The following is a 72,089-nucleotide window of genomic DNA, read 5'->3' as shown; positions in this document are numbered from 1 at the left end:
AGGACCCTGGGATCATGACCTGAGCCAAAGGCAGTTGCTTAACCAACTGAGCCACCCGAATGCCTCTCATTTAGTTCCTTTATATTTGTTATTGTTTTATGTACTTGGGTGGTCCCATATTGGGTAAATAAATACTTATAATTGTTATGTCTTCTTGCTGGATTGTCCCCTTTATTATTACATAGTGTCCTTCTTTGTCTCTTGTTACAGTCTGTTTTAAAGTTTATTTTGTTGGATATAAGTATTGTTACCCTTGCTATCTTTTGACAGCCATTTGCATGATAAATATTTTTTCATCCCCTCACTTTCAGTCTGCAGCTGTCTTTAGGTCTGAAATTAGTCTCTTTTGGGCAGCATATTGATTGGTTTTATTTTTTTATCCACTCTGCCACCCTATGTCTTTTGATTGGAGTGTTTTGTCCATTTACATTCAAAGTAATTATTGATAGATATGTATTTATTGTCATTTTGTTACTTGTTTTGTGTGGTTTTTGGCGGGTTTTTAAAATTTTTCTTCTCTTGCTATCTTTCATAGTTTGCTGCCTTTCTTTAGTGATTTACTTTGATTCCTATCTCTGTATTCTTTGCTTATCTATTACTGGTTTTTGACATCTGGTTAATAGTCTGTATTAAGTTAATGGTTGCTTAAGTTTGAACCTATTTACTCCTCTCCCACCCATGTTTTAGGTATATGGTGTTATATTTTACATTTTTTATTTTGTGAATCCCTTGATTGATTTTTACTGATATACTAATTTTTTAAAAGATTTATTTATTTATTTATTTGAGAGAGAGGTTGGGGGGGGCAGAGGGAGAGGGAGAGAGAGAATCTCAAGCAACCTCCACACTGAGCATGGAGTCCAACATGGGGCTTGATCCCACAACCATGAGATCATGACCTGAGCCAAAATCAAGAGTCGGGTGCTCAACTGACTGAGCCACCCACGTGCCCCGATATACTTATTTTTTCCATACTCTCATTTATGGTATTTCCTTTCCACTCAGGGTCCCCTTTAGTATTTCTTATAGGGCTGGTTTAGTTTTCATGAACTCTTAGTTTTTGTTTTCGAAGTTCTTTGTGTCTTCTATTCTGAATGGTAGCCTTGTTGAATAGAGTATTCTTAGATGCAGATTTTTCCCTTTTGGCACTTTGAATATATCATGCTTCTTTCTCCTGGCCTGCAATGTTTCTGCTGAAAGATCAGTTGATAGCCTTGTGGGGTTTTGTTTGTATGTAACTATCTTCTTTTCTCTTGCTGTTGTTAATTTTCTTAGTATATCACTACTTTTTGCCATCTTAATTACTATGTGTTTTAGTGTGAACCTCCTTGGTTTGATTTTCTTGGGGGACTCTCTGTGCTTCTGGGATCTGGATATCTATTTCTTTCCCCAGATTCAGGAAATATTATTTCTTCAAATAAATCCTCTGCTCCCTTTTCTCTCTCTTTTTCTGTGATCCCTATAATCTGAATGTTGTTATATTTCATGGAGTCACTGAGCTCCGTAAGACTATTCTCAATTTGCCTAATTGTTTTTCCTCTCATTTGCTCTGCTTACTTTCCATTACTCTGTCTTCCAGGTCATTAATTTTTTTCGTCTGCTATATTTAGCCTGTTATTTATTCCTTCAAGTGTATTTTCAATTTCATTTATTTTGTTTTTTATCTCTTATTGGTTCTTTTTTATCCTTTGTTAAGATTCTCGCTGATGTCCTCCACTGTTTTCTCAAGTCCAGTGAGTATCTTTATGACCATTACTTTAAATTCTCTATAATGCATCTTACTTATATCTGTCTTATTTAGGTGTCTTGCTGCATCTTTCTCTTCACTATGCTCTTTGGTCCCTCCTATCCACAAATGACCACAGTCCCTTTAGGTCACAAATTATATCTCTGCCTTTCCTACCTTCTTTGATGTGGCCTCTTCTCTACTTTTGGTTGTGGAGTTCATTCTGCCAGTCTTCAGGTCATTTCCTGGGTTATTTACACTGATGTGATTAGTATCAAGTTATATCCAGGAAAAGGCACACTTAAAGTGCTCCTATTCCACCACCTTCCCCTCTCTCTGACATTTTATATTTCTAAAAGATTAAAAAGAACAGAAAGAAAAGAGAATCACAAAACCAGATATGCTGGTGTAATTTTTTTCATGATTTCTTTCTTTTTTATGCAGAAATTGCTTTTATTATGTTAAAATATTTCTTAATGAGCTTGGAATTATTAATGTGAAAGAGAGTTCAGAAAACAGACTTATGACTGTATTAACTTTGTCCTTGATTAGAGATTTTTGAATCATACAAAAAATATTATTGTGTAGAGTAGATTACTCCAGAAGTAGTAGTAGAGAAAGTCTAAGAGGCTATGAACTTGGAAGTTCTTCTCCCTACTTGTCTGGCTGTTCCAGTTTTTCATGATTTCATTAGAATAAGAGCTCTGGCTCTGAATATCTCAGTAGTTTAATTTTAGCATGCGATTAAGTTTGAGCATGTAGTACTTTACTGTAATTGAATTGACAATTTCTACCTTAGTTTCAGCTCCATATAATTTGGAAATAGAATGAGAATTTTTAAGGATGTAATTTGTAAATATTCAGTTCAGAGTTAATCCTAAAATTAAGAGATTGGGTAAGAGTTGGAGTGTGATTATTTGTTTAAAATGACATAGTACATCTAAGAAATTAAGATACCTGGCACAAGTATGTCACTTATTACCAAGGACAGAAGAAGCACATAAATGCCTTGGTTGATAGAGTACATGGGCTCCAAATGATTGTTCTTTGGCTTAATTTTATTATTTTTTTCTTTTTACATTGTGTCATCAAAGAACTATTTATGATATATAACATTTTCCACATTCAAGAAACTTTTAATCTAAGGATCATTATTTCTACAAGAGCAACTGGAAAATCTAGATATGGAGAAATTAGTTAATTGGCTAGTAATAGAAAACTCAAGCTATTCCAAATGTATGAAGGGTGAGTATGGGCCAAACATAAAATGCCCTATTATTCGTTTTTTTTCCTAGTTCCTACAGTATAAGCATGAATGAAAACTTTGAGTACATGTTGTACTTACATAATGTAAAATTTAATGTAAAAAATGGAGAAAATGCTGGAAAGCAATTTTACCATAGAGCATTAATTTTTTTTATTTCATTGAGGTGAAAGGAAAGATGGGAGGATAAAATTTAGTCTACTTTATTTATGTTAATAATTATATAGTTCATCACTTCTGGCTGATCTTTAAGAAAGACTTGGCAAATATGTCTCTCTTTATCTTCATCCTGTTTGCATCATGACCCAGAAGTATGACAGTTCTCCAATAAAGGAAGTACACATGAAACTACAATTCCCTACTGAAATCTCCTTCCTTCTTTAGAATTTGTTGAGAAACTATATGAAATGATTGTTGTTCTGTGGCATTTAACTTACTCAAATTTAATATTTGAAATTTTTTAAGGGTAGAGTACATATATATTTCAACAACACTGAATGTACTGGAAATATGCAAGTCCAGGGATTAGAAAACTGGACTACTAATCTTATCAATCAAATGTAATGTCTTTTGAAAAGTAAATAAACTTTGATGTCATAATTTTACAACTTTTTTTTGGATGTCTGTTTTCTGTTGATCAGAGATGTAGCACTTGCTTTCTGTTCTCTACCATTATATCTGCACAGTTCTGAAACCAGATGACAGATTTAAAGAGACACTTTACTACACATCGAATTAGCATCAAGTTTTCTGAAGTTTTCAGGTGTTGTAGCCATGTAAGTCACTTTGCCTCATCACCTGCATTGAATGCTTACACCTACTGGCAGAATATCTGTTTTGAAATTTAGGTAACCTAAATTATAAAATTCCTGCCCTTAATTCAACAAGTTATTTTGAAAAATAAAATGAGTTTATAGGCATTCCCAAATTCTTTGGTTTTATTCATTCCAAAGTTTAGGTCAAACATGTGGTCAAAATTTATGTGTATGTACATACATACTTGCATACCATCTCAAAAACCATCATAAAACCCTTAAAAATACATGGATAGTAAAATCCTTGAAATCTACATATTTTACCAATCATCCAGCAAATACTAAGTCATCACACTGTCCCAAAATTGGACTATGTGACCTTAAGGTGACTTTCAACTCAGCCAGCCTATCATTCTATGTTCTACTCCCTATATAAGTGGCCACTTTATAAAGGTGTTCTCTGATTAACCTATCTAAAATAGCTCCATCACTCTACCCAACTCTATCTCCTTATTATGATTTAGTTATTTTTTTTATCATGTAGCTTACCACAACTGATACCATATTATGAAACTACATATTGTCTACAAATTTCATGACATGGTTCTGGACTATATTGTCCACTTTCATCACTGAATATCCAGCACCATGAATATGCCTGGCATAGTAAATGTATGTATGGTGGCCTCAGCTAAATCATAAATAATGCTTAATTCAGAAAAAAAAATATGCATTGATAATTTAAATTCTCAAACTAAAAGATGTATGGTTAAAATAGTGGTAACCATAAAAACAAAAATTGGATGGGAGAAAGGGAGAGACCTATTTTAGAATAAAAGGAATTAAAGATAATTAAGAAACATGATTTTGAAATACAATGAGTAGAATTATTTTGGATCCTGATTTAAATATACAAATGGTAAAAATATATCTTTTGACTTTTTAGGTATGATTATGGTATTTTTTATTTTTAGGTATGATTATGGTATTCTAAATGCAAATGCACTTTTTGTTTTTTCTGAAAAAACATATGGAAGTATTTAGAATATAAATAACATTATGTTTGACCTCATTTAAAAGTACTCTAGATTTTGGGTCACCTGGGTGGCTCTGTTGGTTAAGTGTCTGACTCTTGATTTTGGCTCAGATCATGATCTCAGGGTCCTAGGATCAAGCTCCTTGTCGGGCTCTGTGCTGGGCAGGGAGTCTGCTTGAGAATTCCCTCTTTCCCTCTCCCTCTGCTCCTCCCCTCACTCACCCTCTCTCTAAAATAAATAAAATTTTAAAAAATAAAAATATTCTAGATTTTAAAAAGGGTTAGGAAACAGGTTAAACAAATGACAAAATATTGATGGTTTTTGAAGTTAAATAATGTGCTCATGGAGTCTTGGACCCTTGAACTGGAAATTTTCCTTCTTAAAATGTAAATTCCTTCTTAAAATGGAAAAAAAGAAAAAAGTGTGATTGGGGGCACAGGAAAAAAATGTATTATCTGAATAAATTGAGTGTAATCTAGAGAAAGAGGGTCCGTTATTTCTTGGTTTCTTGTTCTTTCTATTATGTGTTTCAACTGCTACTTTGAGATACAAATCAATGAACAATATTTGAGTTTCAATGCTCCTGTAGCTAACCTATCCAGAAGAACATAGAGAATTTAGGAGTCTGCAGATAATTAGAACCAGTCTTGGTAATGTAAACCCACAAAACCTTTTTCTTCATTAGATGACTAATTTTTGTTTGCCCTTATCATCTGAAATTATGTATAATTGACTTGAGTACACAGTGTCCCCGGTAAGTGCTTCCATGAACAATGAATGCTTCTGGTAGAATTACAACTAAGTCATCTCTATACCAAGGTATTATTGAACACTTTTTTCTTTCTTTGTAAAGATTACTTATTTATTTTACAGAGAGAGCACAAGCAGGAGGTGCAGAGGGAGAGGAAGAGAGGATCTCAAGCAGATCCCGTGCTGAGTGTGGACTCCAATGTGGGGCTTGATCTCACAACCCTGAGATCATGACCTGAGCTGAAATCAAGAGTCAGACACTTAACTGACTGCACCACCCAGGAGTCCCTGGACATTTCTCTTTTTTTGCAATTGTTAGTTTATTAACTTTTAAAGAATTGGGAAGTACATTTTACCAATATTTTCCATTAGAGAAAAAAATGAGATGGAATGTGACTTGACTTTCATAAATATTAAATCTCTATAGTCATGAAACAGTCTCTGCAGCCTATACATCTACATAAATTTTATGTCTTCTAAGTAAATACTCTGGGATAAAACAATATTTTTTAAAGTTCATATTTCTTTGGAATTACTCTCAGAATTTAGGTAAAATATTTCTAATATGATTAATGGACCAAATACTCATCATGCTTTGATTTCTGAAAGTTTTTCAGGGTTATGGTCAGTGAACAAGATGGATGGGCAAGTTTGCTCATCTAGATATTAGCGAAAGCCAAATGTTACTATAAATAAATGAGGCTTATTATCTTGTGTGGCATGTAAATTGAGTCAGGGATTATACTCAGGACTAGGCTGTTAGAAAATGTGTAGCATCACTTAATTAAAAATGATGTGAAGGGAGCAAGGGAACAAGAGGGAAAACACACATTTCCACATTCCTATTGACCCCAATTCTAAAATCTCACCTCCTCTTATCTGAATATCTATCTACTAGTGTGGACAAAAGTATGGCTGAGGAAAACAACACAGAACTATCATGATTCCCACTCCCAGCACAGGAAAGAGTGGTCCTTTGATTTACTTCCTCAGCAGTTCTGCCTTGTAAGTTTCATGGTTTGCTCTTGCACACTGGCTCAGTTCAAAAGAAACCACTGCATTATTCTTTAAAATATATATTTATATACAAAATTCACCTTTTTAAAGGTATAATTCAGTGGGTTTTAGTATATTTACAAGGTTATGCAGCTACCATCACTATTCTAATTCCAGAACATTTTCATCACCCAAAAGGAAACTCCATACCAATCAACAATCAGCCTCCTTTACTTCTTCCCCCTTACTCCTGGAAGCCACTAATCTACTTCCTATGTCTATGGATTTGCCTTTATGGACATTTAATATAAGTGGTATCAAATAATATACAATATTTTGTAAATGACTACTTTCACTTAACAGAGTTTTCATTCAGGCTGTGGCATGCATCAGTACTTCATCTTTTTTGTGGTTGAATAATATCCCTTTGTAAGGATATACCACTTTTGTTTATGTACTCATCAGTTGATAGATATTTTGGTTGGTTCCACTCCTGGGCTATTATGAATAATACTGCTATGAACATTTATGTATAAGCTTTAGTTTGGACATATGATTTCAATTCCTTCAGGTATATACATAGGAGGGGAATTCCTTGGTCATATAGTAATTCTGTTTAACTTTTTGAAGAACTGCAAGATTCTTTACCAAACTGCCTGTACCATTTTACATTCCCAAGAGTAGTGTAATAAGGTTCTGATGTCTCTCCATCTTCATCAGCACTTGACACTGTTTGTCTTTTTGATTAGAAACATTGAAATGTATGGGTTGTATTTCAGTGCAGTTTAGATTTGCATTTCCCTTATGACTAATGATGTTGAGTCTCTTTTCATGTGTCTACTGGTCATTTGTATATCTTTCTTAGAGAAATCCTATGCAAATTTTCCCCATGTTTATAAAGTTAAGTTTTTTAATTTATTTTTATTTTTATTTTTTTTAAGATTTTATTTATTTATTTGGCAGAGGGAGACAGCCAGTGAGAGAGGGAACATAAGCAGGGGTAGTGGGAGAGGAAGAAGCAGGCTCTTAGTGGAGGAGCCCAATGTGGGGCTCGATCCCAGAGCACCGGGATCATGCGCTGAGCCGAAGGCAGATGCTTAATGACTGCGCCACCCAGGCGCCCCAAAGTTAAGTTTTTTTTTTTTTTAAATTGTTGTGTTGTAAGAGCTCGTTATACATTCTGGATACAAGTTCTATGTCAGGCAATATGTTTTGCAAGTATTTTCTCCCACTCTATAGATTGTCTTTTGACTTTCATGATGATGTCGTTCAAACCACAAAAGTTTCCAGTTTTGAGGAAGTCCAATTTATCTATTTTTTCTTTAGCCACTTGTATTTTTTATCTCATCTGAGAAATCATTACATATCTCAGGGTCAAGATTTACTGTTATGCTTTCCTCTAATAATTTTATCATTTTAACACTTATATTTAGGCCTTTTATCCATTTTGAGTTAATTGTTCTGCATGAAGTAAGGTTCTAACTTCATTATTTTGCATACGGTTATAGTTATTCCAGCACCATTTGTTGAAAAGACTATTCTTTTCTTCCTTTGAGTGGCTTTGCACTTTTGTCTTAATCAAGTGACCATAAATGTAAGGGTCTGTATACCCATGATCTATATGTCCATCCTTATGCCACTACAACACAGTCTTTATTATTGTGCCTTTTCAGTAAATTTCAAAATTGAGAAATTTGAAATCTCCAACTTTGTTCTTTTGTCAGATTGTTTTGGGAATTCTGGGTCTCTTGCATTTCCATATTAATTTTAAAATCATCTCATCAATTATTGCACAAAAGTCAGCTGGTATTTTGATAAGAATTATGTTGAATCAGTAGATTAATATGAAGTGTGTTGTTATCTTAAAAATATTAGGTTTTCCAGGGGCACCTGGCTCGCTCAGTCAGTTAAACATCTGACTCTTGATTTCAGCTCAAGTCTTGACCTCAGTGTCATAACTTCAAGCCCCATTTTGGGCTCCACACTGGGCATGGAGACTACTATATATATATATTTTTTTCCAAACCATAAACATGGAATATCTTTTCATTTTTTTAAGTCTTTAACTTCTTTCAGTAATATTTTGATAATGTATTAATAATATAATCATTAAAATGGATAGTGTATTGCAGTTTACAAAGATTTTTTACATATATTATCTCACTTAATGCTGACAGCAGCTAGCTGGTATACAAGACAAAGGAAGGGGAGTGACTTGTCAAAAGTCATGTGGGGGTTTCATAACAGAGTCCTTAGATAGTTTTCCTAACTTTTCTGTTCTTTCCCTACACCATGCCACAAATCCCAAGAACTGGATCAGTCTCTAAACACCCTTGCCCATTTGAACTTTTCCTCACTTCTTCCTCCACCCCACAAATGGACAGTAAAGTTGTGATTCTTTGAGAATTCTGCTGATTTAAACCTTGAGATCCTGAAATATTTAAAAGCAAATTTCGGGTTCTTTTGTATATTTTTAAACCAATTTCAGAGAGGAGGGGGTGGGGGAATGGGATAGGCTGGTGATGGGTAGTAAGGAGGGCATGTATTGCATGGTGTACTGGGTGTTATACGCAACTAATGAATCATGGAACTTTACATCAAAAATGAGGGATGTACTGTATGGTGACTAACAGAATAAAAATATTATAAAAAAAACCAATTACATGGAGTGATATGATGATTGAGTCAGGGACTAAGTCCAAAGAGAAATACACTTGATTTATGATGGTATGCAAATGTTCAGCAATTTTTGCATTTATTCCAGTGATTCCATGTATCAGTGGTCCTAGAATTCAGTCACATTGAAAACATCCATATTCACAGTTGAAATCTCCAGGGTCTAAGGAAGCTCTGTTAATATGGGATGGCAATAACAAAGTATTTTTATCACACTATTACTTATATATTATTTATTTTATTTTATTTATTTATTATTTATTTATTTATTATTACAAACATGGCTTTGATCATGATTTTGAAATCTTTTGACATATCATTATTCCTACTTCTCTAACTTTCAGGTACCTTGCTAAAGCATTAGGTCCTGAAGAGTTGCGTTCAGTTTGATTATTGCAAGTGATCCTTAAAAACTTCATATAGATGTGTCATTGTTGGCATCTCTCTCTTTTTTTTTAATGATAAATCTCTTTCTCCTATTGTGACTATTTCCTGGAAAATCACCAGCCCTTTGTGGAATTTCTGAAAAATAAGTCACAACAAGCTAACATATTTCACTTAGCACTATACCCCTTAGATCCATCCATGTTATTGCAAATGGCAATATTTCATTCTTTTTTATGACTGAGTACTATTCCATTGAATAAATATATCACCTCTTTATCCATTTGTCTATCGATGGACAACTAGGTTGCTTCCATACTTTTGCCATTGTAAATAATGCTGCAAAAAAAAAAAAAAACATAGGGTTGCAAATATCTTTTCAAATTAGTGTTTTCATTTTCTTTCAGTAAATACCCAGTAATGGAATTACTGGATCCTATGGTAACTTTATTTTTGATTTTTTAAGGAACCTCCATACTGTTTTCCACACTGGCTGCACCAGTTTGCATTCCTGCCAACAGTGAAGGAAGGTTCCTTTTTCTCCACATCCTTGCAAACACTTGTTATTTCTTGTGTTTTTGGTTTTAGCTATTCTGACGGGTGTGAGGTGATAACTCATTGTGGTTTTTATTTGCATTACCCTGATGATTAGTTATTGTGACCGTCTTTTCTTTTTTTACAGTCATTTTGTTTTATTAGTTTTTATTTGGAATTCCAGTTAGTTAACATACAGTGCAATATTAGTTTCAGATGTACAGTAGAGTGATTAAACACTTCCATACAACACCTGGTGCTCATCACAGCAAGTGCACTCCTAAATTTCCATCATCTATTTTATCCATCCCCTCAACAACCCCCCCATTCTGGTAACCATCAGTTTCTTCTCTATAGTTAAGGATCTGTTTCTTGGTTTGCCTCTTTATCTTTTTTCCCCTTTGTTCATTTGTTTTGTTTCTTAAATTCCACATATGAGTGAACTCATGTGGTACTTGTCTTTTGCTGACTGACTTATTTCCATTAGCATAATACTCTCGAGCTTTATCCATGTCATTGCAAATGGCAAGATTTCTTTCTTTTGTATGGCTGAGTGTGTCTGTTTGCCATATGTATTCTTTAGAATATACATATTCTTTAGGAAAAAAAATGTGTGTTAAAGTCTTTTGCCTGTTTTTTAATTTAATTTGTTTTGTTTTGGTTTGGTTTTTGGTTTTGAGTGGCATATGTTCTTTGAGTATTTTGGATTAACCTTTTATCTGATATATCATTTACAGCTATCTTTTCCTATTTGGTGGGTTGCTTTTTTGTTTTACTGATGATCTCCTTCACGGTGCAAAAGCTTTTTATCTTGGTGTAGTCCCAGTAGTTTAAATTTGCTTTTGTTCCCTTTGAAAAAAGGAGACATATCTAGAAAAATGTTACTAAGGCTGATGTCAAAGAGATTATTACCTATGTTTTCTTCTAGGAGTTTTATGATTTCAGGTCTCACATTTAGGTCTTTAATCTACTTTGCATTTATTTTTGTGTGTGGTGTAAGAAAGTGGTCCAATTTAATTCTTTTGCTTGTAGCTGTTCAGTTTTCCCAGCACCATTTGTTGAAGTGACTGTCTTTCTCATTGAATATTCTTGCCTCCTTTCCAATGGTGGGTTTATTTTGGGGGCCTTCTATTCCATTGATCTATGTGTCTATTTTTGTGCCAGTACCATACTGTTTTGATTACTACAGCTTTGTAGTATATCTTAAAATCTGGGATTGTGATACCTCCAGTTTTGTTCTTCTTTTTCAAGATTTCAGTTTATTTGGGTAATATGGACATTTTAACAATATTTGTTCTTCCAATCCATAAACATGAAATACCTTTCCATTGTTTGTCATGTTCAATTTGTTTCATCAATGTTTATAGTTTCCATTTATCATTTAGGATAAACAGGATGGCAGAAGGGGAAATGTCACTGAGCCTAGTAAAGAAGAAACTTTATATGAGTGCAGCTTAATCAGATGAGACAAAAATGTGCAGTTTGTCTGATTTGCCATGGCTCATCAGCATAGTCTCACCACACAGGAAATTCAGACCCTACCACACATGTTGTACAGAAAATGTCAAGTAGTTCAGCTAGGCCAGCTCTGTATACAACAGCTAGTAGATAATTTCCATTGAGGGACTATGGAAATGGTCCTCTCCTATTCTTGAGGTCACCTTAATGGGGTACCCAGTAGTAGGAATCAACATGACAAAAGTGGGCTTCATGTGATGGTGAAGTGGTAAATGATAAAAGGAGAAATCATTAAGGAAGTGTTAAAATCAAAGTTGTATTTACCTTACTATTTTGCCAGAAGCAATTCATTTCATTTATTCTTTCATTAATTCATTTTGTAACATTATTCAATAAATATTTCTTGAGTACTCCCTGTTTGCAGGTGAATGAGAAAGTTATGAGAAAATACAAATCACAGGTCTTACACTAAAGGACTGTAAATTTAATGGAGACAGTGGATGTGTTCAAAATTAGCTAGAACAACAAAGGGTAGTGATAATGAACTACCCCACATGGGGGCTACACTGGATCATATGATTTCTAAGTTCCTTTATAACTCTAAAATTCTGGCTTTATGATTTTAAATATTAAAAGAGGAGAACAGCATGTTATGAAGGCAGAGGTCAATATTAATCATGATAAGAAAGATTTGGACATCTCATAGCAAAAGTGCCATTTGATCTAGACTTTTTGAGTAAGTATTTGCTATGTAGAAAATCTAGAAAAGGGCTTTTCCAAGTTAAAAAAAAAAAAAACAGTACAAGCAAATGCTTTGAGACAGGAAAATATTTCACTTTCTTTGGGGAAAAAAACCCCAAAATTTATCTAATCATTAGTCACAAATTAATAATAAAATCTGAGGTTTAAGATGCATTTTACTTTGGTTTAACAGACAGTACTCCTTAGATGTGCTGAAATTAATTTCCATCTTCTCAATTCTGTTGTCTTTATTTCATTTTTAATATTATCATTCTGTTTATTGTTTCCACAACACTGTTTCGCGGTTGGTATATTAACATATTTTACTCTATTTGAATTCTATGTTACTCACATAATCATAAGTCCAAATGCTGAATTAAAAATGTATTATTTAAATGACTTTGCCAATTGACAAAGAATAGGAAAATTCTAAAGCATGCAAAAAATACGTCTTGGAGATGTAGAGGCACTAACAAAGTACTTTAGTATTTGAAGAAAATTGAGAACTCAATCTGATTGATATCTTTATCTATAACTTTGAGTGACTATTCTACATGTACACATTCTTGTACTTGGCCCTGAAAAGGAGGACTCTGGTTCTAGAGTCCAGTAAAGGAACTAAGATCCTAAAGCACAAATAAACTTATGGCAAGACAATGCCCAGTGTATTGAATATCAAAAAGAACTATAAAAGAATGCAGAAAACAAATTTTTGTGAGATCTCACAACATAAAAATTAAGACCTGTTATGATTATCACAGCCTATTAGAACAAGTGCCACAAAGGTTGACCATTTTACAGGACAAAAAGTCATTTCTTTTGGGTTTTGGTGTTTAGAGTTTTTCTTTCTCTTTCATTCTCTTTTTCTTATTTCTTTCCTCCCTCCCTCCCTCCTTTTCCTCTTTCATCCTTTCCTTTTTCTCTTCTCTTCTTTCTTTTCTTTCTTTTCCTCCTCTATGTTTTCTTTACAGAAGCTTCACTCATTCATCCATATATAATACTTAGAGTTCTTCACATTTCTATTAATACTTCTACAAATTTCCTCCCTTCCATCCTTACCATCATTTTGAGACCAACACAAGTCTTTGCTTATTAAATAACATTTTCCCATTATCTTCCCCTTTTAACTTCCTTTAAAAGTTCCACTAATTTCAAAAAATTTAACTTAACTTTGTCTAACATAGTGTCTGGTGCATATTTGGTTTGGCTTTTTTTCCCATTTAATTTCTCATTTATAGACATGATGAGAAAAGGCAATTTCTGTAAGAATAGTTTATCTTTGTAAGTATCACATTTTATTTTAATAATTCTTTCCCCAATCTCACCATAGGATCTAAAATTGAATATATTAAAAAGATTATAAAAGACCTGAGCCAGGGCATCAGGCACATTAGAAATATAAGCATATTTATTTTGCACCCCCACCTTCAAATTTGGACATGTAATACACATGTGCTTTGAAAATTTTTTTTAAAAAGTAACAGAATTATAGGGATGTGTGTGTGTGTGTGTGTGTGTGTGCTCTTTTTCCTTTCAGAACATCATAAAGAGCTGATACATTTTCATCTTGATTTGTGAATAAGTTATGTCTGTTATAGCTTCCTGCTTCATGACATTGAGTTTCTTCATACATGAAGGTAGGCACCTTATCTAAGGTTATACATTCTCCACTTCTAAGAGATGCATGTCAGTGCACAGTTTTTCTTTCTTCCTCTGTTGCCACAAATCTCATATAACTGAAAGCATTTCCAAAGTGTTGCCACTGCCAGTTAATTGAAGTAGTATTTCTATGTTCCACAGGGTAGGTTTAAAGCAAAGGAACTAAGATAGCCTCTTGTGTTCTTAAATCCTGTATCAAACCTTGATTTTCCAGATTAATTTTCATTTAGAAGGTCACATGCTCTTAATAGGCATAATCTTCACTTTGCAGCAGAGATAGTTAAAGTGAATTTCTGCATTTGTTTTATGGCTAAAGATTAAACAACAGCTAACTTTACTTTTTTAATTCCAGCCAAAATCCACTAATGAGAAGTCATAGTAAAGGATACCACATTTCCCAAATCAAACAAAGACACATCTTACGATAAAGTAGAACGTTTGCAATTCATTTTATACTGGAAAATTTAGAGTGAATAGACAGTAATCCTGGCTAATGTGAGCATCTAATACAGTGACTTCTTTCTCTTTTCTTTTACTTAATATATGATTTCCCCATAAAATTTCAATTAAACAATTTTACTAAGAATCTTTTATCAAGGCAGCAATGTGCTAGGCACTGTTGGTCACACAAATAATTGCAACTGATTCTTTTAATGATGCTTTACCATTAATAAAACTTTCATATGTATATAACTACATTTGCCACTCCTAAAAACTTGTAGGGGAAAAAAACAGAAGTTAAGTCAGTTTGTAGAACTCAAAAGAAATATACTGATATATTTAAAGTTACATAAGAATTATGCGGATTCAAGTACAGGTTTTTTTGAACTCACAAGTCAGTCCTCTTTCTACACTGCCTGTAACATAAAATAGAATCCTTGAATTTAGGGAGTTTATAATCTAGATTGAGAATAGTCAAACAACAATAGACTAAAACAATATTATAAATAGCAATATAAGAGCTATCAAAGGAAGTAGATTGGAGAATAACTTTGAAGGCTGAGAATGAATAAAGGCTGACATACTGACATACTGAACTCCACACAAATGTGAAATTTCTATACATTTAAAAATAACTTATAAAAGTAAATAATGGACCAATAAAATATGCAGCAAATATAACATACAAAAATCTACTCTTTATAGTCTATATAAAGAATCTATAGAAATTAAAACAAAGACATTTAAGTCCAAATAGATAACTGGGCAAAGAATACGAGCAGACAATTTGTAGGAGAGGATATAGTAGCAAATCTACATGTGAAAAGTGTTCAACCTTGTTATGGCAATGTTTAGAGAAATAGAAAAAAAACACAAATATTATTTTGAATATTACATAACTTCAGAATTAGAGGATAATACACAAAATTGATGTGTGAATAAAACTAGAGCTGTCTTAAATTGCTCGTGGCATAAGAGCCATAACAATGTGCATACTCTTTTCCTCAAAAACCTCATTTCCAAAAATTTATTCTAAGGAAATCATCCAAATGGAGGGAATTTTTGTGCCTAAAAATATTAATCAAAACATTATTTGTAATAACAAAAGAATAGGGAAGGCAACTCAAGTACCTAACAATAAGGAAAATCATGAGTAAAATATGATGTATGCCTATTACAGATTGTTATAAGACTATTAAAAATAACCTATCTAAAGATGGTACCAAAGTGGGAAAAAAAAACTTATGAGACATTAATTGAAAAAATGCTGTCCGCTATGAAAATATACATATAACATAACTGAAGTGTTCAGGGTCACAAAACTCATAAATGATGATACTGGGAGGGGGGGAAGAAAACCTACATTCTCAAAAACAGTAAGTTTTCCATTTAGGGACCCAGGATTCTGGGTCAGTTTCTCTACCCTATCTCTCTATTCATTTCTCAAGTATTTCTTTCATGTCGTACTGTTTCTAAAATGAAAAATTTCAAATAAATAATTTATTAAGAAATAAGGCAGTTGAAGATTCAAGACCAAGCGAATAATTACTAAAGAAATTCAGAGACAGACCACTTTAGGCTTAGTGGCTTGTAAAGGTTTAAGAAAAAGATAAGATTTGACTGGGAATTGGAGGCATGGCTACAGGTTGCTGAGGTGAAGGGAATAAAGTCAAGTATTCCCGAGGTGATACAAAGATGAAAAAACTTGGTGGTAGCAGTGTAGACCAAGCTGTGTTTAGGGAATAGTCAATAAAGCTGTTTGAGGGGGAGGATATGTGTGAGGGAGCTAAAGTTACTGAAGGGAGGTTGGGGCCAAAGTGTGAGGTGATTTTAACTTTAAGACAAAGAGTTTTTGCCTTTTTTCCTGGACGCAATGGAGCACCACTGAAGATGTTTTCATTTTTTTCTCTTTTTCTTTAAATAAGCTGCATTTTTGAAAGATTGGTATTATGGCAGAGCCATAAATGGACAGAAAGAGGCAGAGAGAACACTCAAGAGGCTTTCAAAGTAAGTAAGAGTGAACTAGTGAGAGGCTGCAGTGAGGATGGCAGTGTTGTAAATATAAAGGAACAGATGTGAGAGATACTCTCCAAGAAGGTTTGGCAGGATATGGTGGATGACTGGATATGGAGGTAAGGAAGAGGGAAAATACTGTCTAATTTCCTAACACTTCTTCTCACAACCCTACAAAAGGGCTCAATGCTGTTGGCTCCTACTTACAGTTCAAATAATTTTGAATTGATTTTGTACTTTTTTTTCCTCCTAAACATTTCACACTGCCTTCTGAGATAACCAGAGACCTACTAGGCAAAACCAATCACCATTCTAATCAAAAGATTATTGCTCGTAGCTCCCTAGTTAATATTTACCATCTTTAAGCTGAAGTCCAGCAAATAGAGCAGCTACAGAGAATTGTGCATTGAGAAAGAAAGTGAATTATACCAAAGAAGTATAGATTTATAGGCCCACTTCCTCAATTTGTAAAGGATAAAACTGAGGCACCAAGAGGGGTCCTGACTAGAAGGTTTGCTGTCTGAGTTTGTCCCCAGTATTCCTTTTTTGGCAAAACTCATTTTTTCACAGCAGTATTTTCTTCTAAAATCTCTAGGTTGCCCACCTCTGATTAGGACTGACAATCTACAGTGTGACTAGAAGGTGATGGTTTCCTTAACATATAGCATGGAACTTAGAGAGTGTCTTTTATGATGAATGAGGTCCTGGTTTCTACCAGAAACATTTTCACATAATACATCAGTTTTATGTCAAGTATTCTAAAATCTTTATATTCTTTCCATTCAAAAAAACCCTTGTCACAGGGTCTTTCTAACAATACAACCATAGGGCATGTAAAAGGTGACATATGATTTATAAAATCTCCTTCATGGGTCAGGCATGAAAAACCAAAACCACATAAACCAAAAGCATTTTCTTCTGTGAAAATTGCTGTTACAACTCAGTAATAAATAGGTGCACAATGAGGGAAGATTCAAACAACAGCTTTGAATTAATATGCTGCATTCATGAGATCAATAAATTAATGTCATAATAATGAGGCTTTGGAACATAACCTCAGGCCAAGGCTAACATGATCAGGGCTGCTTCCATGTAGTCACTATGCAGTCATAATGTTCTAAGTTAGAAAGGGAGGCAGCAGGCTCTGTGGGGGTAAGAGGAGCATAGGGGTGTGAAAGGCTGAGTGGAGGGTGAGGGACAAAATCACAGGTGTTTTCCAGTTGAGTTCTACAGACAGATGAATATTAAATGGACACTAATTTTGGGTTTTTTTTGTTTTTATAATATTTTTTATTATTTTATGTTAGTGACCATACAGTACACCCCTGGTTTTTGATGAAAAGTTCCATGATTCATTAGTTGCGTATAACACCCAGTGCATCATGCAATACGTGCCCTCCTTACTACCCATCACCAGCTTATCCCATTGCCCTACCCCCCTCCCCTCTGAAGCCCTCAGTTTGTTTTTCAGAGTCCATAGTCTCTCATTTTCATTCCCCCTTCTGATTACCCCCCCTTTCTTTATCCCTTTCTTCTCCTACCGATCTTCCTAGTTCTTATGTTCCATAGACGAGAGAAATCATATGAGAATTGTCTTCCTCTGCTGGACTTATTTCACTTAGCATTATCTCCTCCAGTGCAGTCCATGTTGCAGCAAATGTTCAGAAATCGTTCTTCTTGATAGCTGAGTAATATTCCATAGTATATATGGACCACATCTTCTTAATCCAGTCATCTGTTGAAGGGCACCTCGGCTCCTTCCACAATTTAGCTATGGTGGACAATGCTGCTATGAACATTGGGGTGCATATGGCCCTTCTCTTCACTACGTCTGTATCGTTGGGGTAAATATCCAGTAGTGCAATGGCTGGATCATAGGGTAGCTCAATTTTTAACTTTTTAAGGGACCTCCACAACTGTTTTCCAGAGTGGTGTGCCAACTTGCATTCCCACCAACAATGTAGGAGGGATCCCCTTTCTCCACATTCTCTCCAACATTTGTTGTTTCTTGCCTTGTCAATTTTTGCCATTCTAACTGGCGTAAGGTGGTATCTCAGTGTGGTTTTGATTGGAATTTCCCTGATGGCTGATGATTTTGAACATTTTTTCATGTGTCTGTTAGCCATTTGTATGTCTTCATTAGAAAAGTGTCTATTCATATCTGCTGCCCATTTTTTTATTTGTTTATTTGTTTCTTGTGTATTGAGTTTGGGAGGTTCTTTGTAGATCTTGGATGCCAGTCTTTTACCTGTAGCATCATTTGCAAATATATTCTCCCATTCTGTGGGCTGCCTCTTAGTTTTTTTGACTGTTTCCTTGGCTGTGCAGAAGCTTTCTATCTTGATGAAGTCCCACAAGTTCATTTTTGCTTTTGTTTCTCTTGCCTACATGAAAAAGGTTGCTGTGGCCGATATCGTAGAGTTTGCTGCCTATGCTCTCTTCTAGGATTTTGATGGATTCCTGTCTCACATCGAGGTCTTTCATCCATTTGGAGTTTATCTTTGTGTATGGTGTGAGAGAGTGGTCAAGTCTCATTCTTTTGCATATAGCTGTCCAATTTTCCCAGCACCATTTATTGAAGAGACTGTCTTTTTTCCACCGGATGTTTTTCCTGCTTTATCAAAGATTAGTTGCCCAAAGAGCTGAAGGCCCATTTCTGGGTTCTCTATTCTGTTCCATTGGTCTATGTGTCTGTTTTTGTGCCAATACCATGCTGACTTTGTGATCACAGCTTTGTAGTACAACTTGAAATCTGGCATTGTGATGCCCCAGTTTTGTTTTTCCTTTTCAACAATTCCTTGGAGATTCGGGGCCTTTTCTAGTTCCACACAAATTTAAGGGCTGTTTGTTCCAGTTCTTTGAAAAGTGTCATTGGTATTTTGATCGGGATAGCACTGAAAGTGTAAATTGCTCTGGGTAGCATGGACATTTTAACTATGTTAATTCTTCCGATCCATGAGCATGGAATCTTTTTCCATCTTTTTGTGTCTTCTTCAATGTCTTGCAAGAGTGATTTGTAGTTTCTAGAATATAGATACTTTACCTCTCTGGTTAAGTTAATTCCAAGACAACGTATGATTTTTGGTGCTATTGTAAATGGAATGGATTCCCTAATTTCTCTTTCTTCAGTCTCATTGTTCCTGTATAGAAATGCAACTGATTTCTGAGCATTGATTTTGTATCCCGCCACATTACTGAATTGCTCTATAACTTCTAGTAGTTTGAGGGTGGAGTCTTTTGGGTTTTCCATATAGAGTATCATGTCATCTGTGAAGAGAGACAGTTTGACTTCTTCCTTGATGAGTTGGATACCTTTTATCCCTTTTTGTTGCCTGATTGCTGTTGCAAGGACTTCTAATACTATGTTGAATAATAATGGCGAGAGTGGGCATCCTTGTCGTGTTCCTGATCTTAAGGGAAAGGCTTTCAGCTTTTCCCCATTGAGAATGATATTTGCTGTAGGCTTTTCATAGACGGTTTTTATGAGATTGAGGAATGTACCCTCTATCCCTACACTCTGAAGGGTTTTAATCATGAAAGGGTATTGTATTTTGTCAAATGCTTTTTCTGCATCTATTGAGAGGATCATATGATTCTTGGCTTTTTTCTTGTTGATATAATCTATCACACTGATAGATTTGCGAATGTTGAACCACCCTTGCATCCCAGGGATGAATCCCACTTGGTCATGATGGTTAATCCTTTTAATGTACTGTTGGATCCTTAGCTAGGATCTTGTTGAGAATTTTGGAATCCATATTCATCAGGGATATCAGTCTGCAATTTTCCATTTTGATGGGATCTTTGCCTGGTTTGGGGATCGAGGTAATACTGGCCTCATAGAATGAGTTTGGCAGTTTTCCCTCTGTTTCTATTTTTTTAAATAGCTTTAGGAGAATAGGTATTATTTCTTCTTTGAACATTTGGTAGAATTCCCCGGAGAGTCCATCAGGCCCTGGAGTTTTGTTTTTTGGAAGGTTTTTAATCACTGTTTCAATCTCTTCATAATTATTTGGTCTGTTTAAAAAATCAATTTCTTCCTGTTTCAGTCTTGGTAGTTTATAGGTTCCCAGGAAAGCCTCCATCTCTCTCAGGTTGCTTAATTTATTGGCATAAAGCTGTTGATAAAAGTTTCTAATAATCCTTTCTATTTCATTTGTGTTTTTTGTGACCTCTCCCTTTTCATTCATTATTTTATTAATTTGGGTCCTTTCTCTATTCTTTTGGATAAGTCTTGCCAGTGGCTAATCTATTTTATTTATTCTTTCATAGAACCAGCTTCTATTTCTGTTGATCTGCTCTACTGTGCTCCTGGTTTCTAATTCATTGATCTCTGCTCTAATCTTGATCAACTGCTTTCTCGTGCATGGATTAGGCCTGTTCTGTTGCTGTTCCAGTTTCTTGAGGTGAGAATATAAAAACTGCATTTCTGATTTTTCTATTCTTTTGAGTGATGCTTGGATGGCTATGTATTTTCCCCTTAGGACTGCCTTTGCAGTGTAAATGGACACTACCTTTTGATTGCAGCACCTGTGCTCACTGTGATCCAGAGTAAATTATCACAATCCAGAGCTGCTGGATCCACCCAAAGAGTAGACTGCCAATTCTAATGACTGTCCTTCACACTTGTTCATTTCTTGTCATTAGCCAACCTATGGGTAAAAGGTGTGTGGTGTGTGTGTGTGTGTGTGTGTGTGTGTGTGTGTGTTTGCCAAGGTATGAATATCAGTCATGTTGAACCAAATACTATTAAAAATAAAAAATACCCCTTTTGTACAGATTACAGACTTCCCAAATTCCAATGGAATAAACAAGACAAAAACAAAAACAAAACAGCAGCAACAAAAAAAGTCTATACCAAGAGAACGTTCCTGAGGAGAAAAACTGAATATGAAAAAAGGAAACAATTTAGCATTGGCAAAGGCTTTTTGAAGTTATTTTTGTTTGATTTTCTGTGAAAAGTGTTTTTGTGAAAGAGGGGATATAAGTTTAATTATCAATAACAGCTGGGTCAGAGAAGACGCTGTACCCAAGAGGTGGCAGACTATAATAGAAAGAAATGAGGAAACGTAGGCTTTCAGACTTCCTTTCCTGCTAACTTACTGTGAACTTTGGGCAAAACACTGTTCACTAGAGAGCTGCAAAGGAAGTTGAACCAAACTTTTAAGGTCCCATCCAAATCCGACATTTTAGGATTCTACGAGGTCTCATTCTTTTTTGTTTTTGAAAGAATAAATCCTTCAAACATAGCTATTTTGGTAATACCGTTTCTGAGGGACCCAAGGAGAAGACACACATATATTCATAACAATAATCTTGCCTTTATGTCGACATTAGTTCTGTTATGACCCTCAATTTGGGTTTTGGGTTCTTCTTTTGTGTAATTGAGAGTCTACAGAACTCCTGATTTAGACTTTTCAATCCAAATCTTTTTCTTCTAACTCCCAAATACACCTCTTTAAAGATTATACTGATGAATATCAGGGAGCCAGCAAGGAGCAGGAGTATGGTAAAGAAACAGAAGTATCTGCTCCCCCATTTTCTAAATGAAATTACATACTGGAAAACTGAAAACTCCTCATTACTAAGCAAACACAATTTTTACAGGTTTGGGGCCATAAAATTGTGAGCAGGTTTATCTCTGCTGACTCTTGCCATAATGTAGAGATGGAATATAAAGACTAGAGGGCCCATGCCTGTCATTCAACATTCCAGTCTATGTTCAGAGAGAACAAACATCAAACATAAGTCACACAAGCAAATACAGAGGCCTATAGTTCTGATGGAGAGCTCCTCATCACAACTGCCAAAGCTGCTTAAAATGCAAACAGGGACTGGGAATGAGGCCTGGAGTCTTGTTAGGGCCCTCAGTGATTTAAATAGGGCTTGTGTATACAATAAAGAAAGCCTACTCTATGCACTCCCCAGGCAGGCAGTGTGTGGAGGAGGAAAAAAGCCAAGTAGAAGCAAGCCTGGAAAGAAACGGGGGGGGGGGGCACATGATGGTTCTTTCTTATGATATACCTGAAGAAGAGAAAAAGGCGGAAACTGGGATTTCATTATGCCTTGAGGCCAGCTTTTCCCCCCAAAGACAGGGCTCTAATTTTCTAATAAATGTCAGTGAATAATCAAGATTTGCTAGGTTGGGTGTAGGGGAAGGGTGGGAAGGTCTGTCTAATGGTAAATATATACAAAGAAAAAAAGACACTAAATTTCTGGTAAAAGTATTATTTCCTAAATGAGTCACAGATCAAAGAAGTTAGGTATATTTGTGCATTTGGCTCAGAGGCTTCAAGGTCAAAAGGAAAATAATGGTGTTTCAGTTTAAGAGGACAAAAGTTAAGGAAGTGAAAAATTCCTTAGCTCCTCTTTCTATTAAACAATAGTCTATCAGGAGGTTCTAGTCAATTCTCTGAAGTTTTGTTTTGTTTTTCATTTGTTTTTTTGTTTGTTTAAGATCAGTTTAGTCGCTGGAATCTAGTCAAACAACATCAAGGCAGGCTGATTGTTATTCCTGATCTGATCTTGGTTGTCAGTTTTTTATCCCCTTACATCCCAGAATTAAGCACCTCTTTTATTCCCCTATCCCTGTCAGTACTTTAGTTCTTCATATTTTGGGGTGTTAACTAGTGACATAATGGAAAGTCCAGCTTATAAAGCCTGAGGCCAAGGTCTGCTATTTCATATCTCAGTTAATGTACAGATTGAACAAACATAAGTTATACAAGTACACAGTCCTCATGAACTGCTCCTAGGCCTCTCTGATGGTGACCTCTAATTTCTACTGCTTTAGTCCTCTGACATTATATTTGCACGTTGTGACTTCCACTGTCTACTTTTGAATCTTCCTAAATCTACTGTCCTACTTCAGCAAGTTTGTCCATCTAAGATAAGATTCTGAAAATACCACAAGATGCTTTTTATCCAAGTAATAGGTAAGATATCACAAGAGTAATATATCACACATCCCATAACTTTACTACCAGCTGAATATTGGTCTGTGCCAAGTCATAGAATTTGTACTATAATGATAATATCTGCTTACAGAGGAAACCCTTAAATCTGGGCTCTCTGTAGCATCTGGGCTGTTGCTAGCAGACCTCAGCCATTTGATTCAAAATTAAAGCTTACGGGGCGCCTGGGTGGCACAGCGGTTAAGCGTCTGCCTTCGGCTCAGGGCGTGATCCCGGCGTTGTGGGATCGAGCCCCACATCAGGCTCCTCCGCTGTGAGCCTGCTTCTTCCTCTCCCACTCCCCCTGCTTGTGTTCCCTCTCTCGCTGGCTGTCTCTATCTCTGTTGAATAAATAAATAAAATCTTTAAAAAAACAAACAAAAAAAAAAAAACAAAATTAAAGCTTACAAGTTGTACAAAGATTTAATTTTAGTATTACTGTAATTGAATCTCTACTCAAAAAGACTTCCTCAGACTTGATAGCAACCATTTTGGGTAGAAACATTCTTATACCAAACTAAATGATCTGTCTTAGACAAAGCAATCTGAGCCCTTAAGGGCTTTTGTCCTCAACGTATTCCTTGTTACTCAACCTGTTTGCCCACTTTATTTCTCCTAGTGTCAAGGAAGGAGATTTCACATTAGGCTAATTTATTTGAGCCATTAGTAAGAGAAAAAATTTTTTTTCTGGGTTACAAAATTAAATAAAGCAGTAGGTAGTTAAATAAAGCTGTAGGTAGTTGGAATATTGCCACTTTTTAAAAAAGATTTTATTTGTTTATTTGTCAGAGAGAGAGCACAAGCAAGGGGAGCTGCAGGCAGAGAGAGAAGCAGGCTCCCTGCTGAGCAAGGATCCCAATGTGGGACTCAATGTGGGATCATGACCTGAGCTGAAGTCAGACACTTAACTGACTGTGCCACCCAGGCATCCCATATGTTGCCACTTTTAAAAATAAATTTAATGGCTTTTTAATTTGAAGCCAAATAGAGCATTTTGTTGTTTTAATTTTAGTTATTAGTAAAGCATTAGTTGCTCTTTCAAGGAAAAGACAAAAAACAAAAAAACAACAACGACAAAAAAACAGAAACCTGATCAAAATTTTACACTGTTAAAAGCTTTTATAAAATAATTTAAGAAAACAGCACTTTTTAAAAAATTAAATTCTGGTTAGTTAACATACAATGTAATATTAGCTTCAGGTGTTCAATTTAATGACTAATCACTTACATACAACACCTGGTGTTCACCACAACAAGTGTACTCCTTAATCCCCATCACTTATTTAACTCATCGCCCCACCCACCTCCCCTCTGCTAACCATCAGTCTATTACCTATAGTTAACAGTTTGTTTCTCGGTTGTCCTCTCTTTTCCCCTCTATGATCATTTGTTCTGTTTCTTAAATTCCACATATGAATAAAATAATATAGTATTTGTCTTTCTCTAACTGATTTTGCTTAACATAATACTCTCTAGCTCCATCCACATCATTGAACATGGTGAGATTTCATTCTTTTTATGGTTGAGTAATATTCCCTTTTATATATATATATACTACTTCTTTATCCATTCTTCAGTCGATGGACATTTGCACTCTTTCCATAATTTGACTACTATAGATAATGCTGCTGTAAACATCAGGGTGCATGTATCACTTTGAATTAGTATTTTTGTATTCTTTGGGTAAATACCTAGTAGTGCAATTGCTAAATCATGGGGTAGTTCTATTTTTAACTTTTTGAGGAACCCGCATAGTGTTTTCCACAGTGGCTGCACCAGTTTGCAATTCAACTGACAGTACAAGAGGGTTCCCCTTTCTCCACACCCTCACAACACCTGTTGTTTCTAGTCATTCTGACTGGTGTGAAGTGATATCTCATTGTAGTTCTGATTTGCACTTCCATGATGAGGAGTGATGTTGAGCATCTTTTCATGTGTCTGTTGGCCATCTGTATGTCTTCTTTGTTTTCTTTTAATTTTTTAAAGATTTTTATTTATTTATTTGTCAGAGAGAGAAAGAAAGGGAGAGAGAGAGCACAAGCAGCGGTAGCAGCAGGCAGAGGGAGAAGCAGGCTCCCCACTGAGCAGGGAGCCCCATGCGGGACTCGATCCCAGGACCCTGAGATCATGACCTGAGCTGAAGGCAGATGCTTAACCAACCGAGCCACCCAGGCGTCCCATGTATGTCTTCTTTGGAAAAATTATCTATTCATGTCTTCTTCCCAATTTTTAATTGGATTTTAAAATTTGTAATTGGATTATTCATTTTTTGGGTATTAAGTTCTATTTGAATTATTCATTTTTGGGGTATTAAGTTTTATAAGTTCTTTACAGATTTTGTATACTAACCCTTTATCAGATATGTCATTTACAAATATCTTCTTCTATTTCAATTTAGGTGTTTTTTTTTTAATGTTTCCTTCACTGTGCAGAGCTTTTTATTTTGATGAAGTCCCAATACTTTACATTTACCTTTTTCCCCTTGCCTCAGTAGTCAAATCTAGTACGAAGGTGCTATGGCCGATGTCAAAGAGGTTACTCCCTCTGTTCTCCTTTAGGATTTTAATGGTTTCCTGTCTCACTTTGTAGTCTTTCACCCATTTATTAATTTTGTGTATGGTGTAAGAAAATAGTCCAGTTTCATTATTTTGCATGTTGCTCTCCAGTTTTACCAACACCATTTGTTGAAGAGACTGTCTTTTTCCCATCGGATAATTTTTCCTGCTTTGTTGAAGATTAATTGACCATATAGTTCTGGATTCATTTCTGGGTTTTCTATTCCATTCTACTATCTATGTGTCTATTTCTGTGCCAGTACCATAATGTCTTGATCACTACAGCTTTGTACTATAACTTGAAGTCTGGAATTGTGATGCCGCCAGCTTTGCTTTTCTTTTTCAAGGTCACTTTGGCTATTTGGAGACTTTTGTAGTTCCATACAAATTTTAGAATTGTTTGTTCTAGCTCTGTGAAATATGCAGGTGGTATTATGATAAGGATTGCATTGAATGTGTAGACTGCTTTGGGTAGTATAAACATTTTAATATTTGTTCTTACAATCCATGATCATGGGATGTTTTTCTATTTCTTTGTGTCATCTTCAATTTCTTTCATCAGTTTATGGTTTCAGAGTACAAGTCTTTTACCCCCTTAGTTAGGTTTATTCCTAGCTCTCTTATGGTTTTTGGTGCAAGTATAAATGGGACTGGTTCCTTGATTTCTCTTTCCACTGCTTCGTTATTGGTGTAGAGAAATGCAACAAATTCCTGTATGTTGATTTTCGATCCTGCACTTTACTGAATTTGTGTATCAGTTCTAGCAATTTTTTTGGTGGAGTCTTTTGGGTTTTGTATATGTAGTATGTTGTCATTGGCAAATAGTAAAAGTTTTACTTATTCCTTACCAATTTGAGTGCCTTTTATTTCTTTGTGTTGTCTGATTGCCAAGGCTAGGTCTTCTAGTACTATGTTAAATAACAGTGGTGAGAGTGGACATCCCTGTCTTTTTCCTGACCATAGAGGAAAAGCTCTCAGTGTTTCCCCGTTGAGGATAATAATGGCTCTGGCTTTTTCATATACGACTGTTATTATGTTGAGGTATGTTCCATCTGTACCTACTTTGCTAAGGGTATTTATCATGAATGGATGTTGTACTTTGTCAAATGCTTTTCTTGCATTGAAAAGGTCAATATGGCTCATATATATATATTTGGTTTATGTGGTATATCACATCGATTGATTTGCAAATACTGAACCACACTTACAACCCAGGAATAAATCTCACTCCATCGTGGTGAATGTTTCTTTTGGGATACAATTTACAACCAAATGAATTTTTGCATCCATGTTCATCAGGAATATTGGTCTGTTGTTTTCTTTTTTAGTGGAGTCTTTTTTCTGGTTTTGGTATCAGGGTAATGCTGGCCTTATAGAATGCATTTGGATTTTTCTTTCCTTTTCTTTTTTTTTTCTTTTTTGGAATAGTTGGAGAAGAATAGGTATTAACTCTTTTTTAAATTTTTGATAGAATTCACCTGTGAAGCCATCTGAAACTGAAATTATGTCTGTTTGCAGTTTTTTGATTACTGATTCCATGTCTTTGCTAGTTATTGGTCTGTTCAAGCTTTATTTTTTCCTGTTTCATTTTGGTAGTTTATATGTTTCTAGGAATTTATCCACGTCTTCTAAGTTGTCCAATTTGTTGGCATATAATTTTTCATGATATTCTCTTATAATTATTTGCATTTCTGTTCTGTTGGTTTTTATTTCTCCTCTTTCATTTGTGATTTTATTTATTTGAGTCCTGTTTCTTTTCTTTTTGTTAAGTCTGGCTGGGGTTTATCAATTTTATTAATTTTTCAAAGAATGAGCTCCTGGTTTCATTGATCTCTTCTAATTTTGGTATAGTTTGTATATCATTTATTTCTGTGCTAATCCTTATTATTTCCTTCCTTTTGCTGGCTTTAAAGCTTTGTTGTTATTTTTCTAGCTCCTTTAGGTGTAAGGTTAGTTTTTTGGGGATTTTTCTTGCTTCTTGAGGTAGGTCTGTATTGCTATATACTTCCCTCTTAAGACCACCTTTGCAGCATCCCAAAGATTCTGAGGCCATTGTGTTTTCATTTTCATTTGTTTCTATATTTTTTAAAATTTCTTCTTTAATTTCCTGGCTGACCCACTCATTGTTTAGTAGAATGTTGATTTGTTTTGTAGCTCCATTTATTTGTGGTCTTTCCAAATTTTTTTCTTGTGGTTGACTTCACATTTCATAGTGTTGTTATCAGAAAAGATGCATGGTATGATCTCCATCTTTTTGTATTTGCAGAGGTCTGATTTGTAACCTAGTATGTGATCTATTCTGGAGAATGTCTCATGTGCACATAAGAAGAATGTGTATTCTTCTGTTTTAGGCTGGAATGTTCTGAATATACCTTATAAGTTCATCTGGTCCAGTGTGTCATTCAAAGCCATCGCTTCCTTGTTGATTTTCTGTTTAGATGATCTGTCCATTGATGTAAGTGGGCTGTTAAAATCCCCTACTATTATTGTATTCTTATCAATGAGTTCCTTTATGTTTGTCACTAACTGTTTTATATATTTGAGTGGTCCCATGTTGGGGGCATTAATGTTTACACTTGTTAGATCTTGTTGGATTGCCCCCTTTGTTATGATATAGTGCCCTTCTTCATGTCTTGTTACAGTCTTTGGTTTAAAGTCTAGTTTGTCTGATATACGCATTGCTACTCTGGCTTTCTTTTGATATCCATTTGCATGATGAATGTCTCTCCATCCCCTGACTTTCATTTTACAGGAGCCTTTAAGTCTGATAGGAGTCTCTTATAGGCAGCATATTGATGGTCCTTGTTGTTTTGTTTTGTTTTGTTTTTCCTTTTCTGATACCCTGTGTCTTTTAATTGGAGCACTTAAAGTCCATTTACATTCAGAGTAATTATTGATAGATATGTATTTAATGGCATTTTATTACTTGTTTTGTCATTGTTTCTGGGGATTTTCTCTGTTCCTTTCTTATTTTTGTCACTTTTGGTCTTTCCTTTCCACTGTAAGAGTTCCCTTTAATATTTCATACAAGACTGGTTTAGTGGTCATTTTCTCCTTTAGTTTTTGTTTGTCTGGGAAATGCTTTATCCCTCCTTCTATTCTGAATGATAGTTTTGCTGGATAAAGTATTCTTGGCTGCAGATTTTTCACATTCAGCACCTTGACTATATCATGCCACTCCCTCTAGCTTGTCATGTTTCTGTTGAGAAATCTGCAGCTAGCCTTATGGGTCTTCCCTTGCAAGTTAAGGTCATCTTTCATCTCGCTGCTTTTCAGATTATTTTTCTTCATCAGTATGTTTTTGCAAATTTAATTACAATATGTCTTGGTGTTTTGCTTTTGTTGTTTTTGTTGGGAGTTCTCTGTGGCTCCTGGATCTGGATGTCTCTTTCCTTCCCCAGATTAGGAAAGTTTTCAGCTATTATTTCCACAAATATATTTTCTGCTCCCTTTTTTCTTCCCTTGAGGAAAACAGCACTTGTAAAAATGGACTGCTACAGAACCCAATGTAGATATTTTGTATGACTAAAATTATTGAAAACTCAAGCCTTAATACTTACTTGGACAATGTTTCTGAAGTCCAACACAGCTGTGTTCCCTCTACCTGAACCTGTATTTCTTGTAGCTGTATTTGGAAGCAAGGAAGTGCTACTGTTCCATGAATTGAAGAATGATGGCTGCTTCCAGTTGATTAAAATAAGCCTCATTACAATTAGTGGTTTATATATACACAAAATAGAAAGTCCTAAAGCTGAAAGAAGAATTTCTGAATAGTTTCTCTGCTTTGGAGAGTCCCAGAGTTGCAGTAATCTACCAATAAAACTTAACAGGATTTCACTGAATACAGTGCTTATACATTTTTTTCCCTTTGGGAAAGAAGTATGGTAGTATTATTGATTGCCTATCTTATAGTGAATCCTCTTTTTTCTTTCAGTTATAGGACACCCGATTTTGTTTACCCCACAAAACCTGGTCTTTCTTCAGACTGAAGGGAATTTTGAATAGACTAAGCCAATCACAAGTATTCCTTTCATTTTTCTTTCCAATAATTGATTTAAGAACTAGTATATGGTACAGCCTAGCCAATTAGACATCAGCAGAAGTCTGCTGAGTAACCTCTGGGAAAGATTCCAGAATCTGTGCTTATAACCATTACTCTAGATGCTCTAGAGATGGACAGAGATATGGAGCACTGACTAGGTCCTCCTTCCAACATATGATTGTGTCTGCTCTTGACAAATTAAGAAAGGCTGAAATTACTTAAATAAAGGAACCTTTTTTTTTTTACTGTTGATGCTATGTGTACCTATACTGTAATGAAAATTAACGTGTCCTCATGTCCACTTGTGAGATTTCTTTTATAAAACTTTCTCATGAACTACTTTTGAAATTTTTGTGGTATTGGTATTGGTTTATGTAAAATCCATTGGTGAGATGGAAGCCTCATATGTCAAGTAGTAGAAGTCATATTTTCAGACTGCTATATTGATATGCATTACTGGTGGAGAAAGGCAGGGGACATCTGCTATACCCAAAGGTGGTATGGTGTGGTGTATAAAAAACTAAACTTGAAGTAAAGGAACCTGTGTTCTAGCCCAAGTTCTGCCATATTCCTGATAATGTTTCTGTGAGCAACCCCTCAGAAAATAAATTTCTTCATTTTCCAGAAAGAGTTGAAAGGATGTTCACCCATGCTATTTTTATTCAACATAGTATAGAATAGCCAAATCAGAGCAATTAAGCAAGAAGAAGAAGTAAAGGACATCCAAATTGGAAAGGAAAAAAATAAAATAGTCACTATTTGCAAATGGCATGATATTATATGCAGAAAAACCTGAAGACTCTACCAGAAAACTGTCAGAACTAAAAAATGAACTCAGTAATGTTGAAGGATACAAAATCAATATACAGAAATGTGTTGCATTTTCATACACTAATGATGAACTATAAAAAAAAAGAAATTAAGAAAATAATCCTGGGGTGCCTGGGTGGCTCAGTTGGTTAAGCATCTGACTCTTGATTTCGGCTCAGGTCAGATCTCAGGGTCCTAGGATTGAGCCCTGCATCAGGCTCTGTGCTCAGCATGGAGTCTTCTTGTCTCTCTCTCCCTCTGCTCCTACCCCCACTTGCTCTTTCTCCCTCTCTCTTTCGCTCATTAATAGACAAACAAATCTTTAAAAAAGGAAAATAACCCCATTTATAATTACATCAAAAATAATAAAATACCTAAGAATAAATTTTACCAAGTAGTGGAAAACCTGCACATTGAAAATTATAAGACACTTATGATATTTTTCTTTCTCTGACTGACTTATTTTGCTTAGCATAATATTCTCTAGCTCCATCCATGCCATTGTAATTGGCGAGATTTCATTCTTTTTTATGGCTGAGTGATATTCCATTGTGTATATATACCACAACTTCTTTATCCATTCTTCAGTTGGTGGACACTTGGGCAGTTTCCACAATTTAGCTATTGTAGATAATGTTGCTATAAACATCAGGGTGCATGCCTCCTTTTGAATTAGTATTTTTGTATTCTTTGTGTAAATACTTGGTAGTTTTCACTCACATGTGTAATTTAAGAAACAAAATTAATGAACAAAGGGGAACAATAAAGAGAGACAAACCAAGAAACAGACTCAACTAGAGAGAACAAACTGATGGTTACCAGAGGGGAGGTGGGTGGGGGGATGGATTAAATAGATGATGGGTATTAAGGAGTGAACTCGTGATAAGCACCAGGTGTCATATGGAAATGTTGAATCACTATCTGGCACACCTGAAACTAATATTGAACTGCATCAACTAGCTGGAATTTAAATTAAAAAACTTTAAAAAAGATACCAATGAAAGAAATTGAAGACATTAAAAATTGAAAGATGCTCCATGCTCATGTATTAGAAGAATTAATATTATTAAAATGTCCCTACTACCCAAAGAAATCTACACATTCAATGCAAATCCTTTCAAATTCCAATTGTATTTTTTTTCCCAGAAGCCTCCTGGAATCACTTCTTGATTTTAAACTATATTTCAAAGGTATAGTAATCAAAACCATATGGAGTTGCCATAAAAACAGACAAACAGAGCAGTGGAGCAAAATAAAGATCCCAGAAATAAACTTACATACATGCGGTCAATTAATTTATGACAAAATCTCCAAGGATACACAATGAAAAAAGACAGTTTCTTTAAGAAATTGTGGAAAAAGGGGACAGTCACATACAAAATGAAAACAAAAACAAAAACAAAACCTGGACCACTATCTTACTTTATACACAAAAATTAACTCAAAATAGATTAAAGATTTGAATGTAAGACCTGAAACCATAAAACTCCTGGAAGAAAACATAAGTAGTAAGCTCCTTGACTAGTAAGCTCCTTGACATAGATCTTGATGATGAATTTTGGGATTTGACATCAAAAGGAAAGGCAACAAAAGCAAAAGTAAACAAGTGGGACTATATAAAACTATAAAGCTTCTGCACAGCAAAGGAAACCATCAACAAAATGAAAAGTCAACCTACTTAACGGGAGAAAATATTTACAAATCACTATCTGATAAGGGGCTAATATCCAATATATATAAAGAACTCATGCAATTCAATAGCAAAAATGCAATGCAATTAAAACATGTACAGAGATTCTGAGTAGAATTTTTTCCAAGGAGGACTTAGAGATGCCTAACAGATACGTGAAAAGGCACTCAGCATCACTGATCATCAGGGAAATAACTTAAAACTACAATGAGATATCACTTTATACCTGTTAGAATCGCTACTATCAAAAAACAAGGGGCACCCAGGTGGCTCAGTCAGTAAAGCATCTGATTCTTGATTTTGGCTCAGGACATCATCTCAAGGTAGTGAGACCAAGCCCCATGTTGGGCTCTTCATTCAGCAGGGAGTCTGATTGAGATTCTTCTCCTCCCTCTGCCCCTTCCCTCTTTTGTTCTCTCTTTCACATTAATTAGTAAATTAATTAATTAAAAGTACAAGTGATAACAAGTATTGGTGGGCATGTGGAGAAAAAGGAACTTTTTTTTAAAGATTTTATTTATTTATTTGACAGAGAGAGAGACAGCCAGCAAGAGAGGGAACAGAAGCAGGGGGAGTGGGAGAGGAAGAAGCAGGCTCCCAGTGGAGGAACCTGATGTGGGGCTCGATCCCAGGACCCCGGGACCACGCCCTGAGCCGAAGGCAGCTGCTTAACAACTGAGCCACCCAGGCGCCCCAGAAAAAGGAACTTTTGTTCACTATTTGCGGGAAAGTAAATTGGTGCAGCCACTATGGAAAATATTATGAACGTTCTTCAATAAATTTAATATAGAACTATCATACAATCCAGCAATTCTACTTTTTGGTATGTATCTGAAGAAAATGAAAATATTATCTCCAAAAGATATATGTAAGCCCATGTTCATTGCAGCATCATTTACAATAGCCAAGATATGGAAACAACGTAAGTGTCCATTGACAAATAAATGAATAAAAAAAATTTACACATAGTCACACACACATGCACACACAAGAATATTATTCAGGCATAAAAAAGAATAAAATCTTGTCATTTGTGATGACATGGATGGACCTCAAGAACATTATGCTAAGTGAAATAAGTCAGACAGAGAAAGATATATACTGTATGATCTCACTTCTATGTGGAATTTTTAAAAAGATGATCATAATACAGAGAACAGATTGGGTAGTTGCTAGAGGTGGGGGGTAGGGTTGGGGGAAATCTGTAAATGAGTTCAAAAGGTACAACTTCCAGTTATAAAATAAGTAAGTCACAGAGATGTAATGTACAGGTTGGTGACTATAGTTAATGATACTGTATTGTGTAATTGAAAGTTACTAAGAGAGTAGGTCTTAAAAATTCTCATCAGAAGAAAAGTGTGTAGTGTCTAATTTAACTAGACTTGTGGTGATCATTTCACAATATATGCAAATATTGAATCATTATGTTGTACACCTGAAATTAATATAATATGTCAATTATACCTTATTTTTAAAAAATCACATTGAAAAAAAATTAAAACCAATGAGGGAAGTGTTAGGAATGGACAAGTATTTCCCAGTGCTCCTGCTTCCATGTAGAGAAGAAGAATACCCTAGAGAAGAACTTGCCTTTCACCTTCACTCACTCCCTATTTCCTTCTCATTAAGAGAAGTGAGTGACTCCTCTACTGGTGAATCAAGGGTAAGTAGTGCATTTCTTCCTCAAAATCTCAGAGCCATAGGTACAGTACATTCTGTCTGCTCTCAGGCAGGTGTGCTCTGTGAAGGAGACCTGCCGGAGGCTCACTTCAATATAGGAGGAGGGGTATATTAACATATCTGTTTGGTCCACCAAAATCACGCACATTCTTCAAATAGATTTACTGATTCTAAAACAAAGAGTTGATAAGCTCTGCCATGATGAATATAGAATCAAATGAAGTAAGAGATGTAAAAGTAAATTTGTTCTATGTAGATTAAATCTATTACTTTTCTAATGCAGGAAGCTTTAAACATCTTTACAGAAGATTGTGTTCTTTGTATTTCTGTATGTTCTACATAACACAGAGTTGGGCGTATAAAAGAAAATCACTGTAGATTTATTTATTGGTAGACTGAAGGCATAAGAGAATAGAGGCAGTATAATCCCTTCTTAATTTTCCAATTACTTTCTCTCTTTCTCCTTAAAGAAAAAAAAATGTCAACAGCTAACACAATCAGTAAGTCTTGTTTGAAAACTGACTAGGTATTTGCTCAGACTCAGGTTAGACAGTGTGGGGATACAAAGCATAGGACTCAGCCCTTGCCCTCTGGGGATGTGTATATAGTTAGAGAGATGAAGCACAATTGCATATAGTGGCATGGGACAACAGAACAAAGAGTTTATATGAAATTAGTATTGGTGGAGGTCAAAAAATGGGAAAAGAATGGTGTGCCCAGAAAACACCATGAAGGAAATGAGGCTTAATGAGTGAACAGATTTCTGCTGCATACTTACCCCCAAAGAGATGGTTGTGCTTAAGATTTCTTGGCAGTAATGTGTGGTTCTAAGGCAAGCGACACTATGTATTATGTACTGTTTCATCAAGTTTTAAAAATACACACATACAGATGAAATCACATAAGCATTAATTAGAGCCATCTCTGAAGGAGAAAAGTCCATGTGGGAATCTTAAGGAGTGCATGTATGGTGATAGAGCTGGTCCCATCCGCTTTGTTGGATCATGTTATAATTTATCTGGTTGCCTATGAACTTCAGGTTCAGTTCAATTCAACAATTTTATTGAGGTACCTCTTTTAACAGACAAAGGACTAAGCATTGTTAAAGATTCAAAGATGAGTTAGACAGAGGCTGATAGAGATAAAAGATACATGTACATGGAATTGACTATAAAACAAGGTAGTATTACAAATACACTTCAAATATACTTCATTTATTCTTACCAAAAGTAAGTCCCAGAATCACTGTCAGTCACTGTCAGTCACTGTCAGAAACACAGGGACTTAATATGTCCCTTAGAAATATACACAAAATCCGAGAAGAGAACACAGGCAACAACCTCTTTGACCTTGGACAAAGCAACTTTTTGCAAGACCCATCTCTAAAGGCAAGGGAAACAAGGCAAAAATGAACTTTTGGGACTTCATCAAAATAAAAAAAAATTGCACAGCAAAGGAAACAATCAACAAACCTAAAAGGAATGGGAGAAGATACTTACAAATGACATATTAGATAAAGGGCTGGTATCTAAGATCTATAAAGAACCTCTCAAACTCAACAACCAAAAAACTAAGAATCCAGTCAATAAATGGGCAAAAGACATGAACAGACGCTTCTTCAAAGAAGACATATAAATGGACAACAGACACATGAAAAAATGGTCCACATCATTTGCCATCAGGGATATACAAATCAAAACCACAATGAGCTACCACCTTACACCTGTCAGAATGGCTAAAATTAACAAGACAGGGATCAACAAATGTTGACATGGATGTGGAGAAAGGGGAACCCTCTTACACTGCTGGTGGGAATGCAAGTTGGTACAGCCACTCTGGACAACAGTATGGAAGTTCCTCAGGACATTTAAGATAGAGCTACATTATGACCCAGCAATTACACTGCTGGGTATTTACCTCAAAGATATGGATGTAGTGAAAAGAAGGGCACATGCACCCCAGTGTTCATAGCAACAATATCCACAATAGCCAAATTGTGAAAGGAGCCAAGATGTCCTTCAACAGATGAATGGATAAAGAAGATGTGGTTCATATATACAATGGAATATTACTCAGCCATCAGAAAGGATGACTACCCACATTTGCACTGGCTTGGATGGAACTGGAGGATATCATGCTAAGTGAAATAACTCAATTTCACAATTGTATGCAGAGACACAATTATATAGTTTCACTCATATGTGGAACATAAGGAATAGTGCAGAGGACAATAGAGGTGGGGATGAAACTGAATGGGAAGAAATCAGAGAGGGAGACAAACCATGAGAGACTCTTAACTATAGGAAACAAACTGAGGGTTGCAGAAAGGAAGGGGTGGGGGGATGGGGTAACTGATTGATTGGCATTAAGGAGGGCATGTGATGTGATGAGCACTGGGTGTTATACTGAACTGATGAATCATTGAACATTATATCAAAAACCAATTAATTGAATTTAAATAATAAATAAAAATAAATAAATACATAAATAAATAAATAAGAAAATTTTTAAAAATTGCATTTCAGAAACAACCATGGTGAATCATGTGTGATAAAACAACTTGGGGTTTTGTGTTCTTTAAGGTCAAACTAGGAACGGAATATGTTGAGACACCAATGAAATAAAATGAGAGGTAAAAAGAATATTTGGTTAGCACTCATTAATGAGAATACACATACTATGCTTTCATTGAATAGGAACATAACTTTAAAGTCACAAAGACATCTTAGTATCACTTAGTAATATATTATAAAGCAATTGAACCAAATAGATGATCTCAAAAGCATTCCTAGGGCAAGATTTGTTAGTTTCCTCCTTGTATTTCTCAGGATGGAAACTTCCAGTCATGTTTGATCAGATAAGACAATATGATCAGTTACTGATTCATGACTCTATTTTTAAAATTGCCCAAATAGTCTGCAAAAGATAAGGATTTTTACACAATTTAGAGAAGATGCATTAAAAGTGCAAATATTTTCACAGATTTTTCAGTTGTGCCAAATGACACAAAGGAAAAGTGATTTTTTTATAAATTAGAGCGAGGCACAACTTCCTCTTAGACTTTAAGATATGACGACATTGTGAAGAGATGATGAAAACTACCTTTATATTTAAGAAAACCTTGCATCCTCCTATTGTCATAGCTTACTAGCCTAAAAAAAAAACACAAAAAACACACAAAAAAAACACAAAAAAACCTTAAATAGAATTGAGAAATACAAATCTATCACTTTCAAAAATCGGAAAGCGAGTATTTTCTATTACTTTGTGTGAGAAACCCTACCTATGCTCCCAGGACCAAGCCATGTATGTAGAGAAGTCATGGACCTATAAAACGGCCTGGATCTTTAAAGAATTAAGCCAGATTCCTGGAATTATACCCAAAAGCAGATAGCTGGCCCATTCTCCCCATAGCCACTTCTCTGCATACAAAAACAACTGGGCAGCTCAAGAGAAATATGCTTTAGGATGAGCAGCCTGTAGTGATATATATGACCAGCAAAATTTTAAAAGGATTTCAAGCGCTTTTAGTCCTGAACAAAATCCTAGGCAGGAATCTCTGTTTGCAATATGGGCAGGGGATTCATTCTTCATTTCCCTAAAGAATATGCTGATTATATTCCCTCCTTTCAAGCCAGCTCCCTTCTTGATTTTCTGATTTCTTTTGGTAGCAGTGGGACACCATAGTGATTAAGAGTATAAACACTATAATCAGACCACCTGAGTTAGCATTTGACCTTGGGCAAGTCACTTAACCTCTTGGCAAGTTGGTTTCTTCATCAATAAAATGAGGAATAGAATAATACCTCAGAGTTGTGGTAAAGACTAAATGACAATGAATTTAATGGGCTTAGCACAGAAATCTAGTATTTGATTTGTTCAACAAATTTTAGTATTGCTTTCAAGGGTGTCACCATCTTCCCAATCCTGGATTCCCATTTATTTAAAATAGAATTAGTTTTTCTAATTTATTTCTTATGATTTAATCCTGCACAAGACCTTGTAAAGTATGGTTCCTAAACATTTTTGGAAGTTATCCCTTTATTTTTAATGTTGCAATCATAATGTATTCCACCACCTCTCACCTGGGATATAGAAGTATTTCCTAACTGGCTTCCCAGTATATCTTGCTGCCAGATTAATCTTCCTAAACAGAATGCTGGGTGTGAAACCACTGCAGGTAAGATAGGAATTTAGACATTCCTAGTAGCACTGGCTGTGGGTAGAACTACTCTGCTGGTTTGTAGAATTGCTGTATTATACTCTACAGCACAGGACCAGTGTCCCTGATATAGAAACTGTAGAACTTAAGACAAATATGTCATTTTTGTGGTTTCAGTGGTGATATGTTTTGTAAGGACAAAGTTGTGTCTGCTTTACTCACCACCATTCCCATGTCCAAACACAGAACAAGGTAGTAGACCCTCAGTAAATATTTGGTGAGCAAATAAATGAGTTAATGAATGAAATGGTATCAAAGAAGCCACTAGTAGCCTTATTTTCATTGATTAAGTTTTTGGTAAATTTCACAGCATTCAAAGAGAGTTGGCATCCAATTGTACATAATCTTCCATTCGGCTCAAGTTGTGATAATTTAGTCATCATCCAGCATCATCTGAGAACAGGGAAGTCATTTATAAACTTGAATGGTGTGCATTCAGACATGATTAACAATATGAGCTGGAATTGGCATGGCATCTAGATCCCCAGTTTTCCAAGATAAGAAACTGAAGGAAATTGATTCTAAGAAACAAGAAGTTGTTGCTGGGAAGGAAAGAGTACAACAAAGAGCTTAAGCAATAAGAACTACTTTTTAAGATTTTATTTATTTATTTGAGAGAGAGAGTGAGTGGGAGAGAGAGAGAACAGGAGCAGGGGTAGGGGCAGAAAGAGAAGGAGAGACAGACTCCCCATGGAGCAGGGAGCCCAAGACTCCGGGATCATGACCTGACCTGAAGGCCGACACGGAACTGACTGAGCCACCCAGGCACCCAAGAACTATTTTTTTAGTAGATGGAGATATATTCACTGCTGGTTTCAGCTCAATGAGCAAATGGCAGATTATATTTTGAAAGTCAAAAAGCATGTAGGAACTATCTGCCCTTCCTGAAATAGACACTAACAATGGGTGCTGTTGCTCTTCTATGATTCTAACACAAGTATTATTTATACTGAAAGGGTAACAGTAAGTACCCCTAACTTGAGACCATGCCTGCACCACATATGTTCAATAGAAGCAAAAGCCCTTCGAGAGGTATGAGTGATATTTCTCAAAGGGAGCATGGCATTAACAAACAGAAGATGGTCACGTTTTTCAAAATCCAACAGAGAACTTAGACGTCAATTTATGTGAGTATTTTCAGAAAGTCTGGCCTTTCAAAAATGACTTATAGTAAGACATAGTGTGGTCTTAAGCAGCTCTAAAGGCTAAATGATAGTTGGAAAAAAATATAGAGCATCCTATAACCTTGAAACACAGCTATCTTACAGACTAAAATAAGAATCCAAGTGTAACCAACCATTTTACTCTCCTATCCTTTTCATAATTTGAAAGTTGTTGACTCCTGTATTATCCTAAATGATCCTCACAGCAACAGCATGGAAATATTGCACCACTCTGCTGAGGAGGAAAATGAGGCACGAGGAGATGAAGAAGTGTGCTCAATGTGACATAGCCAGTAATCAATCACATATCCTTTCATTGTTACCAAAGTTTGGGTTTAATCATCTGAAAAACAGAAATAACCCCTGCCCCTTCTGCCTGACCATATTTCATGGAAGACGCACTAAGCTAATACATTACTATCTTAGCCAGCACCTTACACTTGATAGGTAAATGTGTAGGAACAACCATTTGTTCAGCCACCTGTGTGGCAGGGACACACTAGCACAGAACCTAGCTTGAGTTGTCATAAAGGTGATGGCAAACAGAAGGTAACTGTAAAAAGAAACATCCTGGGAAGCTGAGATTTCCTCAGCCTATAGTAATGGTTGCCTGATAAATGTTAAATTGTAACGGCCAGAACTGAAGAAAGAATTCAACAACAACAAAACAAAAACGAAAACAAGAAATACATAAAGCACCAATATTTCTAAGTAAACATGAACATCTGGCTTTGTGTAAGGCAAGGATCCCCACTATTCTCCATCTACCTTCTCATCTGCTGCTTATCAGAGAAAATTAAGGGTGTCTTCACAAAGCTCCCATAATAGAGACAGGCAACAGGCTTCAGTCAAGGAAACCTCAGTGGGTAAAACTCCAACCTGAAATTTCTTAGACCAAGGGATTATGACATATTCAAGTATCCTTAATAGGTATGAGTAAATGGAGTATTCTCTAGCACAAGCCTGATTCTTTCCTTTGTCTGTTTTGCATGTGGGCTTTTTTTTTATTGGTGTTATTGCCTTTACACAACAGACCCCTTTACTGTCTTTGGCTGCAGGACTAATTATAAACTCTTTACTACTGTAGTCACCAACCTCCACAGCATGAATTTCACATAGTGAAGTTGTGTATCAGTGTCAGGCAGAACTGATCATGAAGGAATAGCATGCTGCACATATAAATGTTCCAATAATGATTTCTAACTCAGCCCTCTTTGGGATTATTGGTTTTTTCCCCCACTAGAGCTGGGTTAGCATATGGCTAAACTTTGTGTGCTTCACTCACACTTCCACCTCCCTAAATGCATAGGTATACACACACCCTTGTTTTTCTCCTTGCAGATTTCACAATTGGTGGTCGAAGAGAAGCAAGGTCTTGACCGAGACCTTACTCTGGTTTCCTGACCTGCGAGAGTGAAAGGATCTGGATTATTTCAGAGATTCACTATGAGCTCTCCCCCTTCCTCTGTCTCTCATCCTTTCCTAACTGCAAAATGGGGAGTTGAAGAGGCAGAAGTGCTATATTTCTCATTTAGTATTGCTCTACGTTGGGAAATTGAAATTATAAAACAAACACCAAGAAAGAAAACAAGATGTTGGGAGAATGAACCAAGTAACTATAAACAGACTTCTAAGTGTTCTTTAAGGGGAAGGTATTATTATAAAGGTACAGAACAGTCATGGGCTGTGCTTTTGGGACCTGGGTGAGTGCAGAGCTGAGGAAGCTTGAGTTGGTGCCAAGTTACAGTTCCTGGCCCCTTAGGCGGCCAGGCCCAGGTTTGGGAAAACAGAATCAGGGTCAGGGGCTGTTGTGGCCTGGACAGAGGCAAAAAGACACAATACAGCAGGTTTCCTTCCTGTCCTGTTCTTATCTGACGGTGCAGAGGGTGGGTGGGAGCACTCCTGGAGTGCAGGTGAGGCACTTCAATCCCCAGCTGCCCCAGGGCTCCACCTCCCTTTCTCTTTCCTCACTGACAACCCCCACCCGCATCCCAGCATTTGGACCCCCTCCCGCTCCTCCCTCGGCCCCTCCCCGGGCCCTCCCACGGTCTCCCACCCAGCTTGGGACTGCGTCATAAGTATCCCCAGACTTGGGCTTGCAGCTGCCTAAGACAGGCAAGAGAGAAAGTAGGTCTTGCTAGGGCTAGCGCGATCTCTTTACGACCTGCAGCCCGGGACGCTGATTTGAGACACGCCTTACCACGAAGCCGAAAGATTCGCGATGGTGAAAATCGCCTTCAATACACCCACGGCGGTGCAAAAAGAAGAGGCGCGGCAAGACGTGGAGGCCCTTGTAAACCGCACGGTCCGAGCTCAGATCTTGACCGGCAAGGTAGCAGTACTCATTGCACCCCAGACTGCCTGCTAGGGTCGGTAAGGCGGGGAGGGCGTGGTTTGAGGTGAGGAAGGGGCAAGTGACAGAGGACAAAATGAAAGCTGCCCCATCTGCGCTGTTGAACTGGTTTACCGGTTGCGCCAGTTCCATCTAGTCGCGCCGCCTTCCGCTTGCAGTGTCTCACACTCTTTAACATCCCAGTGAGTTGCACTACTTTCCGTCGGATCCAGCTGTTGTGGTACATTTCCAAGAGGGAGTTCGAGGAGAACCCCTGGGATCCGACGTCACACTCTCCTGGGGAACATGTGAGGGGCTGGGTTCAATGAGAGCCACGTTATTCAGTCTCCAGCTCCAGGGATGCACCCAGCATCCACGGGGAAGGAGCAGACACTCAGGGAGAACAGGGGCAAGATATTTAACTCTTCTTTCTTTCCTGTTGATTTGGATAAAGCTCTATGAATCTAATTCTTCCTAGGATCTCTGAATGTTTGTGGGGGTGGGGTATGGGGCCAAGGACAGCTTTGACTCAAGGCGACATGGGTTGAGGTCAGTATGTGTCTGTGTTCGCCTGTGTATATTTTCAATTTTTCTCTGGTTATAGACGGTTTTAAGCATTCAGTAAAGGAGCTGTCAAAATTGAGGTTGGTCTTAATTAGAATTTGGGATGTTCACTGTGCCCTCTTACTGCAAGATCCTAGTATGTTTTCACAGCGGCATTTCCTAAAGACGACACTCTTCATCTGTAAAAAGAAATGTTGAGGTTTATTTTCTTCTTCTTTTAGTACTTCCTTTTCGTGGTATACCTCTACACGCCTCCCCTTGGAGAGATCTGAAGCAGGTCTGACCTTGTAATTTAAACTTCTAGCATTGCCAGAAACTGAGGTAGTCCCCCCCCCAAAAAAAAAAGTTAGCAGTTGTTTATTTAGTCCAATTTCTATTTCTTTTAAACATCTAACATGTTTTAAATGTTTGTAAACTACTCATTTTCCTCAGTAAAATGTCAATGTTAAAAGGGACAATTGTATTTTCTTCTTCTACAAAATCTGTACAGTGTCAGAGTTTCCAGATCTGTCTTAAGTTTGTCTCGTTCTCTCTTTTAAAGTTTTAACTTTTGTGTTCAAACTGGAGATTTGAAGAGTACTTTGAGTGAAATGAGACTCTCTGTAGTAAAACTTATTACGCATCAATTTGAAATGCTTATATACTTATAGAGTTTTTATCACAGAAATTTTTAATATTTAACCCAACAAAAAACCTAGCTTTTGGGGATTATACATTTCAGAAGCCAAAAGTAACATCCCTTTGCATTGTTGCGGTTTTGATTAAATGACAGAAGATCAAATGTGTAACTGTCCTACTCACTTTGTGGGTGAAACCTGGCCAGATTTTTTGGGAGGTCTAATTAGATGCCAGTAGTTAAATATAGCCACACAGTAATCCCTTTATTTTTCTCTCACCACCAAAAACTTCATGACTTGTAGTTGGATACAGTTAATATGTAAGCAGTACTTCTGCCAGGCCTGTGGTGTGATGAGGAATAAATAAAAATGAGCATTTGCACCATGATTATATTTCTTTGTTAGGTGTTGGAGAAACTTCCACAGGTTGCTGACCTGGCCACTATAGGACACTGATTTAATAATACTTGACACATTATATTGTGATACATTAATCTGCTCATCAGAAACCTAGCACAACAGAATAGTATGTCAGAGGTTGTGTACAATGACTTTAAAATACAGTTTAGAGAGAAATTAGCTATGGTGAGAGTCCATACCACTCTGAATTCTAGCAAATGCAAATGGAAAAAAATCCTTATTCCTAGTATGGTGGTGAATTTTATTAGATTGAAACTGTAATACTTAGACTTTGCTTAACAATAAATGAAATTGCAGTGTAAATCGCTCTTCTATCGCAGGGACAAGAAAAAAAGAAATTCATCCTTTTGAGTATTTAAAATTAAGTCATTTTGTGACTTACAGGGAAGTAACTTCATCTGTCTGGACCTCAATTTAATCACCTAAGATACAATTTCAAAGCCTCTAGCCTAGATTACAGTGATTCACAGTCATAATTTATAGTTCTGTCTTTGTAATATTAATTTTGTTAGTTTTTTAATAAAAAAATAATTTATAATTTCTGAAAACTATTGGGACAAGGAAAAGCCTTCAAGGTTTACACAGTATTAATGGAGAGCATGAATTTAAGTACATTTAGCTAAGAAAATGTGCATACCAAATTTCTTTGAATTTTAATTAAGATAATTTTTTGAAAAACCACTTAACAAATAATTGTCTCTCTTTAGAACCCATGCATTTGTTTTCACCAAATTAATTGAAGTTTAATTAGGTGTCATAAGCATTATAGTAGTTGTCATGGAAAAGAGCTGATGTCCTGAAATACTGAAACAATTCTATTTTCATACTAGTCTGAATGATTTACCCACTGATTACAAGAAACTACATTTGCTGACTTTGTTTATTCTATCCTTGAGTAATAATACTGCTTAAAACATATCGTGATATACAAGAATGGGATTGGAGCATCCCTTGGACCATTGCCTTGGGTAGAATACAGTTAGTCAGTTACTTGTTTGCTTTGGATCTTTCTTGTTCCAATTCCTGAACAAAGTATGGATTTAACAGAATTTTTACAGTAACTGTTACACAGCTTTTGTGTCCAGCTATCACAAATGTTGTACTGTAAAGTCTAGTGTTTTATGCAGAACTTGGAAAACATTGTCTCATTCATGCAGTACACAACGATAGAACATTGGATGATATTAGAAAGGCTAAATTCTCACTAAAATTAGGAACATTATGATATATCTTGCCTTCAATATTTAAATTTCTAAAATAGGGGGAAATGACATATACCTGCCTTACAGAATTTTTTAAGATAAAACAATACAAACCAGCTTTTTGAAAATCATTTAACAAATCAAAGGACACAATTTTACCTTTCAGTTGGCAAAAAAGTTGATTTACCAAAAATAATAAAGCAACATAATTATACTCCAGAAAGTTAGTGATTATATCACTGTATAAGTCCAAAAATCAACAGCTTACATTTACTTAAAGAGTATAATTTATTGCATAAATGAACGGTGATTTTCAGTTGATTCTAAAAGTGTGTATTTTGAAAAAACTCCATGTCTGCAATTGGGTTTGTAAATGCCAGAAGGAAAGTTAATATAATTGGAGATTTTTCACATCTATTAAATATCAGAAATGTCTTGAAATGATTTTAAGCTAGGATGACTTAATAACATCTTTTAAAAATGTCTTGTGTTTCAAGAAAGTAAATTGTACACAAGGCGGCTATGTGTCTAAAAGTGCAATCTGGTTTTTGTCTTTGGTTTTGCTTTTTAATAAACAGGAGCTCCAAGTTGCCACCCAGGAAAAAGAGGGCTCCTCTGGGAGATGCATGCTTACTCTCTTAGGCCTTTCATTCATCTTGGCAGGACTTATTGTTGGTGGAGCCTGCATTTACAAATACTTCATGCCCAAGGTAATGATAATTACAATTCTTGTGATTTGGATTACTAATTGCTATATATTTAGTAACAACTTCAGGAAATCTGTGGTGGTCACCAGAGAAAGGAAGATTTAGGGCAAGTTTTCAGATTACCATTCAGTTTATAAAATTCATTTGTCTTCATGGTGATGCTGTAATCAGAAATCCTAAGCTTGACAAACAGTACAATGAATTGATGTGAGTGGGAGAAATGATTCAAATGTCATCATAATAAGTATTAAAAGGTTTTAATTCTCCCTTTTTATCTTTTAGAGTACCATCTACCGTGGAGAGATGTGCTTCTTTGATTCTGAGGACCCTGTAAATTCCCTTCGAGGAGCAGAGCCTTACTTCTTGCCTGTGACCGAGGAGGCTGACATTCGAGAGGATGACAACGTTGCAATCATTGATGTGCCTGTCCCCAGTTTCTCAGATAGTGATCCAGCAGCAATTATTCATGACTTCGAAAAAGTGAGTTTCTTTTCTTTTTCTTAATTTTTTTTTATTATATTATGTTAGTCACCATACAGTACATCCCTGGTTTCTGATGTAAAGCTCAATGATTCATTAGTTGTGTATAACACCCAGTGCACCATGCAATACATGCCCTCCTTACTACCCATCACCAGCCTATCCCATTCCCCCGCTCCCCTCCCCTCTGAAGCCCTCAGTTTGTTTCTCAGAGTCCATGGTCTCTCATGCTTCATTCCCCCTTCTCATTACCCCCCCTTTTGTTATCCCTTTCTTCCCCTACCGATCTTCCTAGTTCTTATGTTCCATAGATGAGAGAAATCATATGATAATTGTCTTTCTCTGCTTGACTTATTTCACTTAGCATTATCTCCTCCAGTGCTGTCCATGTTGCAGCAAATGTTGAGAACTCGTTCTTTTTGATAGCTGAGTAATATTCCATTGTATGTATGGACCACATCTTCTTAATCCAGTCACCTGTTGAAGGGCATCTCGGTTCCTTCCACGATTTAGCTATTGTGGACAATGCTGCTATGAACATTGGTGTGCATATGGCCCTTCTCTTCACTACGTCTGTATCTTTGGGGTAAATACCCAGTAGTGCAATTGCTGGATCATAGGGTAGCTCAATTTTTAACTTTTTAAGGGACCTCCACACTGTTTTCCAGAATGGCTGTACCAACTTGCATTCCCACCAACAATGTAGGAGGGATCCCCTTTCTCCACATCCTCTCCAGCAATTGTTGTTTCTTGCCTTATCAATATTTGCCATTCTAACTGGTGTAAGGTGGTATCTTAGTGTGGTTTTGATTCGAATTTCCCTGATGGCTAATGATTTTGAACATTTTTTCATGTGTCTGTTAGCCATTTGCATGTCTCCATTGGAAAAGTGTCTGTTCATATCTTCTGCCCATTTTATGATTTATTTGTTTCTTGTGTATTGAGTTTGAGAAGTTCTTTGTAGATCTTGGATACCAGTCTTTTATCTGTAGCATCATTTGCAAATATATTCTCCCATTCTGTGGGCTGCCTCTTAGTTTTTTTGACTGTTTCCTTGGCTGTGCAGAAGCTTTTTATCTTGATGAAGTCCCACAAGTTCATTTTTTCTTTTGTTTCTCTTGCCTTTGGAGATGTGTCATGAAAAAGGTTGCTTTGGCCGGTGTCGTAGAGGTTGCTGCCTATGTTCTCCTCTAGGATTTTGATGGATTCCTGTCTCACATCGAGGTCTTTCATCCATTTGGAGTTTATCTTTGTGTATGGTGTGAGAGAGTGGTCAAGTTTCATTCTTTTGCATGTAGCTGTCCAATTTTCCCAGCACCATTTATTGAAGAGACTGTCTTTTTCCACCAGATGTTTTTTCCTGCTTTATCAAAGATTAGTTGCCCAAAGAGCCGAGGGTCCATTTCTGGGTTCTCTATTCTGTTCCATTGGTCGTTGTGTCTGTTTTTGTGCCAGTACCATGCTGTCTTTGTGATCACAGCGAAAAAGTGAGTTTCTCATTTTTATAGGTCTTCCCATTTTTTTCTTAGTTCATTAGCAAGTATTAAATCTGTTCATAAATGTACATCCTTTTGCAGCAAACCTGTTTTTCACTTTTGTTATTTAACGTATCTTAACAGATATTAAAAGTATATAGCTGCTTATTTCAATGGTAGTTAGAATTGACAGAATTGATATTCTTTACACCGTAGTTAACTTTTCCCCCTCCCCAACAGGGCATGACTGCTTACTTGGACTTGCTGCTGGGGAACTGCTATCTGATGCCCCTCAATACCTCTATTGTTCTGCCTCCAAAGAATTTGATGGAGTTTTTCGGGAAACTGGCAGTATGTATTCTGGATGTCAAATTTTTATTTAAGCGTTTGCTCCCTCATTTAAAAAAATAATGATTTGAGCCAAAACATTCCATTTTATTGAAATAATTTTATAATAAAAAGTATGCTGTAACCTAAAAGCACCTTAAAAATAGTTTATTTTAAAAAATTATATCTGCTATAGGCAAGGATTTAAATGGTGTTTTTAAGAAGTTCTTATTTTAATCTTTTTAAACAAATTTTAGAGTGGCAAATACTTGCCTCAGACTTATGTGGTTTATGAAGACCTGGTTGCTGTGGAGGAGATTCGCGATGTTAGTAACCTTGGCATCTTTATTTACCAACTTTGCAACAATCGCAAGTCCTTCCGCCTTCGCAGAAGAGATCTCTTGCTGGGTAGGTGATACAGTCTGTCCTTCAACCTGTGTTATTGGGAAAGTGAAGGAGAGTGAAGGTGGAGTACAGGAGAAAAGTAGGGAATAAATTTGGTATGTTTTCATTTCCATAGAAAGTTAAAAAATCAATTCTTTGTGCATTTTCTCACAGGTTTCAACAAACGTGCCATTGATAAGTGTTGGAAGATTAGACACTTCCCCAACGAATTTATCGTTGAGACCAAGATCTGTCAAGAATGAGAGGCAACAGAAAAATAATATCCTTAGTAATAAGAAATCAGAGTTTTACAATATGACTTCAACATTAAAGTGTGTAGGATACTCATATTTACTCATGCATATACTTTATAGCTTATACCAAAAAAAAAGAGAAGGAAATAAAAACTACTAACCACTGCAAGTTCTTGTCAATTTTTAGTTTAATTGACATTGCTTGTTGTTTGAAATTGAAATTAAACGATTCTATGTTTTTCTTTTTAATTCACAGGGTTTAGGCTTCTGAAATTAGCATGAATATGTCAGCTAACATCCTGACAATAAATTCCATCCTTTGTGTATGTGTTTTTAAGTAAGATCTTCACTCAATCTTATAGTAAAACATGTTTTAAATTCAAGATACTTAAAATTATTTCTGAAAGTTTTGTGTAAAACATGTCAAATCTCTTAACATTGCTAAGTTTTGTTTTATTTTTCATTTTATACAACTTTCCTGAATTTAGAAATTATCATTGCATTTCTATTAGGTGCTCTGTAATAGATTTGATTTAAATGTAAAAAAAATTCATAAAGAAGTCATTTTCCCAAATGCAGTGATTCTGTCTCTCTAATATCCATATTGTGAAATCCATAAAACTGTACAAGTGTTGAGGAATTTAGGTTGTATGACTTCTACAACCCTATAATAAATTTTGCCATATTCAAACATTGTTTCTCACTGAATGCAGATAATTAACATTACTTATTTAGCTTTGGTATACCTGAAATAGATCTAAAATTATGAACTCAGCTCGGCACTTACTCCTACCTCCACACATTTCTATTTTGTAATCTCATATTTTATTCCTCTTTTGATATTATATCAATTACTCTTTTATAAATTCTTCATAACTGGCATACAGGTAAATTCAACTATTTGTTAAAAGCTCTCAGGCTCATAGCAATTTCAAACTTTTTAATGTGTTTTCTTTTTCATAAAAAATACGCAATCACATACAGTTATAAAAGGTCATTAAGAACTAACCTTAGGTAATATGTTGGTGACTTTTAATAACATCACATGCTATGATCTGTACTCACTTGTTTAATAAGAGCATAAACTCCATAAAAAGGGGGCCAAAATTTTACACTGTTTCTCTTGTATTAGGTTAAAAGTTGTTTCTGATATTATTGATTACCTGCTGGTAGTGATAATTCATTTTGGTAGCTAAAACTGTACCCAGTCAAATCTATTACCCTAAATACTGTTCCTTTTAGAGAGGGAGGGGGCACAGAAGGGAGAGGGCAGAGGGAGAGACAGAGAATCTGTCACAGGGCTCAATCTCACAAACCTGAGATCATAACCTGACCTGAAATCAAGAGTTGGATACTTAACCAACTGAGCCACCCAGGTGCTGCCCTAAATATTCTTTTTAAAAAAACATACATTAAATATTTACCTTCAAGTATTTAGAATTAAATAACACAAACCTTTAAAAATGGAAAAAAGATGAAAAACTAGAAAATAATAAAAGTAGCTAAAAAATTCAAGAACTGGTCCTTTACAAAAGTTGAGAATATTTGAAGAAAATTGATAAAACTAGATGCCCATTTCCTGTTTTACAAATAAATAAGAATTAGGAAAAAGGAGATATATTTTTAAAATTATCTAAAAAAATCAACATCATGACGAATATTGAAACACAAGAAAGGATGTTGGCTTTTACAGCTATTCAGGGTTGTTTAAGACTATCTGGCCAATTCAATAATATGTGAAAAATATAACAAGTATCACTTTTTAAGGGGACATGAAATTACATTTATTACCATGTGATTTTTTAAATATAAACACTAGTGAATTAATTAAAAAACTTTAAAAATCAATATGAACACTTGGTAAAATGTAAACAAAAGCTGATGGCTTTTCTTTATATAACCAACAACAAACTAAAAAGGTAAAACTAGTAGGTAAAACTATTCTACTCCTAATAGCAACAGGAACATAACACTGAACAAGCAGTTTATGGAATTATAGTGAATAAAGCCACAAAGCTTAATTAAGATATACAAAAGAAGAGCTGAGTAAATGGAGAAGGAAGAAAGAACTTTATAAATAAATAGTTTACCAATTAAATGTATTGGTTTAACCCCACACTAATCAAATTCACCCAAGTTTACAAAAATTTTAAAGGTGACATTCACACAAGATAGAGAACGATTCCAAGAAAGAGATAGATCTTTGTAGGTAAACGAACAAGATTCTGAAGTTCCATGCAGTAAATTGATTTTTTAAAAATATTTTATTTACTTATTTGACAAAGAGAGAGAGACAGCCAGTGAGAGAGGGAACACAAGCAAGGGGAGTGGGAGAGGAAGAAGCAGGCTCCCAGTAGAGCAGAGAGCCCAAAGCAGGGCTCCATCCCAGGACCCTGGGATCACTCCCTGAGCCGAAGGCAGATGCTTAATGACTGAGCCACCCAGGTACCCCGTAAGTTGATTTTTTAAAATCAAACAGTGATGATAAAAGTGACTGAATGAAAAAGAAAATGAGTCCTAGTTGCCAAAGTATGAAATAATATGAGGCTAACAACCCCCCCAACCAAGTGCAAACTTTCCTAAATTATCATTACCAATAAATATTTTAAAAAATAGAAAGCCTTCAAAAACACTAAGCATATAAGTTAAGACCCTGATGCTAGGATCTGTGAAGAATTGATGTCTTACGGCAATAGCTCTCCTATTATTTGTTCACTAATTCAGAAGCCTGGATCTGTATCAATCAGAAAAGTGGGCAGTCATCGATCTAAGATGTTCTGTGAAACATAGTTTTGTGTTCATATATTCTATTTTTCCCTTCCATTCCTTCACCAAACTTTACATGATTATTGATTGAATTAATTCATTTACTCATTAATTCATTCACTCATTTTCCAGCTTTTGTTCCAGGCATTGGGAAAGTGTACAGTTCTAAGCAAAACAGACAGGGACAACACCTCTATTGAGATCTAGTCTACTGGAAGAGAAAAAAATTTTTTTTCAAATAATTGCACTATTTTGTTACAAAGAAAAAATATAGAATGCTTATGAGAATTTATAAAGAGGAAGGAACCTGGACTATTAACAAAATTTTAACTGAGAATGTAAAATTTGAGCTAAGACTGAAAAATAAGTACCATACATGAAGTAAATGAAAAGAGAACATTTCATTTAGAAGAAAGTGGCGGCTAATTTCCTGAGGAAGGAAAGAGTATGGTTATTAGAGAAAGTAAAAAGAAAAATAAGCTGAAACACACTGAGAAAAAAAAAAAAAAAAGAACAGAAAAAGTTATATGTGCCCACAGCACCAGCAGTTGACAACAAAACTCTCAGGAGACTAACACAGGGAGAGCACACTGCAGGTCAATAGGACTGCAGCCCTGGCAGATGGGCTAAGGGCAGGCATCTGGTCTAACTGCTGACACCGCCCAAAGACAAGGCCATGATGAACTCAGACTGGCTTCTTTACAACACAGGACAAAACCCTACCTGGTGCACCCAACACGGGGAAAGTGGCCCAGCGCAGTCAGAAAGAACCTACTGAAACACAGTGTAGCTATAACAGTAGGTTGCACACTTCCCACACCTGAAGAACCTGGTTCTGGTGAATAAGGGGGCATTGCACTACAGAGCACCACAAGATCTCTACTTCATAAAACCACTACATTCAAGATCAGAAGAGGTAGCTGATTTCCTAGTACATAGAAACAATCACAGAAAGTTAGACAAAATGAGGATACAGAGAAATATGTCCCAAATGAAAGAATAGGACAAAACCATAACAAAAAAGAGAAGTAAAATGGGAAGAAACAATATGCCTGTTAAAGAATTCAAAGTAATGGTTGTAAAGACACTCACTGGACTTGAAAAAAGAGTGGAGGATCTTGATGAGACCTTCCACGAAGTGATAGAAATAAACTCAGAGATGAACTCAATAACAGGGGGAAAAAAACCACCAAACAGTAGAGGAAATCAATAGCAGTTTATAGGAGTCAGAAGAATGGATCAGTGACCTGGAAGACAAGGTAACAGAAATGCCCAAGCTGAATTGTAATAATAATGAAAATATTGACAAAAATTGATAAATAAAATTTTTTAAAGAGTACTAAGAAATGAGAATGGGTTAAGGGAACTCAGAGAGACCACTGAGCATAATAATATTGGCATTATTGGGATCCCAGAAAGAGAAGAGAGAGAGAAGGGGGCATAAAATTTATTTGAAGAAATAATGGCTGAAAACTTCCTTAATATGGGAAGGAAACATATGTCCAGATCCAGGAGGCACAAAGAGAGCTACCAATAAGATTAACCTAAGAAGGTCCACACCAAGATGTATAATAATTAAAATGGCAAAAAGTAGTGATAAAGAGAATTTTAAAATCAACAAGAGAAAAGAAAGCCATTCCATACAAGGGGAACCTCATAAGTCTATCAGCTGAATTTTCAGCAGAAACTTTGCAGGCAAGAAGAGTAGTATAATAAACTCAAAGTGCTGAAAGGGAAGAAAAATAACCTACAACCAAAAATACTGTGCCCAACAAGACTATTATTAAGAATAGAAGAGAGGAGCACCTGGGTGGCTCAGTCACTTAAGCATCTGACTCTTGATTTAGATACATGTCATGATCTCAGGGTTGTGATATTGAGCCCTGCATCAGGATCCACACTCAGAGGGGAGTCTGCTTGAGATTCTCTCTCTCCCTCACCATCTGCTCCTCCTATCTCTCTCTTTCTCTCTCTCTCAAATAAATAAATCTTTTTTTAAAAAATTTTTAGGTAAATTCAATTAGCCAACATATTAGTTTTATTAGTTTCAGATGTAGTGTTCAGTAATATATCAGTTGTGTATAACACCCAGTGCTCATCACATCATGTACCCTCCATAATGCCCATCACCCAATTATCCCATACCCCCCCACCTCCCCTCCAGCAACCCTCAGTTTGATTTCTTTAGTTAAGAGTCTCTCATGTTTTTTCTCCCTCTCTGATGACTTCCCCTTCAGTTTTGCCTCCCTTACACTATGATCCCCTGCACTCTTTCTTATATTCCACATATGAGTGAAACCATATGATAATTGTCTTTCTCTGACTTATTTTGCTCAGCATAACACACTCCAGTTCCATCCATGTTGATGTAAATGGTAAGATTCTTTCCTTTTTGATGGTTGAGTATTATTCCATTATATACGTATTATTGTGTATTATACATATTATATATGTATTATCTTGTATATATCCACTATATATGTGTATATGTATTAGTGTGTGTGTGTGTGTGTGTGTGTGTGTGTGTATACACACATCTCAGCTCCTTCCACACGTTGGCAATTGTGGACATTGATGCTATGAACATTAGGGTGCAGGTGCCCCTTTGGATCACTACATTTGTAACTTTGGGGTAAATACCCAGTAGTGCAATTTATGGGTCATAGGGTAGCATTATTTTTAACTTCTTGAGGAACCTCCATACTGTTTTCTAGAGTGTCTGTAGCAGCTTGCATTCCCACCAATAGTGTAAGAGGGATCCCCTTTCTCCACATTCTTGCCAACATTTGTTGTTTCCTCTCTTGTTAATCTTAGCCGTTCTGAATGGTGTAAGGTGGTATATCTCATTGTGGTTTTGATTTGTATCTCTGATGTCAAGTGATATGGAGCACTTTTACATGTGTCTGTTGGCCACTTGAACATCTTCTTTGGAGAAATGTCTGTTCATGTCTTCTGTCCATTTATTGACTGGATTCTTTGTTTTTTGGGTGTTGAGTTTGATAAGTTCTTTGTAGATCTTGCATACTAGCCCTTTATCTGATATGTCATTTGAAAATATCTTCTTCCAATCCACAGGTTGCCTTTTAGTTTTGTTGACTGTTTCCTTGGCTGTACAGAAGCTTTTTATCTTGATGAAGTCACAAGCATTCATCTTTGCTTTTGTTTCCCTTGCCTTTGTCTAGCAAGAAGTTGCTGTGGCTGAGGTAAAAAATGTCACTGCCTGTGTTTTCTACAAAGATGATGGATTCCTGTCTCACAATTAGGTCTTTCACCCATTTTGAGTTTATCTTTGTGTATGGTGTAAGAGAACGGTCCAGTTTCATTCATCTGCAAAAGGCTGTCCAATTTCCCCAACACCATTTATTGAAGAGACTGTCTTTTTCCATTGGATATTCTCCCCTGCTTCGTTAAAGATTACTTGACCATAGAGTTGAGGGTCCATTTCTGGGCTCTCTATTCTGTTCCACCAATCGATGCCTCTGTTATTGTGCCAGTGCCATGCTGTCTTGATGATTACAGCTTTGTAATATAGCCTGAAGTCAGGCATTGCGATGCCACCAGCTTTGGTTTTCTTTGTCAACATTCCCCTGGGTATTCGGGGTCTTTTCTGGTTCCATGCAAATTTTAGGATTCTTTGTTCCAACTCTGTGAAAAATGTGGATGGTAATTTGATAGGGATTGCACTGAATGTGTAGATTGCTCTGGGTAGCATAGACATTTTAAAAATGTTTATACTTCCAATTCATGAACATGGAGTGGTTTTCCATCTCTTTGCATCTTCCTTTCCATCTCTTTGTGTCTTCCTCAATTGGGTTCATACTTTACCCCCTTGGTTAGGTATATTCCTATGTCCCTTATGGTTTTTGGTGCAATTGTAAATGGGATTAATCTTTTAACTTCTCTTTCTTCAGTCACATTGATAGTGTATAGAAATACAACTGATTTCTGCACATTGATTTTATATCCTGCCATGTTGCTGAATTGCTGTATGAGTTCTAGCAATTTGGGGGTGGAGTCTTTTGGGTTTTCCACATAAAGTATCATGTCATCTGTGAAGATTGAGAGTTTGACTTCTACTTTGCCAATTCGAATGCCTTCTATTTCTTCTTCTTGTCTGATTGCTGAGGGTAGGACTTCTGTTACCATGTTGAGCAAAAGTGGTGAGAGTGGGCATCCCTGTCATGTTCCTGACCTTAGGGGAAAAGCTCTGTTTTTCCCCCATTGAGAATGATATTCACTGTAGTCTTTTTGTTGATGGTTTTTACGATATTGAAGTGTGTTTCCTCTCCTCTATCCCTACACTGTGGAGAGTTTTAATCAGGAAAGGATGCTGTATTTTGGCAAATGCTTTCTCTGCATCAATTGAGAGGATCATATGGTTCTTATCTTTTCTTTTATTAATGTGTTCTATCACATTGACTTGTGAATGTTGAACCAACCTTTGCAGGCCAGGAATAAATCCCACTTGGTTATGGTGAATAATCCTTTTATTATACTGTTGGATCCTATTGGCCAATACCTTGGTGAGTATTTTGATATGCATGTTCATCAGGGAAACAGGTCAGTAATTCTCCTTTTTGATGGGGTCTTTGTCTGGTTTGGGGATTGAGGTAATGCTGGCCTCATAAAATGAGTTTGGGAGTTTTCCTTTCATTTCTACTTTTTGAAACAGCTTCAGTAGAATATGTGTTATTTCTTCTTTAAATGTTTGGTAGAATTCCCCTGGGAAGCTATCTGGCCCTGGACTCTTGATTTTTGGGAGGTTTTTGATTACTGCTTTAATTCACTTGCTTGTTATGGGTCTGTTAAAATTTTCTAATTCTTCCTGTTTCAGTTTTGGTAGTTTTTTTTAAGTTTCCAGGAGTGCATCTATTACTTCCAGATTGCCTAATTTGTTAGCATATAGTTGCTCATAATATGTTGTTAAAATTCTCTGTATGTCCTTGGTGTTGGCTGTGATCTCTCTCCTTTCATTCATGATTTTATTAATTTGGGTCCATTCTCTTTTCTTTTGGATAAGTCGGCTTGGTGTTTATTGGTCTTATTAATTCTTTCATAGAACTGGCTTCTAGTTTCATTGATCTGATCTACTGTTCTTCTGGTTTCTATTTCATTGATTTCTGCTTTAATCATTATTTTTGTTTTCTTCTCCTGCTTCATTTAGTCTTTATTTGCTGTTCTTTCTCCAGGTCCTTTAGGTGTAAGGTTAGCTTGTGTATCGGGATTTTTTAAAAATTTTTTGAGAGAAGCTTGTATTGCAGTGTACTTCCCTCTTAGGACCACCTTTGCTGTATTCCAAAGGTTTTGACAATTTGCATTTTCATTCTCATTAGTTTCCATGATTTTTTAAATTCTTTTTTAATTTCCTGGTTGTCCCATTCATCCTTTAGTAGGATTCTCTTTAACCTCCAAGTATTTGAGTTCCTTCCAAATTTCCTCTTGTGATTGAGTTCATGTTTCCAAACATTGTGGTCTGAAAACATGCAGGGAATAATCTCAATCCTTTGGTATCAGTTCAGACCTGATTTGTGACCCAGTATGTGATCTATTCTGGAGAAAGTTCCGTGTGTACTCGAGAAGAATGAGTATTCTGTTGTTTAAGGTTGGAATGTTCTGTACATATCTATGAAGTCCGTCTGGTCCAGTGCATCATTCAAAGCCCTTGTTCTTTGTTGATCCTGTGCTTAGATGATCTGTCCACTGCTATAAGTGGGATGTTGAAGTCCCCTACTATTATTATATCATTATCAATATGTTTCTTTACTTTGGTTATTAATTGGCATATATAATTGGCTGCTCCCATGTTGGGGGCATAAATATTTACAACTGTTAGATCTTTTTATTGGATAAACCCTTTAAGTACATTATAGTGTCCCTCCTCATCTCTTATGACAGTCTTTGGCTTAAAATCTAATTTGTCTGATATGAAGATTGCTACCCCACCTTTCTTTTGAGGTCCATTAGCATGGTAAATGGTTCCCCATCCCCTCAGTTTCAGTCTGGAGGTGACTTTAGTTCTAAAATGAGTCTCTTGTAGACAGCATATGGGTGAGTCTTACTTTTTTATCCAATCTGATACTTTGTGTCTTTTGATTTGAGCATGTAGCCCATTTCCATTCAGAGTAACTATTGAAAAATATGAATTTAGTGCCATTGTACTGCCTGTAAAATCCCTATTTCCGTAGACTGTCTCTCTGTCTTTCTGGTCTGTGTTACTCAAGGGCTCTCTCTTTGCTTACAGGATCCCCTTTAATATTTATATTTCTTGCAGGGCTGGCTCGGTGGTCACATATTCTTTCAGTCTCTGTCCTGGAAGCTCTTTATCTTTCCTTCCATTCTAAGGCTGGCTTAGTGGTGAACTCCTTTAACTTTTGGTTTTGTGGGAAACTATTCTTCCATTCTTTTTTTTAAATATTTATTTATTTATTTGAGGAGGGGAGGAGGCAAGATGGCAGCAGAGTAGGGAACCTTGTTTCATCCGCTTCAATCAATTTAGCTAGATAATTATCAAATCATTGTGAACACCCATTAATTCAATCTGATATGTAAGAAAAGAATATCTGGATCTCTAAAAGTAGAAAAGCAATCACTTTTTTCAAGGTAGGACATGTAGAGAAGTGATTCTGAGGGGATATATTGGAAGATAAATGGCAGGGGGTGGGAGCCTCAGTATGCTGACTACAGGAAAGTGATGTAGCCCTGGAGGGCAAAATTGGAAGCTTTAGAAATCTGCTCCAGTGAGAGACATCATTGCCTGCAAAGTGCCCAGGTGGTGAGATGGGGCAGAATTCTAGGTGGAACAGTGTGATCTCAGGATCCCCGGAGTCACAGAAAGGATTGGGGTGGGTGGGTGCTGAGCTGGTAGAGTTCCCAAGCTTTGGAGTGGGGAGACTGGTTATGGTCAGCAAGCCTAGGAGGGGGCTCTCAGCTCAGTTTGCCATAAACTGTGAGTCGCAGCTCTATGGGGTGACAGCTTTCTGTGTGGGGACCCTACAAAGGACAGGAACGAGGGGACCTTCCACCTTCCCCTGGGAGGGGCAGAGTGGGTGCGTGCACAACCAGGGGATAGCTCATAATGCCAGAGCCCTGCATAAGACAGGAAAGCAGCAACCCTCTGCCTTCCCCCAGGAGGGGCGGGGCAGGTGTGCACACAATCAAGTGACCACTCTCCGTGCCAGGGCCCTACAAAGTGTAGAAGTGTGGGACCCCCCATCTTTCCCCAGGAGGATCGGTGCGGGTGCACACCACAGGAGTCTGCAGAGTTTGGCACACACATAAGTGACGACCATTTATCCCTGAGGGTTTACTAAAGAGTGGGGACTGCAAACTTTTGGCTCTGGGGCTGGATATCAGAGTGGGGTAATTTTTATTTTGATCCTCCAAAGAAGCACGGAAAGCCTTGCTGGAACAAAAGCCACACAGAGCAACCAAAACCAATTTACACTGAGCCCCCGCTCCCCCCCCCCCCCCCCGCAAGGGGCGGTACAACTCCACCCAGGCAAAGACTCCGGAGAATCAGCACAACAGGCCCCTCCCCCAGATGACCAACAGGAAGAAGAGGTGGTCAGCAAGTTTATGGACCACAAAGGACTGTAAAACTCCAGCCTGGGGGAAAATAGTATATAGAATTTGAGGATTTTTCTCATGATTCATTTATCTTTCAGTTTAAAATTTTCCATTTCTTTTTTTTTCTTTTTTCCCCTTTCAACTAATTTCTTACATTATCAACTCTTTGTTCTTAAGTCTTTTTTTAACTTTCTTTTTTTTTACATTTACATTTTATACGTATATTCTTCATTTTTGGCTTCCTTTCACTCTCTTTATACATACACACACACAAACATACACACACACACACACACACACACACACACACATATATGTTTTCTTTACAATTTTGGGATTTAGTGTCTTCTAACACACAGACCAAAATACACTCAGGACCAAGTGGATCACCCAATTTTGTCCATCTTGTGAGGTTTTTTTTTCTTTCCCTTCTTCTGCTTCTTTTGTGATTTCTGACCTCTTTGGATCTGTCTATTGTGTATTTCACTTGGGTCGTGGTTATTTTTGATAGTGCTCATTCATGCACTGAAGGCAGATGCTTAAGGGACTGAGACACTCAGGCGTCTGCTCCTTTTGATGTATTCTACATGTGTGGTTGTGTGCAGTCTGTGTGAGTGTGTGTGTGTGTGTGTGTGTGTGTGTTTTAACTGTACCAACATATAAAGACATTTGCAATTATTCTTTATACAGTGCATGGTTTCCTCCCTCCCCTTCCTCTCAGGTGTCCCAAAACACATCTGAAATTTACAAATATGACACTGAATAAAAATGTTTGAGTAGTTCTGGAATATCAAATGTGTTTTATCAACATGTCCGTACATAAATTGGACTGGTTCAAAAGTTTACTGAAACCAATATTTATTGAGTATATGTCTGTATTTTTTATCTCTAGGTCTCTTACTTAATCATATAAAATGAAATCAGTGTGACTTGACTGTAATTTGCCAAGGCTTTGAATGAATATCTGTTGCCTTTTAATTACCTAATGATGGGGCACCTGGATAGCTCAGTTGGTTATGCATCTGTCTTTGGCTCAGGTCATGATCCCAGAATCCTGGGATTGAGCCCCATGTCGGGCTCCCTGCTAAGTGGGGAGCCTGCTTCTCCCTCTGCCTGCTGCTCCCCTTGCTTGTACTCTCTCTGTCAAATAAATAAAATCTTTTTAAAAAAATTACCTAGTGACTTTCCAGGGAATGAGCTGAAACTAATAAACTTGTCATTTCCAAGAATTTACTTTTTCTAGTGGTTTTGTATTTAGTTTTCATCTGAAAATATGTATTTTACTCTTTCCTAGTTTTGGGATTCATCACCCACACTCCCTTGTCATTTAAAGATAAATTTTTTATTAGTTGAAATGGGGAAAAATGAAAGCTTTGAAAGTAGTATTGCTGAGATAATTAAAAAAATAATCAAATAATTTATTGAAATTCTTAATAAGTAAAAAATAAATGTTTAATATGAAATGTACATTAGGCTGTGTCCTAGAACAAAAAAGCAGCTTGATAGAAAACAGAAACATTTTTATTTTGCTTAGATGATATATCATTTATATGTTTTGCTTAAATAATATCAGGATGTTTGGAAATATTTTTTTTTTTACTTATTGGCTTTTTTTAAATTCATGAATTGAAACTTTAATGTCATGTGGACAGCTACCTTTTTTCTTCTCCTTGTTTGCCATCAGCTAAAAGTGAATTATATTGAATACTGACTGACCAATACTTAGAAGAAGGATAATTAACAATAAGCCCAAATAATTTCCAAATAGTTTCCTTAATTCCAAGTGTCAAAGGTTGTTTTCTTTAAACTTCATCTCTCTTTTGGTAATGGGAAAGTGGCCTTATCCATGCTCATATTTCAACACCAACTGTAACTCTACAACCTGTACCACAGTCTTGACTTCATTCACACACATTTACATTCATCTATAGGATATCAAGCCTGTCTGTCTCACAAGTTAAAACTGATGTCAGAAGACATTTCCCATTCCCACCCTCAGATTCCTAATGCTATCAGTAGTGTCATTCAGTCTGAGTCCAAAGGCCTGAGAAACAGAGTATCTGATGGTACCAGGCCAAGGACAGAAGATAATGAGATAAGATGTTCCAACTCAATAGTGCGACAGAGAAAAGGGGTGAATTCTCTTTTCTTTCACTAAACTTCCCCTGCTCTTATTGTGCCACTTTCTCCCTATTTCACCATGGCTGACCTTCTTCCCACTTCAAGGCCCTGGAATACTATTTCTTTCTGTAATGTGCTTGATCTCCACCCTTACCTCTATCATGTGCCTAGATCTTTATCATTCTTCAGATATGATTTATGCTATTTCTTTAAGAGTTCTCTGATTACACAGTCTGGAGTAGCCCCACCTACTACAATATTTTTTTCACAATAACTTTAAAAAATTACTTACCACAGTTTTCATTTAAATATTCATTTTTGATTTAAAAAAATATATGCTTTCCCTCAATAAACTGTAAATCCATAACAGTAAGATTCATAGTTTGTTCACTACTATATTACCACCACTCAGATCACTAGCTGGCTTATTGTAAGTGTCCCCAAAATATGTGTTTAATAATGAATGGAAGCATGACCAGATGAATGAATGAAAACTGTTCTAGTCTCATGACCAATGGTTTATAGGCGTTAACTTAATCTACTAAACATATTAAATATCTCCTAGGCTTTTTTATGTCTAAGGAAATGTCACCCCCACAAATAAGTAAGTTGATACTTAAGTTTTTTGCTTTTTTTTTTTCAGTTTGTTGCATTCTTTACCAGGCTTTTTAAATTTTTCTCCTGTTATACCTGAGATATCCTGGAAAAGAAGGTAGAAGACGACTTGTGAGTGAGGCTTGAGCACTGAACTTTGTAAAAACCATTTGCCTGAAGTAATGAAGAGAAGTGCTAAAGAGAAGATAAAGGAAATGATGCAGATCATCTAAGAAAAAGAAACAGGGCACCAACATATATGAGTAGAAGACAAGATTTCTCAAAAAGCATGTCACAGTGCAAGAGGGAGGTAAGTGCATGGAACTGAGGCAGTTCTGTCCCAGTGGTAGACTAAATAAAAGAATCATTCTAGGGAGGGCAAAGGATACTTTCAAAATAGATTCCCCCAATCATCATGTTGTAACATATAGATGCCAAATATACAAACTTTTTTTTATAGGCATCAGTGATCAATTCAAAATAGAGTTTGCTTGGGGCGCCTGGGTGGCACAGCGGTTAAGCGTCTGCCTTCGGCTCAGGGCGTGGTCCCGGCATTCTGGGATCGAGCCCCACATCAGGCTCCTCTGCTATGAGCCTGCTTCTTCCTCTCCCACTCCCCCTGCTTGTGTTCCCTCTCTCGCTGGCTGTCTCTATCTCTGTTGAATAAATAAAAAAAATAAAATCTTTAAAAAAATAGTTTGCTCATATTTATTCCTTCTCAAATAGCAAAATATTTCATCTGCTGTCATAATCTCTAATTTGCATAGAAGTGCAGTGTCTCTGAACACTTCTTGTAACATTTTAACAGCAAGGGGAAAAACCACGGCCAGAATACCAAAGGTAAATTTGCCACAAATACTGCAGATACATAGGAAGAAATTTCTCAGTTTCATCCTGCATTGGATGTCACTATAAATATTTCAGCATATTTTTAAAAATTTTCTGCTCTGCACTCTCTATTTGAAACTATCCTGCCAATCCCAGTTTATCTTGCTAAGCAAATTGGTGAAAGATTCTGTTGGCTTTAGTGCAAAATCCAACCAGGAGGTGGCTTTTTCTGCAAATACAAACAACTTTCAAGAAATGGAACACTCCTCTTCTATACCGATTTTAATGCTTGCTTTTATGGAGAGTTTCAATATAAAGCAAACATGTAGCCTAAAGTAATGGTTGTCTTATTGTGAATTTTAAAACCAGCCAGTAAAAGAGTGCTGGGGCATGTAAATGGTACCCATCTAATATAGATGGTCATGAGACTAGTTACTTTGGCTAGTTGAGTGAGTTCTGTTTAACTCATAAATTTCAGTTCTTAATCTGATCTAGATTTTATCACCAGAAGACCCAACAACAAGAGAATTTGGGACTTTCAAGATAATACTGGATAAGCCCAGTCCTGCAAAGAACTTTCAAACAGATTAGTATGCTTCTGTATTTCTAAGGTTTAAATTACAAATTGGAGGACAAATCAGAATTCAAGCATGCTAACAATCAGAGAACGGAGAATATAAAGTGACGATTATAATGAGATATTTTAATTTTTGTCAGACCATAGTTTGTGAAATCAGTCTCATATAATAGTATAATGGAGTTCTTAATAGTAGATTCTAGATACAGGAATTGAGAGGAGAAAAAGGGTCATGTGAAGTAGCACATTTAAGAAAGGTTTCTTTGTGCAGATAAGATTTATGATGGGCCTAAAAATAATGGGGATGACAGTTGCTTGGATGAATGCCAAAGATAAAGAAAGATATTTTGTTAGAAAGCCTCCTTGAGCAACAGGTGTGAGGGATAGGAGAGGAAACTAGCATGAATGGAAAGTAAAGCAGAGTAAGATAAAACATTACAAGTTTTGAAAGAGAACATCTATCTCTGAATAGAAAACCAGGGAGTGATTTTAAAATGCAGAATATAAGTTGTGCAGAGCAGCCTATCTTGCTTCTCTGCTTTAAGGCACATAGTTAATGGCATGAAGTTTGAATTTTAATACAAAATAATTATTTTTTGTAACTAAAATAACTAAAAAATAACTAATTCAGATATTTTAGTAGAATATTCTCATTTCTTCTTTTCATAAGATTTTCTTATATAGGCTTGCTGTTTGAGTGAGACTTCTATCACATTTCAAATTTCAGGTGTTATTTTTTCTCCTCTAGAATAATTCTCAAATTTCAAATGGAAACCTATAAGAATATGTAAAGTATTCACCATTGAGCTATAGCTAGATTTCTTTTATGAGACCTATGTCTTTCACCAGTTCCGTGTGAATTTTTGCATGGTATTTCAAGACTAAAATGTAACAGATAAGGTAAGGAGAAAGCCTAAAGACCAAGGGCCATTTAGAAAAAAAGCTATGACTTATATGCTGGGTGAGATGTCAGAAGAGGGCGCCACAGGCTTTAGGAGCACTTCTGTCAAGCCATTGCTAGCTCTTTAAGGAAGGTAGTTAGAATGATGAAGCCATGTTATTATTGTTTTCAAATAATTATAGGGTTTCTGTGTAGGCAGTTACAGGAAATGTTTCCTCAGAAGATAGACATAATTATACTTGAAACTTATTTCACTAATTTTAAGTGTCTACCTCAAATTCAAGTTCTCAAGGCAGTTAGTGTTTAAAAATAGCGGGTTCTAATCTTTTCTCCATGCCTACCTACTAGAGGAATAGTAAAACATAGGTTTTCAAACTTAATCATTTTTTCCATTTATTTCCAGAATCTGAGATTAATATGGTTCTAGAGATCATATCTAGCTCTCTTACTTGACAGAAGGAGAAGCTGAGATCCTAAAGGAGTCACACAATTGGATGCTGACAGAGTTGGAATGAAATTTCAGGATTCCCAGTTTTCTGTGGGGCTCTCTCTTGCAAGCTAGCAAGTCCACTAAAAAAGTTATGTGCACAGCAGTAATGTAAAAGTGAATTACACTTTTGGTTAGAGATGCTTACTAAAGCATTGAAAGATGAAATGACATATCTGGGATTTGCTTTAAAATTCTTTAGCAAAAATTGTGAGGGAAGGCAGATAAATGCAATAAGATTGGTAACAATTCTTAATTATTAAAGCCAGGTTATGAGTACATTAAGATTCATCATGCCAATCTATTTTTCTTTTAATATATCTATAATAAATATTATTTTTAAAAGTAATGTGCTGGGAAAGTCTATGTAACATAAATTATGTATAATCTATATATTTTAATAATCCATTATAATAACCATGGTCAAAAATTTCTTATAAAACATGCTTTCATACCAACAAAAGTTTTATAAATAGGTGCCTGTTAAAGAGAGTGTGCCTGTTTATAATACTGCACCCTATCATGTGCTAAAACGGGGGATTTTGCTTTTAAGAGAAACATAATTTAGGTCACAAATGTGGAGACTATAACTTTATTATTTGCACTATATTACATCTGTTGGGTCCTTCAATTTTATCCAGCAAAACCAACAAAGCTATGGTAAGGTGTGTATATTTGTGAGTATGTGGAGAGGGGAGCAGGAACAATTGATTTGAATATTTCCAGAACAATTTGACATTGTGCATTAAAACTTTAATTTTCAAGAACAAACCAATTAAAAAAGCAATTCCTCTGCTATCACCCACTCAATATATAGCTACACAGACACAGAACGCTGATGGATCATCAAGGAGCATCAGTGAAATGGCTCAAGGGAAAAGAAGCCGAGACTCTGGTTACATATAAATATTTTGGATTTTTCTGAAAGAGAAAAACACCTTTTAAACATCTGCAAACAGGGACCATATGTGCCTTCTGATTGCATAGCATAGATGAGAACTAAGAGCTTATGTAGCCAAAAAACTATCTTATTATGTAGAAGCTCCTCCAAAAAACGTAAATAAATAAACAAACCCCCTTAGATATTTAGTAAATTAAATAAACAGCTAGCAAGAAAACGTTAAAGGGTGAAACTTAAAAGTAGAAGAGGATCATATTGTCCAAATCATTTTTGAACCAATATTTTTGTGATTCTTCTACTCCAGAACACAATTGGATAGGAGAGTGACCAAGAATGACTTCCACTTTACAAAATGTAATGTACTTCTCTACTAAGGAAAATAGGTAATTTGGCCTAAATCTACTAATATTCGAACGCACTCCCACTGCTTTTTTTTTTTCTCCAAAGGGAGATGGGTTTCTATTACTTTATCCTGTTTTTTTTTTCATATTTTGTAAATTATTTGTGTTTCTTGGACATAGGGGGCAATTTGCCAAGAAAGACACTAGTTCAGTAGTATACTAAGCACTTGCAAACAATAGTTCTTCCTATAAAGGCTTGCTCTCTGTCTCTGAAAGAAGTTTCTGGGCAAATGATTGACATTTTAAAAACATTTTAAGAAAAAAGTGCAGATATGGGGAAGTAAAGGTCATGGAGAGCAGGGGATTTAGAAAACCTAGCTTGTGCAGGCAGTGTAAACACACTGAAAAGTACCAAGATAAATGAAGCCAGGTGCGTGAAAGAGAGACAGATGCCAAATCTGAGTTAGAGTCAAATTACCTACTTAGCCTGGTTTAGATTCATGTTGGTATGATGGAATAGGGCCAAAATATGAAGTCTTGCCTGGGCAAAGGCTAAATGAGCTTGATGTACTTAGGAATTGAGTTTTATTTTGAGTAAAAAGTCACCTTAACTTCTAAAATGGAGCATTAGAATTTTAGTTTTAAAAGAGAGGATATTCAGTCAAAAAATACCCTGTACTTGTAAGAGCAGAAGTGTTCTAAAGCAAGGGTGGGAATGGGAAGTGAGAGAGGAAAGCTGAAGTCCAAACAGAATACAGTATTTAAAAATAAGATCATACTGGCAGTCAGGACACCTGGATTCTAACTGCAGTTCTGATGTTAACTTGCTTTGTTACTATAGGGAAGTTCTATTGCTCTCTGGGCTTTGTTTCCTCATCCAATTATTTGACATGGTTATACTGAATAGTCTTCCAGGACTTCTGCAATTCTGCATTTCTAGTTAAAGTCATTTGGAATCATTTACTGCAAATTTGCTAGATTTTGACTAATGTTCATTTATAGCCAATAGCTAATAAAGATAATTAAGCTAACAAATTATATTAATTTTAGTTGGGGACTTTGGCTACCATTCTAATCATGCTGATGCTAAATGAGGGTTATACTTAGTTTTAAAACACGCTGAGCACCAATCTTCACTGCTTATGTCTGGAGATAAAAATAGGGGAAAGCATAGAGAATCGGGCTATTTCCTATCCCAGGAAAACACACTTTGGAAGTGGCTGATTTGGCGAAATCTTTGACAGTAGCTTCTTTTTACTTTTAACTCCAAACTCCTCTCCATTCACTAAGATTTATAGTTAAACCCAGTGTTCCTGTCCTAGGTGGCTGTTGTGCTGTCACTTTTTATGGGCGCTCAAGATTTTTGCAGCTGTTAAAAGATGTGATCGGTGTCTAACTTTCCCTTCGGTCTGTAGAGATTGAGCCTTTGCACGTATGAATCCATCTATATAGAGATTTTTTTCCTGGTGCAACTCAGATGATGTCCTTTTCCAAATTTCAGTTTCTTTCTTTAACTCTTTGACTCTTACATTAGCCACCTCTTATAACTGGGGCTGTAGGTCTAAATAATGCCAGGAAATTTAGGAAGGAAAAGTTATGTGACAACCTATTAAGCCTCAAGTAATAGCTCTTCTTTCAAGGGCCATTTAATGTGGGATTTGTCTCCATGAAGTGTACAAAAAAGAAGTTACCTTTCTAAGAGAGAGAAATATTCCTGTACTCAGGTCAGTTTCATTTTTGCCACAGCTGTGGGATCTCAGACAGGAGTCAATCTTTCAGGATAAGAGAAGTTCTTTTCTAACATACTTTGTGGATAAAAAAGCAGATGTAGAACTGCATCCATTTGCCACAAGTGGCATACAAAATACATTTGGGAGGGGTGCGTGGGTGGCTCAGTCAGTTAAACATCTGCCTTTGGCTCAGGTCATGATCCCAGGATCCTGGTGGGCTCCCTGATCTTCAGGGAGCCTGCTTCTCCCTCTCATCTTTGCTTGTGCTCTCTCTCACTATTTCTGTCTCTCTCTCTCTCTCAAATAAAAAAATAAGAATAATTTGGAGAAATTTATAGATAATTTTTGTTTTAATAACTAATGAATAAATTATTATTTATAATAGATTTTTTTTCAATTATCATCCCTTTATGCTTGATGTAACTTGCCTTCCAAACATATAGTGATAAAATATTTCCTTTTAAAGGAAGTTAAAATAACATTAAATAGAATTAAATTTAAATAGATTAAAGAAAGAGATGCAGCCTATTATGCACATTAATTATTGATAAGCGGGTATGGAAAAATGATGAAGAACGTACAAGAATGATTGAAATTTGGGAAACACAGGACCAGGTAACCTCAAGGCTGCTGTCAGCCCTTAGATTTTGTAAATTCATCAATGGTCACTAAAAGAACTATGAAATTATTTTCTCTCCACCTCTTTATTCTCCTCCCTCCACTCAGTGCCATGTTTAGTTCTGTCTGTGGAGTGCTCATTTATTCCAAAAGTATCAGCACTGCCTAGGTCATATCTTCAGCAAGAGCAATTCACCTACTAGATGAAAGGCTGTCTGACCACAAATTGACATTGCTCTTCTTGGAAATTACTATAACAATTCTATAAACAGATACACTTTTTCAAAAGGTGTCAGAAGGGTGAGAGCGATAAACCATGAATCCTCATTTCACCGTAAACATTCATGAAAAAATGTCATCTGCAGCTGATGGTTATAATAAGCCTCATATAATCACTTATACTTTTGGACTGCATGGTGGTTTCATAAGTTAAAGCACAGGTTCTCTACTATTGTGGGGCATGTGTTTCATGAATAGCATGGTGTTATTTGAACATTTGCAACTCAGAATAAAACCAAAAGAACAAGATAAATTCCCCAAAAAAGATCTCTTATGGTCGCTGTGAGAAACCGATTTCGAATGACCTTCAGAGAAAGCACCATGCCAGGATTAGAAGTGTGTGTGTGTGTGTGTGTGTGTGTGTGTGTGTGTACCCTTGGGGTTTATTCAAGCTCAGCTACCTTTTGCTTCATTAGGGTGAATGGAACCCCCTTACACTTTGCCCAGGAAGCTGTGATTTTTGACCCATATCAACATTTATTAAGGTTTGTGTTTTTGCTAGTCCTTTGGACACTAGACATTAATGAAGATATCTTTTATGTGAACAGCACCTATATTTCCATTAACATCTTGAGTCTCAGACAACCTAGGAAGGTAGGCACAGCAGACATTACACTCTGAACTTTAGAGGAAAGAAAACTGAGAACTAGCAGGAGAGGCACAACTGATCCACATTGTACATTAATGACAGAGTAGGCAGCATAATTATAGAACCAAGGCATTTTGGCCTCTTAGGAAATTCTAGGTTCTATCTAGACCAGATTTTCGCTGGAAATAGCAGTGATAAAGTGTTCTAGATAAAGAGGAAAAGGTAGAGGTGAGTGTACTAAACTCTTCCTTCAGTGTTCAGATATCTTTTGAAAGCCATGCACAATTTCATACTTTCAAGTTATCCTGAGAGTTGAGCATCCCTGGAAGAAGGTGTTCTGCTGTCCTAGTGTAAACTGGTAAAAGGAAGCCATCTGAGGTTTATTTATATAAACATAAACTTTGAGCTCTCTAGCCTGAGAATACAACTGAACAAATCATTACACTTTTTTTTTTTTGCCTTCAGGTGAGTAAGCCTTTTATTTTCACTTTCAAATAACATTTAATATGGCAACTAATTCCCTTTAAAGACTGATAAGGGCAACAGAGCTAAGAATAATATATTTTAGCTGTATTTCTGTCTTTGATTAAGATAGATTTCATAATATTAGTAAGAACCAAAGGGGAGCAATTGTAAATGGAATCGATTCCTTAATTTCTCTTTCTTCTGTCTCATTGTTAGTGTATAGAAATGCAACTGATTTCTGTGCATTGATTTTATACCCTGCCACGTTGCTGAGTTCCTGTATGAGTTCTAGCAATTTTGGGGTGGAGTCTTTTGGGTTTTCCACACAAAGTATCATGTCATCTGTGAAGAATGAGAGTTTGACTTCTTTTTTTTTTTTTTGCCAATTTGAATGTCTTTTATTTCTTTTTGTTGTCTGATTGCTGAGGCTAGGAATTCAGTACTATGTTGAACATCACTTGGCATCAGGGAAATACAAATCAAATCCACAATGAGATACTACCTGACAACAGTCAGAATGGCTAAAATTAAAAAGTCAGGAGAAAAACAAATATATATATATATATTTTCCATTATATATATAATGGAATATTACTCAACTGTCAAAAAGGATGGATTCTTAACATTTACATCAACATGGATGGAACTGGAGGGTATTATGCTGAGCAAAATAAGTCAATCAGAGAAGGACAATTATCATATGATTTCACTCATCTGTGGAATATAAGAAATAGCACAGAGGATCATAGGGGAAGGGAGGGAAAACTGAATGGGAAGAAATCAGAGGGGGAGAAAAATCATTAGAGACTCTTAACTATGGGAAACAAACTGAGGGTTGCTGGAGAGAAGGTGGATGGGGGGATGGGGTAATTGGGTGATGGGCATCAAGGAGGGCACATGATGTGATGAGCATTGGGTGTTACGTGCAAGTAATCTGAAACTAATGATGTACTGTTGTTGGCTAATTGAATTTAAATAAAAAAAGAAATGAAATGGGAGAGAAGACAAAGCCATAAATAGAGATTTAAGTATCATCAGTATAGAAATAGTAATCGAAATCATAAAAGTAGGTGTGCTTGCCCTGTGTGAGTGGGCAGCACTAGAGGAGCAATGGACCTTGGATGTAACCTGGGAAAGGACAATATTTAAGGGTTGGACAGGGGGAGAGTTGTATCAAAAGGAAAACAAAAGGTAACAGACAGAAGTAGGAAGAAAATCAGGATAGCTATTGGATTAAGAAAACTTAAGAGAAAAAATTTTCAAAAGTGGCGGTGAACAGTGTCAAACATTTTAAAAAGGCCAAAGGCAATGAAATGAGGACTTGAGAAAATAGCGCTTCATGTATTCATGGGGTAACTTTTAATGGAATATTTTTATTAGAAAATGGGATTACCAGGTTTCAAGACAGATTGGAAGATAAAGATATGGATGCAGTGGGTAAAAGTCATTTGTAGGAAAAACTTAAGTGTGAAAGATGATAAAAACAGAATAGTAACTTTGGCAAAAAAGAATTATGTTTAGTGATACATAAAAACTTCTTATCTTAAAAATCAAAACAGAATGGTAGGTGAGGCAATGGGGTTAATGTATCTGTCTATCTTTAAGTTATAAACAAAAACTCTTATGTGTGTGCTTTTTGCATTTGATTTTAACATAGCAGAAAAGAAAAATGAGCTCATTGTTACTTCAGTGTGTCGTTGCACTATGTATCCCAGTATTTGTCTCCTCATTTTCCACTGAGATTAAGTAGTGCCACCCAAACTGTTCCCTGACTCTGGGAAAAGTATTTTCATAGTTCTGATGGTATCATTTTGCTTAACTTTGTGGATGTTTTAACTATTTCTGTCACCTTTTAAAAAGCTTCTATTAACCTCTATTTACAAGTTTCAGTGAAAACAGGTGGCCCAGGGAAAGAAACAGGTAAGTGCTGATGTGACTAATGAATAGTCCAGGGACACAAACAGTCACTTCTGAATGGTCCCCAATATTTTAAACTTCTTTATAAATCAATGATTTTGAATGTATACATATATATAGTATATGTCTTTTATTTATTTTTACAGTATTTTCATAGCAACTTTTCTCTGCAGTGCTCAGCAGTGGGGATCTCAAAATAGCAATCTGTTCATATGAGGACTCAGGGAAAGTCTGACTAACACTGTTGGCAAGGTGTCAGCTTCCCCTCCCATCTCATACCTTCCCCCTTTCTCCTTCTTGTATTTCCTTGACTTCTTTTTCAGTCTTAATCCCCAAGTTGAATCATAGTCTATCAATGTCTGCCAGTTCCCATTCCTTCCCTAAGTGTGACTGAAATATGAACACATGGAATCCCCCAACCTGTGGTGAAAAATCTCCATGGCCTGAGCACTTGATCAGGTCATATTTCATCAGCAGCAGTGGGTAATGTCTGAGAACATAATACATACATCAAGAAGCTAACTTCAGCTTAGCTTGAGTTTTATAAGTAGAGTCTTCAGGGATTTCTTGGCTTTTCTTCTTTAGTTAGAAAAATATATTCATTTCACATCACTAGTAATCCTCAAATGGAACTTACTGCAACCTGTTTGTTGAAACTCCTTTGCTACTCAAGCATTTCAGTAATTTCACTTAACTTCCAAACCTCCAACCATCTATATGTTACCAGTTTTGAATTTTAATATTTACAATAATTCTGCCTCATGTATAGATAGTTGGTGATAATGTTTAGATGGTGATATTAGACTTAAAATAACTCACATCATTGTCAATATAGGCCCAACCTTAATACATTAACATTCAAGGCTCTCCTGTGGCCATTGTCTTTTGTAGGAAATAGTCTAAACACTTTATCTAGCAAGTTTAAATTATCCCATTAAGTACTCTTATATCCACTTTCATATACTATATATCCTAAAGCCAAATCTCCTTGTTAACTGTCAGGCTTTTAAATCTGTTCATTTAGGTTCATAGTTCACATACTCCTCAACACCAAAACTCAAGCCCAGGACTGTACCTAGAAAAAAAATGATTAAAAGA

General features: G+C 36.1%; 1 protein-coding gene across 1 annotated transcript; it reads left to right on the top strand.

Moving 5' to 3' along the window:
- The first annotated feature begins 41,618 nt into the window (after window positions 1-41,618).
- On the top strand, window positions 41,619-49,002 carry ITM2A (integral membrane protein 2A). Its single transcript, XM_026480135.4, has 6 exons — window positions 41,619-41,881; window positions 45,263-45,394; window positions 45,674-45,871; window positions 47,587-47,697; window positions 47,931-48,081; window positions 48,232-49,002. The coding sequence occupies exons 1-6, from the start codon at window positions 41,771-41,773 to the stop codon at window positions 48,318-48,320; spliced, it is 792 nt and encodes a 263-aa protein (XP_026335920.1). The 5' UTR covers window positions 41,619-41,770; the 3' UTR covers window positions 48,321-49,002.
- The last annotated feature ends 23,087 nt before the right edge of the window (window positions 49,003-72,089 follow it).

This window comes from Ursus arctos, chromosome X (assembly GCF_023065955.2).
Source record: "Ursus arctos isolate Adak ecotype North America chromosome X, UrsArc2.0, whole genome shotgun sequence".
Lineage (NCBI taxonomy): Eukaryota > Metazoa > Chordata > Mammalia > Carnivora > Ursidae > Ursus > Ursus arctos.
This window is presented reverse-complemented; position numbering and strand designations above follow the sequence as displayed.

Coding starts and splice junctions, on each gene's coding strand:
- ITM2A (XM_026480135.4), top strand. CDS start 41,771: ATGGTGAAAATCGCCTTCAATACACCCACGGCGGTGCAAAAAGAAGAG. Junction 45,395..45,673: donor ACAAATACTTCATGCCCAAG/GTAATGATAATT, acceptor TTTATCTTTTAG/AGTACCATCTACCGTGGAGA. Junction 45,872..47,586: donor TTATTCATGACTTCGAAAAA/GTGAGTTTCTTT, acceptor CCTCCCCAACAG/GGCATGACTGCTTACTTGGA.